This window comes from Cupressus sempervirens, chromosome 2 (genome assembly GCF_028749045.1).
Source record: "Cupressus sempervirens isolate cs-2001-9-10 chromosome 2, ASM2874904v1, whole genome shotgun sequence".
Taxonomy (NCBI): Eukaryota; Viridiplantae; Streptophyta; class Pinopsida; order Cupressales; family Cupressaceae; genus Cupressus; species Cupressus sempervirens.
In genome coordinates, this window is record NC_143119.1 from 698,835,640 (window position 1) to 698,907,728 (window position 72,089).

The window sequence follows — 72,089 nt, forward strand, 5'->3', positions numbered from 1 at the left end:
GCCAATCACATTTTTATCTTCCAGTTTAGGAACTAAAGTCCATGCATTATTCTTCTCAACCTATTCAATTTCTTCTTTCATAGCCTTACTACTATCCACATCTTCTAAGTCATCTTTCATTGTTTTAGGTTCATGCATGCTAAGAAAAAATGTATGACTTCTCAACCTATTTCTTATCATTCATCTTGCATCTTTATCTCCAACAATTTGTATAGCAGGGTGATGTCTTTTGACATACTTTAACAATTTTGTTTCTACTCTATTTTCCTTATTAGGTTTTTCAACTTCTAAATCACCATGTACTTCTCTATTAGGTAATTCAACATCCATTTCATGTACACTAACCTTAGAATCATAATGTGTTTCAACTTCATTCTGTAACTTGACACTTGACTGTAGCTCGATTCCTGAATGCAACTTGACATTTATTATATGTGACTCCATAGCCACTAAAACTTGTTGTTGATTTGCAACTTGATTTACATCTTCTTCATTAATAGGCATACCTTCATAAAGATATAGAAAATATTTGTATTCCTCTTGTTCCATCATAGGTTCAGCCTCATGTACTTTAGTATATTCATCAAATTTCACATTTGAACTTTCCACAACTTTGTTAGTGTTAGTATTTAAGTACTTATAAGCTTTACTTCCTATGGAATACCCAAGGAATATACCTTCTTCACTTTTTGCATCTAATTTACCATTCTTGAAATCTTTGAGAATATAAGACTTACTTCCAAACACCTTATACTATTTTGCATTGGGTGAGTATTCATACCATAGTTCAAAAGGTGTCAAAAATGAGTAACTATCTTGACTTGCACATGGTTCAAGGTATAGATAGCTATACTTAAAACCGCTCTCTAGTATTTCAAAGCAACATTCTTCTCCATCATGAGTGTCCTAGTACAGCCCATTATAGATATATTTAAACTTACCTATTTCCTTCTCAACTCATGCTAAGTACCACTTAAACATTTGGAAAGCATCAAATTTCTATGTCAGAAACATAAATATCATCATCCTAGAATAACCATCAACAAAGAGCATAATGTACTTATCACCTTTGTAGCTTTTCACATCAATTAGTCCACACAAGTTAGCATGAACAATATCCAAAATTCCTTTAGAGGTGTGAGTCTTACTCTTAAAACTAGACTTTGTCATTTTGCCTAACTAACATTGTTTGCAAATTATATTGTTAGGTTTCTTCAACTTATGCAAACCTTTGACTCTTCTCATGTTGTTGATACTAACCAAATTATCAAAATTAAAATGACATAACCTTTTGTGTCATAACCACACATCATCAAATTCTACAACTAGATAAGTAGTATCATCCATATCAAGGTAGAATAGATTACCTCTAGTTTGATCACCTTTTTCCATTAGTTTTCAATCAGTATCATATATCTTAGCTATTTTTTTTCTTAAACTCAACCTTGCAACCTTAACTATTCAGTTGTGAGACTCAAAAAATTATAGTCAAGTCCTTCAACATAATACACATTATCACATAAAATCTTTTTTGTGAGTTTGATAGAACCTTTTCCTTTTATTAGATAGGTTGCATCATTGCCAAACCTTATACTATTCCATCATAATAATTCAAGGTAATGAACTTAATTTTATCTCTAGTGATGTGATGTGAACACCCACTATCAATGATCCATCTATCATTTTTGTTCACACAAGACACCAGTGTAGTTACCTCATCAAAATCAGAATCATTCTTCATTGCAACATACACCACTTCATCATCATGATCGTCAAATCCATCTTTGGTTTCCTCTTCTGCAATGTAGCATGAATTCTTTCATTTTCCTTTTTAATCTTTGTTAGGTCTTCATGTAGTGCCTACCCCTAGTTTACATTTTTATTATCATCGCCAAACTCTTTTAGGCCAACTTTATGCTCGATTATTAATAGTATTGTTTCAAGATTATCAGATATTGTTTCACATTCAGTTGATTATATGATGAGATTACTTGGTATTCTATACTTCATGTATGCATGATGATTATTCAGTGATTTAATTTATTGATGATGATTAGTTAGATGGATTATTATTTGTCTTCTTATGGATACTTACCCCATACTGCATGTGTATGGTGTGCATGTATGTTTTCTTTATGCATGGCATTTTTGATGTGGTTAAGGAAGGGAGTTGTAGTCACCTGCTAGTTAGGATCTACATGATGCACCACTTCTTGCCATTGCCTATTTAGCTTAGTATATATATGTGCTTGTACATGTATGGATTTTATGTAGATTGTAAGTACCAGATATTGACTTCTTTGAATTGCCAGGATGAGTGTACTCTATCGCATTATCTCAATGGTAAGAGAGGGGAGATAAATTCTTAAGTCCAAATCCTAAACCTTTAAGCCATTTGTCCTACAAAATTAGGACAAGTATCTGAGTTGACTACCCTTGAATGCATCGAATGACATTAATTTGCGATTATAACCCTTTAGTTTGATTTTGTATGTATTTTGCTATGATGAGTTTTCATACTTTATTTTATGAGTCTTTGGTGAAATTCTCTATTAATTAAGTCTAGTTAAAAGATTAAATTAATGATTTAATTTAATAAGAAATTATTATGATATTTTAATGTTTAATTTTATTTAATTAATTAGAAAATTAATTAAATAAAAAGAATTGAATTTGAAGATGAAAGTTATAAGAATAAATTTAGAATGTGATAATATTTATTTAATTTAATAATAATATATTTAGAGCTCACTTTTAAATAAATGCTAAATAATATTATTGTTTTATCAATTAAACGTTCGAAAATAATTTTAGAAGTGGGAAAAAAAATAATTTATTAAAAGTTTCATGATTGCATGATGTCTGCATGAAATTAAATTTAATAAATTAATTTGAAAATAAGTCAAGTGAAAATTAAATAAAGTAATTTAATAATTCAATAAACGTACATGGAAAAGAAAAAAGAAAAGAAAGAGGAAAGATAAAGAAAAATTAATTTAGAGTTGAAATCTGGTGAGCAAGGAGTTCTCTCGAGTGAACGCACAATTAGTGCCTTGATTTTAGGAGAGAACTCCATATCAGAATTTGGGGGTTAATTTTCAAGGGACTGTAGATTTTGGAAGAAGAATGAATTTTCAGAAAGGAGAAGGTTTTGAGAGGAGGAATTTCTCTACAATCTTCTTGGGCATAGCAATTAGCATCAGTGTCCAGGTAGACGCTTGTGATTATTCGCTCAATCTAATATGCTCTTTCTTTCCCGTCTTCATCATTTTTGTTGAATGGTTGTCTAAATAATTCTTGTGACGGATGTTTCATTTTGTGAACTTCTAGTATGTTTGTTAAATCTTCTGTACATGGAAAGGTTTAAATAATCAATAAAAACCTCCTTCAATAGATTTAAAATTGGGAAATCAATCAAGGAAGGGTTTGAATTTAAAATATTTTTTTCTTAAAAATAAATAAATAATTTGGTGGGTTCACTATATTTTCTCCATCAGATTAATTCTGAGATTGTGATAAAAAAATTATGTTTTAAATACATTTGTTTTATGTATGTTATTAATTACGAAATTGTATAAAATAAATTAATTAAAAAAATGTTTTGATGAAAAATGCTATTTATATATATTATTTTTAAAAAAAAAATAATAATAATGAATTTGGGAGGGGCGGGAATAACTCGTAAACCCCTCCCCTACCTCTAATGGAAGCAACACTATCACTATCACAGGTATTGCAGTAGTGACAATATTGCATACTGTCGTGGCCGTAGGCCTATGACAAACACAGTGGGGCCACGACCTTTATTAAAAGCCAACGGGCTTTAACTGCTAAAATATGTATTGTTTTTATTATTATTAATTTTTATTAAAATTAATTTTATATAATATTTAATTATTAATTTTAATATTATTTTATTGATAATATTTATTAACAATTTTAACTTTTAATAATTATTTAAATGTTAATTATATAATTATTAGTTTGATTAAATATAATTAAATAAATTTATTTAATAATGAAAATTAGATAATTAGGTGGAGATTATTTAATTCTAACTTTACTAAATTGCAATTATTTTTATTGAAATTCAATGAGGAATATTTTAAATGATCCTTAAAATAAAATATATAGAATATCCTTAGGGTTTATTAGGGGTAATGACATTATATATAATGGGGGTAATCCTTTATTATATTTAGATAATTGAATGGGTTAACTGGTAGGAAAAATTGTGATTTTTATGTGCTTGAAATTTACACTGAAATCAAAATTAAAACCTTACATTTAACTCAACCATGTGTTGTCAAAACAAACCAAAACATGAAACTTACATCTTTGTACCTGTATGTTGTCTGTGTTTTGGGATTGGGTTGATTAGATTATTGACTAGTCCTAGGATGTCTGCCAGAGGCTCCAGAGTTTTGTGAGTGTGGTGTCATGCTAACTCGATCTTGATTATTTTTACTTAACTATGGTAATGTGTTGGTATGCTCTATGTTGAGTGTGTTTATATTATTGGCTACTGTTTTTAGTGTCTTTGTGGGATAGCGAGATTTATGCTATGCCATATTTGACTCAACTATTTTGAGTCATTGATCAATATTATTGGGATACTTTCTGGTTGCTTGCTGAGAATTGATGGGCATTGTGATTTATCTTTGATGCTTTCTAGTCACTTGTATAGGACTAAGGTGTTTTATTATGATTCTTTGATTTGTGAATTCATGAGCTTAGGGTAGGTTATCTATATGTAATGTCAGGAAATGGCTTGCAATGGGGGCCGAGGCCCTAAGTGGCTACCAGGGTAACCCATTGTAAGTTGTTTAATAAGTGAAAAAACTACATTAAATAAGAGTAAAATGAACCTAATAAGAGTCTTTGTATGTTCTCACCCATGCCTTGAGTGCTAGTACAGGCTAGGATAGGAGTAGACAGAACGCTTGGTTGTGACCTTACATCTATAGTATGCCTTGTCAGTATGAGAGGATACTAGTGGCTACATAGGGATCACTAGGGGGATGAGGTCCTGAGGGACTACTAGGGTAACTCAAGCATGATTCATGCGACGACAGTTTCCCGCTTACAGAGTAGGTTTCCTACGCATCTTGTGTGCCTCTGGGTATAGATGTCAACTTATCTTGGAACCCTTGAGTTAGAATACTTTTAAGATTTCCTGGACTTAGAGAGTAGTTTTGATATTTAGTTGATATCTTGTTTGGGACTTGAGACTATCTCCTCAGCGTGGTGGGAGTGGGCCATTTTGGTTCCATGCGGTGGGTGGTAGTGCTTTTTACTCTTACCATTGAGATCCATCTGTAGTTACTGTGATTGGAGCTTCTTTGTTTGCATTTCCTTTCATTCTATCTATGTATCATTATGGTGGATGGTTATATTTTCTAATGGATGTTTATATCTTTTATGATGGATGGATATATCATGTATGATTGATTGTTTCATTTATTTTATTGTACTTGTATCATGGATCTAAGGAGGATGATGTATTTCTAGTTCTACATATGTATATTCTTTTAACCTTTCATACCCTGTGACATGTATAGTGGATGATTGAGCATTCTAAATTTCATTTGCCAATAGGCATTTAGAAAAAATGTATATTATTTAAATGGACATTGGATGGGTGAGTGCAAAAAGTTGGGTCTCACTTTTGGGCAAAAAGTGGAAGTGTTTTTCCTATTTTTGAATTTTTTTTTGTCAATTGATGTCAAAATTTGAGGCATTTAGATATTGAATATAAAAAAACTTCAAAAATAAAAATTTTAGTGTTCAAAATCTAGTTTTTGAATATGTAATTTATTTGTGTACCCATATGATAGATTTTATTTTTGGTATAGATCTTTAAAATCCACTTTTTTAAAATGCCTGTTTTAGGACCATACCAAACTCGTGTAGGGACACCATAATTTCACACAAATAAATGAATTTTTGTAAATCCTTTTAAAGTGTGTTAACTAATACATGTAAGATTGATGAAAATATTTTTCCTTAATTTTTTATTGAATAGTTTTTATTAATTAATTATTAATTGGCTATAAATGTTATAATTTAAAACCTCTTATGTACAGACACCATAATTTGAAAAAAATTTCACTTTTTTCAGAAATTCTTTTTTTTTTTTAACTTCAAAAGAATTATATTTACATTGATGAAATATATATTAATTTAAGAAAAATTATAAAATAAAAAAGTTATTAAAGTTTTAGTGAACTTCACTATTTTACATTTAGGTACCACCTTTCATTAAAAAATAATAGAAAAATAGTAAATAAAATCATAGCACTATAAAATTTATATTTCTGAAATTAGGACAGTGAGAGCTCTAATGTGTTTTTTTTTCATAAAAAAAATTGATTGGGAAGTCCCTCTAAAAATTATGGCAAGGCATGAATTTGTTAGTTCAATGCCTTAGCCAAATCTTGAGAGGTCAAAGCATAGGCTTGGTCTCACCAAGCCTATCCCAAACCAAAATTCGAGGTGGGAGAAAAAAATTCTGCCTAATGTTGTAAGAAATGGGTACCTGTTATTTGAAATTCAAAAAATGGGTACCTGTTTTGAAAATGTCAAATCGGCATACAAAATCCCCACAAAAAAAATAAATTTTAAATTTTTAGAAATAGGTACCTATTTTTTAAAAATTAAAAAATAGGTACCCATTTCTAAAAAATACAAATTTTTAATGTTTTCAAGAAAATAAAAAATGGGTACCCAATTTTAAAAAAAATGGGTGCCCATTTTTTAAATCTAGGATCGGGTGCTCGAGCCTAAAACAGGTACCCATTTTTTAAAAATGGGTACTCGTTTCTAAAGGAGTACAATCTCAATCCACGGACTTCCATAGAATTGAGACCCAACTCTTTGCTTCTACTTGGACTTTTAATTATTCTTTCATTTGAGTGTGGTATTTGATGGACTTAGTATTAATTAAATTTAAATGTGATTCAATGTCTTGTGATCCCTAAGAAATATAACCTATTATGTATGCTTATATTGATTGTATGTTTTTGCTTCCGCTACTTTATGTTTGATGTGTATGTTATTCTTCTTGTTCAAAAAAAAAATGTTGGTAAACTTAGTAAAACTTTAGGTTATTTCTTTTGGATCCCTTGGCGGGCCGTTACAATTTATCTCTTCTACTTATGTATTTGTCTCCACCTCTATTGTTCTTCTTTTGTAGACATCTAACAACAATATGACCAACCTCATTACAATTAAAACACATGATATGTAACTTACCTTTGAATTTGCCTTTACCTCTACGAAATCTCCTTGCTAGTAGTGCTTTGAGCTATTCTACATCCTCCTCATCTATATCATTGTCACTAAAAACATATTTTACCTTTTTCTTCTTCTTCTCATTAGATTCCTTCAATGACATCTTAGCTTTGAAAGTAGATTCAACATTGTTAGATTTGAAGTTGTCAAAATTAGATAGCTCAAAAGTAGTGAGCCTACCTACCAAACCTTCAAGAGTCTAATTAGAACCTAGTATACATCTTAGTTATTGTATTTTAGAAATTCTAATAGCATAGATGGGCAACATTTTTGTCAAAAATTTTATTAACACAATTTCATCATCTATCTTACTAGTAGATTCTCTTATAGCATTCACAACATATTTTTATCCTAGATCAATATTGATCAATATTCTCACCTTCTTGCATTCTCATATCATCAAACTTACATGTAAGACTTTTAGATTTGGCTCTCAAAATATTTGCATCACCTCCATAGATGGTGTGAAGAGAATCCCACATCTTCTTTGCACGATCACAACCCTTGATGTCATCAAACTCAGCATAGCTTAGGGTAGAAGCAATCTCCAGCAATGTCAATTGCGTTCTTTCTTATTTTTTTGATCTTCAACACTTAGGTATCCAACAAGATCAACATGCTCATTGGTGATGGTGGATTGTACATGGTCTCCAAGACCTCCTAGGTGTAGCTTTATCAAACTTTTCCATGTAGGGAAGTTGTCCTTATTAAGCTTGGGTACCTCTTTTTTTGACATCTTGATCTTTTTCTTCTAGTACCTTCAAACTAGTCCTCTGAAGCAGATGGCTCTGATACTAATTTTTTGGATTCTTTAGAGTTACTAAAAAGGGGGTTGAATCAGTTATCCAAGGTCTAGATGTACAAATAAAACTTTTCATAGCTTAGGGAACCCATATTCATAAAACATATTTATGTATGCATCCATTATATCATACAATCACTTAAACTTTGTAGGTTACTATCAAGTCAACCTTGTAGAAATGTAAGCATGAAACATAATAGATTTAATAACACATTTGACACAATGATTTTACATAGAAAATAAATTTGGAAAACACCACTACTAACATGCTTCTAATTCTCACTTTTTTGAATTTATGCCTTGTGAAAGGCCAACCTTGTTAAAGGATACAATACACACTGTTAAATGGGATCTGGTTAAAAGATTTCAATCACCTTTTTAGGAGCGAGCCTTGTTAGAGGACTTTAGATCATTCACTTGGAATGTCACCTAGTTAAAAGATTTACAAATGACTATTATGTCAACCTTAATCCAAAGGATTTACCCTATACTAGTATAATGAGTAGAAAGTAACAATTTGGCTTGATCTGATAACAAATTACAACTCACATGTAGATTATAGATCTATATTTTAGTTCTCCATTCTGTTTGGCTTTCACACACTTCATCTCTGATAGTTTGTTCACCCTTCAAGCACTCATACTCTTAAGCCTTCTTGCTTTGCTTTCCAATAGCAGTCTTTTCTGTTAGGTCTCTGAATGAAGAAATACCTTAGACCTCTTATCTAACTTAGGTTCTTGAACATTGACCAACCTTGCTTTTGACTAGCCATCTCTATAAATATAAAATTAAGATTTTTTTTTGTTCATCCTCTATCATCCATTTTAGGGTTAGGTAGGATTCAATGAATTTACTCATCTTTTCATTTTAGTCCCTTCTAGAAACTTCTCCTTTAATCCTCTTTGAATTCACCTCAAAATAGTTTACCATGAATTATATGCCACCAACTCATCATAACTTTATAGATTCCACATGCTTCACAAAATTTAAGAAAATAAAATAGTCAACTTAGATTCATCAAATATACGATTTAACATGATTACTGGCACTCAACATCAATATGTTGTCACTCAGTTTCCAAATTGTTCTTCCACTCATCTTCAACTAGATCAATCGAAAAACACTATAGTTTACTGGTGCTTGAAATACACTAAACTTGGCTTACATTGTATCACTCAAAATACATTGAACATTAACTTTTATTATCTTCAATTGATTTTTTGCTTGGCTTGCACTAACTTTTCTCAGCTCCAACTAATTTTTTGCTTGACTTGCACTAACTTTTCTCAGCTCCAACTAATTTTTTGCTCGACTTGCACTAACTTTTCTCGGCACCTACTATCCACTCAATCAAGTTTGGAAGACTCAATTCTTCTTACTTGTTCTTCTATACTTAGTTAATATATCCAACTGTTACAATCTTAAGTAGATAATCAATGTATGGTATCATCACTATCTTAATTGATTTGTGTACTCCTTTTTCATACCATGACTCAACATTTTTCTCTAGGTTCTTTTGTTATCTCATTTGATCAAAACCTCTTCATCAACCAAACAAATGATAGTACTCAAATCAACTAAATAACTATCTTACCAAGAAGTAGCAAGTTTGACATTAGTGACAAAACAATGATTGGAACACATTCTCATACTTGTGTCAATCTACTTTCAATAGAAACTAGTCTTTTCCTATAAAAAAAAGTTGCTCCATTTGTACTCTTTATGTCATCAACATTTCCTGCAAAATCAACATATGTATACACTTTCATTTCAATTTTTTCATTTGCCTTATGATACAAGCTACAATCTTCTGTTTCTTTTAGATAGCTCAGTATCCTTTTTACTATCATCATGTGATTCTCCTTAGGACTTGCCAAAAATCTTCCAACAATCCTGATTACCAATGCAATATCAGGTCAAATTGTGAACAACATATTGTAACTTTCCAGCCATTGATCTATACAATGTTAGGTTCATTTTAGTAGAATCATAATTCTTGGGTGGTTTATGGTTGTAGCCATAGGTATGCTAACTAATCTTAAATCTTCCATTCTCAAGGTTTTTAGTATCTCCTTGATATATTTTGATTGAGTAAGGTAGATACCTTGCTTCATTTGATATACTTATAAACCAATAAATAATTTGATCTCACCAAACATATACATTTCAAATTCTTTCTTCATCTTATCTAGAAATTACTTACATAATGCATCTTTTCCTCCAAATATGATATCATCAACAAAGATTTCAAATAATAATATCTAATTGTTATTACTAGTCTTCATGTATAGAGTGTTGTTATCATTAGTTCTAGCTAATCCAATTTTCACCAAATAATTATGCAACCTTTCATACCATGCTCTAGGGGATTGTTTCAAACCATATAGAGCCTTCTGTAGTTTATATATTGTGTTCTTCTTTCTAGGGTCAAAAAATCCTTGTGTTTTTTCAATGTAAACTTCTTCTTCCAATATTCTATCGAAAAATTTATATTTGACATCTATTTGGTATACTTTAAATCCTTTATAAGAAAAATAGGAAAGTAGTATTCTAACTCCCTCTAATCTCGCAATTGGGGAAAATGTTTCCCCATCATCAATCATTTCTTTGTAAGAACATCCTTTGCATACCATTCTAGCATTACTACTTGTGACTTCACCTTTTTTATTTATCTTGTTGCTGAGTACCCACTTTGATCTAATAACATTTTTTTTCCTTAGGTCTAGGTACTAGTGTCTAGGTTTTATTTTTCTCTATCTGTTCAATTTCTTCATTCATTTCTTGAATTCAATCTTCATTCTCGAAAGTATTTTCACTGTCTTGGGCTCAAATTCACTTTGTAGACATGTCTTTCTTCTTAGTCTTTTCCTTGTCATAACTCATGATTTTCTCAGGTGCATGGTGTCTTCTCACATATTTTTCTTCTATAGACTCATTCCTCTATCTTGAAAATTGATTTCAAGGTTATTTTTTATCTCTACTTCTCATTATGACTACTCAACATTGTCTTCCTAATGTTCAACATCATTTGCATGTATCTCAATATCATTCTGATGTTGCTTGACACCTATAGTTTGCTGCTCGATAATCTTTTGTTGCAACTTGATATTTGCATTTTGTTGTTGATTTATAGCTTTTTCCTCTTTCTTAGGTAAGGTGTAGGGGTCACCTTCATTCACATATATGAATGTGCTATAATCTTCTGGTTATGTCTTGCATTCAACTTCTTTCTTTTCTACATATTAATCAACTTTCACATTTGCCTTTTCTACAACTTTGTTAGTGTTAGATCTCAAACACTTATAAGCTTTGTTTCTAGTGGAATATCCTAGGAATATGCCTTCATCACTTCTAGTATCAAGTTTTCTATTTCTATTTTCTTTTAGCATACACCATTTTCTTTCAATTTTTTTGAAATACTTCACATTAGGTGCATCTCCATGCCACAATTCAAAGGGTGTAACATTTGTACCTTTCTTTACTTGCACTCTAGATTCAAGGTATAAATTGTTTTACTTACAACTTCTCTACAAAATTTCCATGACAAATTCTTCTCCATCACCAATTATCTAGATTAGTCCATTATTGATCTATTTCTCCTTTTAACTATTCCATTTTGAGGAGGGGTCCTCGATGCTAAAATCTACTTTTTAATTCCTCTATCATTGTGGAATATATTGAATTCATTAGAGATGAATTCATCACCTCTATCGGATCTCAAATATTTTAGACTCTTACTTGTTTCCTCCTCAACTCTAGCCAAATACCACTTAAACAATTGAAAAACATCATTTTTTTCTTTAAGAAATATCTTAGTCATCATCCTAGAATAGTCATCAACAAATAGGATGAAATATTTGTCTCCACAATAGCTTTGCACACCAATAGGTCCATAAAGGTTAGTATGAACCAATTCTAAAATATCATTAGATGTGTATGCCTTTTTCTTGAAACTAGAATTTTTATTTTTCCCAACTGAAATTGTTTACACGTAGCATTATCGAGTTTCTTCAATTCAAACCTTTTACTCTTTTCACCTTACTAATGCTTACAAAATTGTCAAAGTAGACATGAAATAACCTCTTATGCCATAACCATTAATCTCCATATTGTGCAAACAAACATGTCTCATTAGATAAGTTGAGATAGAATAAGTTACGTTTTGGTTGATCACCACTTCAATCGGTTCATTGACACCATCAAATATATTGGCCTTCTTGTGATAGAATTCAACCATGTATCATGATTTTTTGAACTATGAAACACTCAACAAGTTTTAGTTAAGTCCCTCAACCTAATAAAATTATCACTTTTGATCTTATCAGTCAATTGTATTGATCCTTTTTCTTTCAAAAGACATGGTGTATCATTACCAAACTTAACAAAACTAACTTTGTATGGTTCCAAGGTTTCAACTTTACTTTTATCACTAGTCATACGATGTGAACAAACACTAGCAATTATCCACATATAAACTTTACTCACATATGAGAGTAATGCAATTTTCTCATCTTCATAAGTGTTGGAATTACAATAGGAGATATAAAATTCTTGGCGGGGGGGGGGGGGGGGGGTGGTGTGTGAATCAACAGTTAAAAAATGAACCCACAAAACTTTTACCACACATCCATCTTATTCATTCAATAGATAAACTAAAATAACATATAAAGCACATACATCTAAATCATGTAGACATGTAAGCAATTACACATATAACACCATATATGATTACCTAGAAACCTTCCAAGTGAGACTTAGGTAAACCTGGGGTGGGATGACACCCACAAATCTTCACTATTGTAGCAATAAAGTCTATCCAATTAAGGTTACAATGGTTTCACCATGAATCATGGTCCACCCTATGAAAGACCTACCTTGTTAAAGGCTAACAAAGACTATTAAGTCCGACCTTGTTACAAGATTTCAACACCTTGTTAGAAGTGTGCCTTGTTAGAGGACTTCAACTTACAATCAAGTAAGCACCCTATTAAAAGATTTGATTCAGCCTGTTGAGATTGCTTTGCGTAAGAGATCTAACTGAAATCACCTATTAGAATGTCTCAGAATAAATCCTGTGATTAGCACTTGCTTTCCTGATAACAAATCACCTCTATACAATCTCTGATTGATCATTCACGATCTACTGTATCAATACTATATCCTTCTCTATCCTCTATTCTTCACTAATTGATTCTATAATTCACTCTTGCTGCTAAGTCACCTTGAATGCTCTGCAAACTATCTTGTTCACTTTTCCAATTCAATCATTCACCCCTTGTACTCTACTCTCCCCATCATTTTAGGACTTCATCCTCCTTATTAGGTATGAAACTACAACTAAGATTCATCCATTTTGTCACTTAAACTTTCTCATTTTCAGATTAGTTGGATGTAATTATGCATAGGAAATCTACACATAGATTTGTCCTTATATCTGAAAGATCATAATCTATCCGTAGATCAGCTGAAAAATGGTTTACAAAAATGTTTGTGCCATTACAAAAAAGTATGTCTAAACTATGTCACTCAACATATGAAGTTTATGACACTTGGCATACATTGTGTTTCTACTTCTGACTAGGCACCTAAACTACTCGACATCCATTTTTTACTTGACACTTGAATTCACTTGACATGGTCTATTTGGTCGGCATTTGAGTGGCTCGAAACATGAGTGACTTGACACTCATTGCAACTTGGCATGGTCTAATATTTATATGTTGCTCTTGACATGTATTAGTAGTTTGACATGAACTAAGTAAATGGTTTAAGTATGTTGCGGCTTTTTGTCAAAACCAATATGAGATCAACAATCTTCCCCTTTGACATGAGTGTCAAAAATACTTAAATATACAATAATCAATCTTATCTTCACAAGGATAACATATCCATGACTCGACTTATACACAAAACTTCAAAATTTCAAAATTTTGCAATAACTTGTATACCTCAAAATTGATAACTCTTCGTGAGTTAATGTGTTTGTTTGTATCCAAAATCTATGCTCCTCTCTAACTTCAATGTGCTATTTATGATATTCTTCTTTTTATCTAATATGCTCTGTCATAGCTGATATCTGTATTTGTTTACTGTTTTCCTCAAAAATGTATATCACCCCAATAATATAACTTTATTTTATTGTCTTCTTTTCTTTTATTCGCTACTCCCCCTTTGTTCATACTCCCTTTCTATATTTCTTTGTTTCTAGGTCCCCCTTTCTTATATTTCTTATTCTTGCTTTATCTCTCCCCCATGGTTTATCTCTCCCCTTTTTTTGACACTTATCTCAAATGGGCTATACACGTATAGTGTGTTTCTCAAAAAATGATTTATGGAGTTCCATTACAATTTTAAGAGCTACATCCCAGTTGTCACATGTAATGTCCAATGACTTGATTTGGATAGAAAGCTTAGTAGTAAGGTGTACTAGGCGATCTAGAGTAGGAAGATTGGGGTCTTTCTTCATTAGAGTTTCTGCATAACCTAGTTAATTGTGTAGTATTTCCATGTGTGGGGTGAGGGATGACTATATGCATGTTAGTTTGGCTCTTATGCTAGCCTCTTCTACTATTAATATAGCTAATTGACTTTGTGTCTAAAGAAATGTATGAAAATACTTCTAACTTTGAGTAGGGTTTTGAGGTAACCTTGTACATGATATGTTGAGATTTCTCTCTAGGCTTAGAATATGATGTCTAGTTTCTTGGGTGAAGAGTGTAGGGTCACACAATTTGGTGAATAGTGAGACCATATTCTCAAGTACCTTCTTCACATCCTCAACCTTTGTTACCAATGCAACTTGAGTTAGTGCTATCTCACCAAATATCTTTTCATTTACCTTGTTCTAGAATTTCTTTTCAAACCATTCTAAAAGTTTTACATTAGCATCAATGTCTTCATTATTGATCTTTTTTATTATATCTAATAGTTGTTCTAGTAGTGGCTTGGTCTCTTCAGGAGTTGGAAGATTAAATGCATCCAAAAAGATATCTTTAATGTCTTGGAGTGCATATTTCTATCTATGTTCTCTCCTAAGCATTTCTTGATGTTTTTTCTTCTCTAAAGCTTGTTGCAAAATGCCTATTTGGTCTAATTCCATTGTATCATAACCAAACTTTGGTATAACTATCTCTTCATCAAGAGTGATATCTCCATAGTGAGTTACCTTTTCAACTTTTGAAGAGCTAGATCCTAACACTAATATTTGCAATGGTATAGCTTCTGTGCTCGACTTTTGAAGAACTTTGTAGAAGTGTTGGATGTTGGTAGAGTTACCAATGCCTGGATGGCTTCCTGCTCCTTTACCTTAGGTGTTTGCTCACTTTCTTCAGATTTTCTCTTGACTATTACAATGACTTGACTAGCACTTAGTCCTTGTGCTTTAGGTATAGAAGAATCTATCTATCCTGCTTCTTGTTGTCTGGTAGTAGTGTCTTTTTCTTCTTCTACAATTTGCCTTTGCTCAACTATGTCAATTTTAATAGATGTATCAACCTTAGTAGATGTATCTATTATTGTTTGAGTCAAAGGTTGTACTTGAGTAATTGAAGGGATGATAGAGTGTGGTTCTTGTGGATTCACCTTGTCCCTTGCGACATCAGTTACTACTTTTTGGAGCTCATCTATAATGACCAAAATTAGATTTTTACATAGCTTGGCTTGCAGTATAGATTGGTCTAGTATCTTCTTTAGGTCTTCTGTAGTTAAGGGATTGATGTTCTAAGCTTAAAGATTAAAGATATCATTAACAATAATAGTTTCAGTAGACTTGACTATGTCATGTGGGGGACTGACATTCAACACTTATATGTCCTACACACTATGTTCATCTTGTTGTTGTTCAGCTGTTGCCTTGTCATCAGTTTGTTTTACAATTTCCTTCCCCACTATATTGTTAGAATATGAAAAGATTAACAACCCAGAAAACTAGTGCAAAGAGTAAATATCTAAACTATGAATGCAAATGATACAAAATCAAAATAGAAAAATAGAGTTAGTCTCCAAGAGAGTAATGCAAATGCTAGAAGCAAAATAGCATTACGAAGATGCAAAAACAAGAGATGCAAATACAAGCCAGGTAGCATGCTTATATAGGCTAGGAAGAGGGAGGAGATGGCAACACCAACCAATGAGGAGCAACCATCTATTAGACTAAAGATAAAAAAGTATCTTCCCAAGATAGCTAATGGATGCTCACATGTAGGAAGGTGACACCTCACAACCATTCACCTAATAAGACATGCTTTATTAACCTAAGCGAGATTACTAAAAGTGTAGGAAAAACCTAGCAAAATAGGAAAAATAAAAAACTACACTAACACCCCCCATAAGCGAAGCTTAGGTGGATGTAGAAATGGGTCCCAACAAGTCAAGCCTGATGAGGTACCCATGTACATAAAATTACCCCAAAAGAGAGAGAAAAGAGACTCCCCAAAGAAAATTAGGACTCCAAGTGAGAGGAAGAGGCCCCCCCAAAAGATGTAGCATCCCACACCTCCAACAAAGCTTGCAAATTTTGTCCGATAGATCCACTTACATCGAACAAGTTTTCTTCCCTTAGGAAAAGGGACAAGATCCCAAGTGTGGTTCCTCACCAAGGAACTATACTCTTCCTGCATAGCTGTATCCCACTCAGAAATACCAGAAGCCTCATGAAAGGATTGTGGATTTGACATAGTAGCAATGAAGATATGTAGAGCATCTTGGAATTGTGAATGAGTTTGCTTGGTGTCTGATGGATCCCCAACCCAATCACCTGCAAACTGCAAGGTCTGTCTAGCCCAAAGTGGACCAAAAGATGGAGAATCTAGAAGAGAATCATCAACCTATAAATGATGACTAGGAGAGGAAGGAGGCGAGTCCTCTGAATCACTCTTTGCATCAGACATGGAGGTAGAAGACTGCTCAAGTGAATCTGATCCATTAGAAGATCTATCATGTATTCCAAGTGACTCCAATGTCAAAATAGAAGGCAACCCTATGACCATGCTCTGCTGGTTAAACTGATGCAAGTAGTGGAAGTTAAGATGGCCAAACCGCTCATGCCATAATCTGCTCACATCATTAGAGTGAGTGAGTAAAATAGTCAAAGGAGGATCAGGAACAAAGTGAGAAAACATATAGAGTCGTGACTGATGATCTGCTCTTCCAACTGAAACTATAGAATCATTCTGAAACTCACATATCTCCACTGAATCAGGAGTGAACTCAACCCGCTTGCCTAAACCTATGTGAGTGATCGGGTGTACCGATAGGAGATTGGTTGACAATGAGGGTACACAAGGAACATCATGGAATGTTCCATCCCCCACATCAACAGACCCTCTCCCACACAGCTCAAAAAGAGTGTTATCACCCATCAAAATAGAAGGCATAGTACACGACTCCAAGGATGCAAGTTCTTCCTTAGATGAAGCCATGTGGTGTGAAGCACCCGAATCAAGAACCCAAGTGGATGGTGAGGAAGCAACTGCAAAAAGGGCCTTGCCCTTTCCTTTCCCCTTGCTGTTTTCTTTTTCCTTGTTAGACCCTTCATTAGAACTTTGTTTGATAGACTCAGGAACATTGATATTATTCTTCTCAAGAATGTATGTCAAGTGATCAAGTTTTTTCTGCAAACATTTATGTTCATCATGACTAGGTCTTTCACAATAGGCACATTTGACCTTTTCTTTCTTAGGCTTATTGCCCTTGGAGGATGGTGTATCAATAGTTGCTTTTGAAGAAATCGATATCTGATCCTTCTTCTCCTCGCTATTCTTTTGTTTCTTATCCTTACTATTGTTGTTACTACTTTGTCCTTGTTGTTCTTTTGTGCCTTGGTTGGCAGCCAAGGCATGTGACTTAGAGGACTTAAGAATGCCCATCTAGATTAGCTTGTCCTATTCTCGAGTGAGATTGACAGCAAAATCATCTAAAGATGGCATGGTGAATTGAGTACCAAGTGCACCCTTAGTAGCATAGAAGGTAGAGACAAATACAGAATATTCTGAACTTAGCTTAGAGAGAATACTAAGAATCAGTTGTTCATCTTTCTTTTCAATTCCACATTATTTTAACTGCAGCCTTAGTGATTTCAATTTGGTGAAGAAATCTTGGATTGTGTTGAAATTGCCTGGACTCAAACTAATTAATTCATTTTCCAACATATGACCCCTAATTGAATCTTGTGTGCCAAATAGTGTTTCTAGCGTTGTCCATACTTCATTTGGAGTATCCAAAGATTCAATGTGAAATAGCAAGTCAGGAGAAATAGACAAACACAATGTTCCAAATGCCTCATCACATTTGTTAAACCACTTAGGCTTGTCTTCATCTTTAGCAGGTTCAGTTTCAAGTCCCATAGTTATCCTATTTAATCCAGCTTTCTTTAAGTGAATTTTCATGCGTGATTTCCACTCAAAGTAATTGTATGGAGTTAGGATGGGTATATTTGTTTGATCCATGATGAAGAAATGTAGAGAAGAAATGTTAAAAAGAAGAGAACAGAACCCAACCACGACAATGCCACCCCCCCCTTTTTTACTCAATCAAAGAACCCCCCCCCCAAAGAAATATGATTTGGCACTTTATTTTAGTGCGTTTACAACTACCACTAGAAAGAAATACTTAGTGGTCTTGATTTTAATGCATTACAAACCCTCATAAAGAGCATATGCTAAAAGTGAAACTTGGGCACAATAATCAAGAAAAAAAATAGCACCACTGTGATCTACTCAAAAAATTATGCACTTTCAAAAAAAGAATCGCCTCGATACGAGGTCGTATGAGAAAGTTATGATCCTCCAAAGTTTTCAAAATGAGAACTGTGCACAGTCACGGCTGAGAATCTGCAATTTTTGAAGAATTCATGCATGAAAATCAAAAAACAACTCCACTAGTGGATAGAGCACAAAAAAATAGCCAAGATCATAACAAGAATCATCAAAATCAGAGTCCATATGAGCAAGAATGAGACATTTGAAAACTGTGTTCAAATCTGTGACTGCCAATGGAGAGGGGCATGGTTGTAGCTTTGCATGCTCGATTCTGCAAAATATACAGCTTGCATGCAAAATGTAAAAGATACCCAGATGGTTTTTCGGGGCTATGAACTAAACCCAGAAAGTATTTTTCTTGCTGATGTATAGAAGATGTTGCTATAGTGTAAATCAGATGCCTTTAACAGTAAAAAAATGAATCCAAAAATTAAAAAATGACCCCAGCAACTAGAATATGACATGCAAATGCTGGATCAGCTTCCTAAGTCCATCAATGGCATGCTGAAACCTGCAAAATTAATTGAAAACTCCAAATATGCAAGTTGGTTGTCAGATTTGAGATTGAAACCCCAGAGAAAAATTGTTTTTGTCAAAACTTTTCTGATTCTCAAGATCATCCAAAGATGCAAGAGAAGAGCATACTTCATTTTTTTAAAAACTACAATAAATTTTATTAGCCCCCCCCCCCCCTCGAATCTCTCAAATAAGGAAATTAAAATCTACTCTTGTACATAGAAAAGCTCTGATACCATGTTAGAATCTGAAAAGATTAACAACCCAGAAAACTAGTGCAAAGAGTAAATATCTAAACTATGAATGCAAATGATACAAAATCAAAATAGCAACACAGAGTTAGTCTCCAAGAGAGTAATGCAAATGCTAGAAGCGAAATAACATTATGAAGATGCAAAAACAAGAGATGCAAATACAAGCCAGGTAGCATGCTTATATAGGCTAGGAAGAGGGAGGAGGTGGCAACACCAACCAATGAGGAGCAACCATCTATCGGACTAAAGATAAAAAAGTATCTTCCCAAGATAGCTAATGGATGCTCACATGTAGGAAGGTGACACCTCACAACCATTCACCTAATAAGACATGCTTTATTAACCTAAGCGAGATTACTAAAAGTGTAGGAAAAACCTAGCAAAATAGAAAAAAAAAAAAACTACACTAACATATATCACCCTCCCTATCATCCTTTTCTTTGTCATCATATTTTTCATCTTCATCCTTATCATCATCTTTACCCTCAAAAGGGTCAGCTTCTCCTTGTTTAATAGTGGTTAACCCATAGATAGGTTTCCATATTTGGGTAGACTTCTTGACCACATCTTCAATATTTTTTTAAAGTATGTTGAAGGATCTATATTTGGGCGTAAACTTGATTCCATATTTCTTAGTAGCCTTAGAAATCTAGCCTTTTATCAGTTCTGGCATTACTTTGGCTAAAGTGGTTTCCCTTATTTGTTTTTTTTCAATTTAAAAAATAATGCCATTTTTGCTCAACTAAGTGATATAGTTCCTTAGGTACCGAGTTAGAAAATTCTAATGATGTTGTCTTAAATTTAGATATCATTGCATATAATGCTTCTTCCCCTAGTTTCTTCTCTTCTTTGCCCAAATCATCAAAACTTACATGTCTAAAACCAAATAAATCTACATTATTCTTGACGTTTTGACACAAATTTTCAATATCAGAGAGTGGGTTGTGACTTACCACTTTGAATTGGCTTATATCATCTGATTTAGTCCTTTCTTCATTTGAGTCTGATTATGCAACATACTTTCTTCTTTGTTTCTTTTGCACTTGGCCACCTTGCTCTATTTGCTTGGATTTCTCCTTGGCCTTCTCTATTGTGGTTCATGTGTTGGCTCTAGTGGTAGGTACTATTGGCTTGGCTGGGCTTTGTTTAATAGTTTTCTCTTCCTTAGCCACTGGCTATGTCTTATCCTTTCTCTTCTTTGACTCAGCATGTGTAGGTGATTCCTTGGCTTCTTCTCCATTGGCACCTTTTTTTCTTCCTCTTCCTTATCCTCTCCTATGTCTTGAGCCAATGCAAGAGGTTCTTGAGTTTGTTCTTGTTCCTCCTCTTCATCCTCTTCATCTTCTTCCTCATCTACACCTTCACCAAAATTTACCTTTAGCTTCTTTACTAGCTTATCTTTCTTCTTAAGTGTAGATGCAGTTTTCAACTCCATGGTAATCTTTGATTTTACCATTTCATAGTTGCCAAATATCTTTGCACTTTTGTCAATTTCCTCTACTAGAAGTGTAGTTATTGCTGATGATGCTTCATCAACATTAATCTCATACCCAAGTGACCTTAACCATCTGACCCTTGGTGTGGCAGCCTATACAAAGGTGTAATTAGCATCAACAAAAAAGCATATATCATTATAATGTTGCTCAACCAATGAAACATGTATCCTCATTCTTTCCTTCATTGATTTCTTAAAAACTTCAAAATAACTTGTCATTATTGATTCAAAGTTTTCTCCCATCTATTCAATAAACTCATTGATCTATACTGCTATTGACCTATTTTTTTTTTAACTTATAGTACCAAAGGAAGGAAATTTATTTTGCACATAAAAAGAATACACAGATGAGTATTGAACCAAATTTATATTGAGCACTCTTGGTCTTTCTAATTGCTCCAAGATTTTCCATCAATTGTTGTAGTTAAAGCTCAACCAGATCATAAGTGTGATCTTTCTTCACAATCTTGTAGCCAAAATCCACTGTGATATAGGGTAGACTATTAAATCTACTAGATTGGCAAAATTTGTGAGAGATTACCCTAAAAAAAAGTTCAACAATGGATCATTAATAGTATCTATTGTCATGCCTCTTTTATTCCATTTTGTTCCAGTATTTTTCTCTATTACTTCCTTGGAATCACTCCTTAGAGTCTTGGGCCAATCTAGGGTTGGGTAGCCATTAACCCTATGAATTATTCTCTTAGTAATCTTCATTAGTCCACCCTCCAGCCATAAAGCTCCATCATTTATTTGGCTGAACACAATTCTAATCCATTCAGTTTTGAATACACTACGAAAATCTAGGGCACACATCAAGCCTATTTTCTCAACTATTTTATGCTCTTCCTTCATAACACCATTTTCACATAACCTATCATATGTTTCTTTGATTTCTAAATCCCTAGTGTTACCAATTTTGCAATTATAGCATCTCCTTACATCTCACACCATTATGACATTTGACGAGATCATGGATAAAGTGCTAGAAGGGTCTTGTTTGTAAGCTATATCAAGAATGGCCTTAAATATAGGTTGTTTAACTTCATTACTAACAATCTTAACATTCAAAACCTCTTTCCCTTCTACATTCTTCAAACTAGATGCCATTTTTCAAACTAGGATTTATGCAAAAGTAAACCTACATAGCTTAGCTTGTGATAAATACCTTGTAAAATTTGTAAAACGTGTGTGAGATGCTTGTCAAATTCTCTAAAAAATGCTGTGAAAAAGTTTCTAAAGCACCTTTTTCTCTTTTCACTCTTGCTTTTTTGAAATGATGAATAATGAGTGAAATTAATCATATATTCTTTGAAACCCTTGCATTTAATACTTAGTTCTTATACAAATGTAAACTCAGCATCAACTCATTTTTAGAATCATTCAACATCCATTAATATTACCATCACTTAGTAGCTACCACAAACTCAACATCAACTAGCTAGCCTGGCAGTTCAGAATCAACTACCATTCCACTTGGCACACACAGAAAACATTTCATGTTTGGAAACAACATGAAAAATTTAAAGATTACTTTTGAATTTTCAATAACATCTTGCATCTTTATTCATGCTAATGTAGTCCTTTTAATACAATCTCCTTTGGAACTAATGTATAATATAACACTTTAAATATTATTCCCACATACCTCTTGGTTTCCTAGTTTGATGAGGTATGATCACCTAACCCATTATGTGAAGTGATCTCTTCTCCATTTGATGTGCTACAATCATCTTTCTTTTTTCATGACTTGTTCATCTCATCTCCGATGTGTTCAACATTTGCCTTGCCTTTATCAAATTCACAACTTGGTGCCTTTGACCTAGTTGGAAAATACTTATTGATGTAATTAGTCTTCAAATAGTTACAACATGTGGCTTGAATCAACCACCTTTTGTAGTTACCATTGAAATGTGTTCTAATGCAATTCGTAGGAACATGTCCATATTCTTGACAATAGTGATAGCTATATCTTGTATTGTTATCCTAATTATAAAGGTTTCCATAGCTTCTTACCTTTACTAGCTTGTTTGATGACCACATAGATTTGGATCTACATTCAAAAGGTTTATGTCCATACTTTTGATAGTTGTAGCAATATCCTTAAATTTTTTTGTTTATGCATGGTCCTTATTTTTCATTCATGTGCCTGGTGACTTTGCTTGTTGCACTTATGACAGTGAGTCATATTCTTAGGCTTAACATTCTAATTTGCATTGTTGCTTCTGCACACATTAGCAATGTCCTTTCTTATCACAATTATGACAAGTAGGTTTGGAGTTCTTACCTTTGGTGTTGCTTTCTTTAGCAACATTTGATGATTCTCCTTCTTTAGTGCTTGAGTAGCCCAATCCTAATGTATCATTGTTGGATCTAGGGGATCTCAATAATTGCTCAAAGTATTTGATGGCTTCACTTGGCTTGTTGAAACTTTCAAAAAATTCATTTTCTCTTTTTAGGTCATTCTGCAATTGTTCATTATGCAACTTCAATGTGGTTATCTTAATGTCCTTGACATTCAATTCATAGTTGGCATTCATCATTTGTCTTAGAGTATCCAATTGCATGTTGGAGATCTTGGTTAGCTCTATTGACTTTTCTTCTAATTTGTTTGCCAGGATTCTTTTGTCTTCTTCAATCATGGATTTTTCTTCTATGACTTTCTTCTTCTATTCAACCACTTCACATGCTAGTATGGCTTGTGATTCTTTCTCTAACTTGAGATTTCTAATTTCCTTAGCTTGGATTCTATTCTTTTCCATTAGATCTACAACTACTGCATCGAATTCATTTGAGTCTACATCTATAAATAGCTTGGTAGTGTCTATCTCTTTCTATAGTGTGTCACTCTCTACAATAGAAATCTCTTTCCTTCTCTTCAAGGATTTCTTTAGTTCCTCTCTTGCCTCATTCAGTTGATGTAGTATGAGATGTATTTCAATCTCCTGATTTTTAATAGTCTTTCCTAACTTGTAGACTTTCATTTCAAGATCTTTCCTCAAAGCTACAAAGCTTCTCTTTTAGAGAACTAGGCTCTGATACCAATTGTTGGAATTACAATAGGAAAGGTAAACTTCTGAGGCAGGAGGGGGAGAGGGGGGGGGGGGGGGTGGGGAGGGGGTGGTGAATTAGTAGTTAAAACATGAACCCATAAAACTTTCACCACACATCCATCTTATTCATTCAATAGATAAACTAAAATAACATATAAAGCACATACATCTAAATCATGTTGTAAACATGTAAGAAATAACACATATAACACCAGATATGATTACCCAAAAGCTTTCCAAGTGAGAAGGTAAAATTGGGGTGGGGATGACACCCAAAAATCTTCACTACTATAGTAATAAAGTGTATTGAATTAAGGTTACAATGGTTTGACCATGAATCATGGTTTGCCTTGTGAAAGACCTACCTTGTTAAAGGCTTACAAAGACTATTAAGTCCCACCTTGTTAGAGGATTTCAACACCCTATTAGAAGTGTGCCTTGTTAGAGGACTTCAACTTACAATCAAGTAAGCACCCTGTTAAAGGATTTCATACAACTTGTTAGGACTACTCTACTTAAGTGATTTGACTGAAATCACTAGTTAGAATGTCTTAGCATAGATCCTTCAATTGGCACTTGCTTGCTTGATAACAGATCACCTCTATACAATCTTTGATTGATCCTTCACAATCTTATGTATCAATGTTGTATACTTCTCTATCCTCTATTCTTTGCTAACTGATTTTGCAATTCACTCTTACTACTAAGTTACCTTGAATGCTTTGCAAACTGTCTTGTTCACTCTTCCAATTCAATCATTCACCCCTTCTACTCTACTCTCCAATTATTTTAGGTCTTTTTCCTTCTTAAGAATACTCTAGTGGCTTAGGGTTAGCTATGAATCTATAGCTGAGATTCATCCATTTTGCCACTTAAACTTTCCCATTTTTTGATTGGCTATATGTAATTGCATAGGAAATTTGCACATAGATTCATCCTTATCTCCAAAAGATCGTAATATATCCTTAGGTTAGATGAAAAATGGTTTACATAGTTGTTTGTGCCATTACAAACAAGTATGTCTAAATTGGGTCACTCAACATATGAAGCTTTTGATGCTCAACATACATTATATTTCTGCTTCTCACTTGACACCTGAAATTCTTGACATTCACTATTTACTTGTCACTTGAATTCACTCAGCATGTTCTATCTGCTCAGCATTTGAGTGGCTCGATGCATGAGTTACTTAGCACTAATTGCAACTCTGCATGGTCTAATATTTATATGTTGTGCTCGACATGTATTACTAGTTCAACATGAAGTAAATGGTTTAAGTATGTTGACACTCACTTGTCAAAACCAATCTAAGATCAACAATAAGAATCTTCTTTCATAGAAACATAGAAAACTTCTTCATCATTACTTTTAGATTCATTATTAGTTTCTTCTTTAGTAATGTAACACTATTTCTTACCTTTTTCTTTATAGTACTTATTCCTTTTGTTTTCTCTATCATCTATTCTACCTTTGTACTTGTTCTCCCTTCTTTCATTCTTGTCTTCTTTGTCATGACACCTTGCAACAATATGTCCAACTTTGTTAGATGAAAAATAGATTATAGGAAGTTTACCTTTGTATCTTCCTCCACCTCTTGGAAGTCTTCTAGCCATTAGTGCTTCAAGCTCATCAAGTTCAAAATTAGAAATATCAATGTCACTTTTAATACATTTTCCTTTTCCTCTCTTACTAAGAACTAATTGTGATTTGAAATTAGATTCAATAGTGGTAGGAGTGAAATTATCAAAATTTGACATCTCAAAAATAGTAAGCCCACAATCAAAGCTTCTAGAGTTAGGTTATTTCGAAGGGTATATCTTAATTCTTGTATTGCAGAAACCATAATAGCATAGATAGGGAGTAGAGTTCTCAATAGCTTGCTAATCATAGTCTCATCATCATTATTCCATTTTATCCTCTTATAACATTTACAACCTGTTTGATTCTTTCACAATATTGAACAATATTATCACCTTCCATCATTCTCATTTAATTAAACTTGCCTCTCAAACAATCTAACTTTTCCCTCAAGAAATTTTTATCTCCTCCATAAATGGTTTTTAGTGTGGATTTTTTTGTCTTTTATATCATCAAACTTGGCATAGATTAGGGATGATGCAATCTCCAACATAGCTTGGTTGTGTTCTTTCTTCTCCTTCATTTGCTAGGTTGGTAGAGGAAGGACTATTATCTTCACATATGCTTTATCCACAAAGTGTATTACACCATCTCCAATTCCTACCAAATGTAGCTTGATCAAACTTTTCCATGTAGGGAAGTTCTTTTTGTTCAACCTTGGCAGCTTATTTTTGTATATCTTGATCTTTAGCTTCAAGTACCCTCAAAAATTTCTCTACAAGCACAAATAGCTATAATAAATAGGGGAGGGGAGGAGGGGGGTGTAGGGTGAATCAGTTATCCAAGGTCCATATGTACCAATTCAACAATTAAACACTTTAACTATTTTAGATCTAAGAAGATCCAATAACTTAGTCTCTATAGCAGATCATCAATGATATCAACTATAAGTCCATTGTTTTAATAATTAAAGACTTAAAAAATATAAAAAAATCAATAGTAAATCATCAAAAATAACATGCATGCAAGTTGATCCTAGGATTTAATGTGGTAACCTGATTTGAAAAAAAATCACTAGTAACATGTCACCCATCTTTCACTTTTCTGAACTAAACTCTATTAGGAGCCAATCTAGAATAGGCCTTCATTATCTTTGTTAACCTCTTTAAGATTAGCCCTGATGCCTCTTTAAATAGGAATTTCATATCTTTTACTACTTATTATCATAGATCTTAGGTTTAGAAAGAATCATCAAATCCTTCCATCATTTTTTCTCCTCTTTTCTCCTCTAGAAACTTCTTTAAACTTCTTCTTGAATCCTTGCATAGAAATGTGCAAACATAGTTTCCTTTGATTTAAATGATCCGGCTAATCAATCCTTATCTTCAACACACTTTACATACTCCAAAAAATAAACTATTTCAACTTGAAATCATGATTTCCTAAAAAGTGTCATGCATGTTGTCCCTCGACCAACACTATGTCCTAAAACTTGATCATCACTAAGTTACTCAGTTACTACTAACATTTCAGTTCAACACATATAGTAATGCTAGGTCAATATTGATGCTCAGTCGACACTACATCTACTCAGTACCTACTAGCACTTGATTGACACTAGTATTACTCAGCATATACTTGAAGTTCCTTAATCTTATGCTATTTTCCTTGGTTAATCCTCCACACTTAGTCATTATTTGATCACTTCTTCAAGGATTTAATGCAACTGTCTTATTGACTTGTAGCATGATTAAATAATCAATTTATCTTGTCAAAGCCTATTTAATCAAATATCCATTGTAGTTTTTTCATAACTCAACCTTTCCTCTAGGTGCTTTTATTATGTATTCTCTCAATTCCTCTTCACAAGTCATCTAGATATGACATTTAAATTAGATAGAAACTTTTCTCACGAATAAGGTTTAACATCAATGAAAACATAACAATTGTTTCAATTGTAGCTTCCAACACATCCCATACTTTCCTAGATTGTTGAAAGTTCACTTCAACACACTAGTACATTTTGGTAAATATGTGACTAAAAATTTTAGTCACACCACTAAATTTTTTAGTCATTTGACTAAAATCGATCATATTTCACCATTTCTTCATATTTTATAGGCATAGGTGACTAAATAAGTGACTAATTTAATCACTAGGTACAATTAGATGATCAACCAAATAGAAGTGAATAAATACACTACCAAATAAATTACGAAATAAGTTACTAAGTAATTATTCACTAATAATTATTTATTTAAACACAAGTGATTAAATACATTACCAAATGAATGACTAGATAAGTGACTTGATAACTAGTCACTAATAGTTAGTCATTTGTACTTTCTCTCTTCAATTTTTCTAAGGTTTATTTATTAATGTATTATTTTTATTTCATTTTCTTGAACTCATTCATGACCCTCAGACCTTCTCTTTCTCATACTGATAGTGGTGTCACATTACATCTTCTTAGATACATGATGCTTTGTTAAATGGCTTAGGATATTTTATTCACCATTTTGGATTCTTTGATCAATATTGCAAACTGGTGCAGTTTTCCTCTAAGAGGTACATCAATAAATGATAGATTGATAATTTTTTTCTTAATTTAATTCTCTTCCATTTATATTATGTTTTTGAATTGTTGATTATTTATTTCAATATTCATAATTAAAAGAATTATTAATTTATATTAATAGTTAAAACCATATTTATAAAAATAAATGTTACTTTTTATAAAATGTATTTAAAAACAACATTTGCTAAATATCATACTAATTAACCTTCACTACCTATTTATCATCACATTACATACCTAAGTACAATTGATAGGTTACATTATCTTAAGAACTATGACATTTTACCTCTATAACAAAACTTACTTAGGCTCCAAATTTTTACATATCCTATAAATATGAATAAGAGATTGGACCTATTTTTGTTCCTAATATTTGGAACCTAATTTTGACAAATTATTTCTTTAATACTTACCTCCAAAAGACTTAAAAGTTTTTATTAGCAATGATAAGCACAAACCTTGCCTCAATATTTTGAAATAAAACACCAAATATAACAAATATATTTGCACATATTAAAACTAAAAATCATAGACCTCTTCATCTTCATTTGGCAGATAGAAAAAAATCACACTATTTTCTCATGTCTCCTTCATAATGGTGAAAGAAAAATATGAATACTAGGGGAATGGAGGGATTCCTCATGAATGAGTAAAAAATTAGAAGAAAAACATGTCATTTTTATATGATCCGATGATCACACATGCCCTAGAGTGACCCTCATGACTTATGGTGTAGTGGCTTTTGAACAACTCTTATTGCATTCAAAAAAATGATATTGGGGACTCACACTTTCCACAATGAGACCAACTATTCAATGTTGGTACAAGTTCAACTTCCACTTGAACATGTAAAAAATGATGTCAGGCAATATGATGAGGAACATAGTGAGTTTGGAGGATTTGGCAGTGCTAATGACAAGGTAGGGTTTACTTTCTCTTCTCTATTTTTTTAAAGTTCTGGAGGGCTTGACCATGTTATGGATCGAAAGAGGTTGAATTTTTGTGTTGACAAAAGTTGGGTAGGCCTCAATCCCTCACCACATTCCAACTTGAAAAGGAATTTAACATAGTATGCAAATAGATTAGTTATTGTTGAACTCAACTAATGAGTGCTAGGAAGGGTTTATTTTATGGTTTTTCAATTTTAATTCCTTTTTAGTTTTTGGGCATAGTGATTTTATTTTTCCTCTATTTTGTTTTGAATGAAGGAATTTTAATGACCACCAGTCAGTTAATAACTATATTTTAATCATGTTCTTCTTAGTGTCAGATTTTGATTTTTGTTAATATGCTAAATTGATACTTGTCTCAATGTTATTGTTTCTCTCCATATACTGGCCTTGGTCAATTAATCTTCCCAACATAGCATAATGCTTGTAATCTAAATAAATACCATAACTCTTTAATATTTAATATATTTACATCATCGGTCATGACTAATCTAAGCAATGTGTCATTATCAAACTCTCTCTAGTCTTGCTAATCCTTGACATGAGACTAAATTTTTTTAGGGAAGATGCTAGTATTGTTATTATTCATTAGAAGATATTTGTTATGTCTATATATAATGCATCTTAATCTTTCATATACCTAATGAACTGAAGTAATCTCATATAAATTCTCAATACATGATGGTCAATCTTCTTTGATATGGTGATATTTGATTGGGATGCTTAGATTGTATTCATGGCATCCCCTTGAATCTTCTCCATGAAAGAATGGTTAGGTTTATCTCATGGAAATTATCTCCTTACTTGGTATGATTAGCATGTTACCACCTATATTTTTTTGTGAAGAAGAATATATCCATTATTCATCTTGGACTCTGAATTATCCCCTTATATCTCTAATGAGAATCATCTTATTCATGTGAGCCATCACAATTTTTTGGATACTTTATCTATCTATGAATTTATACTATCTTCTATCTTCTTATAGGTGTTCAAGGATTTAAAATACTTGACCAAAAAAGTATTTTATTATTATTATCACATTATCACATGTTTGGGGACACCACATGAGTGTATGTGGGGTCTGTAATTAGGCAGTTTGGTAAGACTTCAGATCTGATGCACTCCACAACTCCATTATCTATGTATCAAATTGTAGTGACCTATATCTCCATATGAATTTTATTAACATGAAACATTCTAAATGGAGCAACAATACTATTAAAAAATGATATTGATGCAAGTAGGGAGGTGTTAAACATGTTCTTCTTACATACTCTTCCACTTGGCTTCTTCCAAGCCTTACAAAGCATATCAAAATCAGTCCTTCAGGACTTTCACAAGGCTAGAGGCCATGTTGTTGGCCTTTTACTCATTCCATACTCACCTCTTCCTAATATCTCTACCTATATCTTCACAAACACCAAACAACTACCTCTCTTGCCATCCAACACCTCCACTCGCTTACACCCTCCAAGACCTTTCACTAAATCAACACCCTAAATTTTCCAAGGGGCTTAACTAATCACAAAAAATGTGATTTCAAAAATTCATAAGGTTTCATGCACCTTACTGGGCTCCAAACACCAACCTAACAAATTGACCTAATAAGGGGCTCTTCCTTGTGGCCCTTTTTTGGGGATTTTAGGCAAGAAATCAAAATATTTTAAAACAACTATTGAAACTAAAGGAGGATTTAGATGCCAACCACTAAGCTCTACTAAAAAATATTAGGTTTTCAAATATTCATTAATGCATTCAAACTATAGGCCCTAGTTGAGGCTAACAGGCCTAAAAGACACAGTCAAACTTCAAACTCTTAAAACCCTCAAATAAATTGAAAAAATGAACTTCACAATGCATTTAACTTATAAAAATATTTCAAACTTCCAAATTTTGGGCTCCTATCCTTCAAACCCTTGTTGCAATGAGGGTTGCATTATTGTTTATAGTAACTGTCCTCCAATCTCCATTATCTCGTCTACCCAACTCTTCCAATGGGTTCTTCAACACTCCACGAATGAATTCAAAAATTCAAACACACATGCAAACTATAAACAAGACCTTTCCATGTTTTCTTGAGTGTTGGTTCACTATGTTCTTCATGTAGCAATAAATAACTTATAGGTTCTTGGCCAACTCCATTACAAGGATCATGGTTATGATGTAACCCTTTGAGAGGGAAATCTCAAACAAAAAATAAAACATTTACATAATTTTCAAAGTATACACAATTTACTTTCTAAGTAGTGAGTAATGAGACCTTGACAATAAGCCCATGTTTCTAGGCACACATTTAATACCAACATTAGTTCTAGACTTCATTCCACTACATAGGAAGCTTAATAATCATTAAATCCATGAGGTAAGAGAGAAAGTACCATGATTGAAGTCACATACAAGTAGACAATAATATTTCACAAAAAAATTTGATTTTTATTATGCAAAACCACACACCATATCTTTCACTTTTCTTCTCTACATTCATCACTTATCTCATCTACATGATATATCACTTTATTTAATAGAATGACCTTTTAAATCCATAAATATTTCATACAAGATGGTTAACTTTCCATCTTCCAAAAAGCTATCATTTTGCAAAAATATTGTCAACAACAATTTTAACAACTTTACATCTTTTACAACATTTTTGACAATTTGCATCTTTTGCCAACTCATGCCTATTTGGAACCATATATAGGTCCAAAAGGATTAAAAATTAGATTTTTAATTAATTTGTGACCTTGCATGACATTTTAATACCTCTCAGGGCCTTTGACTAGCATTGACCAACTTTGACTAATCCTTGACCTTGGTCTACATGACCTTGATTGAACACCTAATTACATGAATTGAAATAACTATTTCACTTAGTTATCATGAATCAAAACATACTAAATATGATCCAAAATTCAATGGAGATGGTCAGGGTGCTCCTGCACCATACTCCCCTTGTTTGAAAAACTCAACTCCCTTGAGTTTTTTGTAGGGACTTTTTTTTGATGTTGATGTTGCTTCCCTATTTAGCTTCTTGACACTTTTTCCATCCATTGTCCTTTATCTTCTTCATCGTCACATTATTCCATATGATCCCAATCTCTTCTATTTTTCTTGTAGGCTAAACTATGTTTTTTTTTCAACCCTATCTTGGACTGTAGAGATACTTAGAATTATGCCAATGCCTAGTGACTCTTTTGTTTAAGATATATGAGCCAATATTTTTCATATTTACACAAAGTTTACCTTGAATTGTAATATAAATACAATACTTTGACTATTCAACATACCAATTGCTAAAAGTTATGGCTTCATCCAATTGATTAACTTTATCCTTATTGTTTTCACCTCATTTTTCTAAACTTCAATTGTGTTTATTGTCCATGGATTACTCATTGCCTCTACATTAAGAAACTCCAATTCCATACTATCTATGGTCTTGCATTCAACCATCACCATCTTCTTTTCATCTTGAACTTCTTCTTGCATGGAGGTTATCACTACTATTCCTTGCTTTGGATTCAAATATTCTTATTGCTCATTTTTATCAAAAAACAACTTTAGCATCATGAATGTATTTGTCCTTGGTTTCTTAATTAGTTGAGATATTCACTACCTCCTCTACTGGTTCACTCTTTTGATGATATCCTTCATCCCATTTTGCACCAATTGTTTCATCATGTACTACCTCTAAGTCCACTAACTTCTCCATGTTGCTTTCCTTCTATAAGGGATAGACTACAACTTCTTCACTATCTTCTTTCTTACTATTTTCTTTTGTTACTTGGTCTACTACTATGACCATTTCTTTTTGAAACTCTTAAAAAATATACATGAATAGGTTCCACCTCATTTTCATCCATTTTATTGTTAGACCTTTTCCATTTTTCATCTTCTTCCCACTATCTTGTCATTTTTTCTAGTCTCATTCCTCTTTCTTCATTCTTTTCTAATTCCTTCTACAAATTTCTTATTCCCTCAAACATTCTTTCATCTTCTTCTCTATGTCTTCTCTTTTTCTTTTCCTTCTTTCTCCTCTCTTATTCTTTTTCTCTTCTCAAGGTGTCTTTATAGCATACCCATGCATTACATATATATTCCTCTTTTTGTGTCATCCTGGTGTCTCTCAAACAAAAAAACAATTACCAATTCAACTGCAAACTGTCACAACTTCTCTATCCTATTTTAACCCCAACAATAATTACAAATTGTCTTTCTACATGAAATAAAATCTTGCCCACAAAAATTACAATACTTCTACCAAACTTATGCAACTAGCACAATTGTGCTCTCCAATATGATGCAATCCTACTCTAATACCAAATATGATGCAAGTAGGGAGGTGCTAAACATGTTCTTCTTACAAAATATTCCACTTGGATTTTTCCAAGCCTTACCAAGCATATCACAATCAATCCCTTAGGACTCTCACAAGGCTAGAAACTAGGTAGTTGGCCTTTTCCTCATGCCACACTCACATCTTCCTAATGTCTTTACCTATATCTTCACAAACACCAAACAACTACCCCTCTTGCCACACAACACTTCCACTCCCTTACACCCTCTAGGACCTTTCAAAAACTCCACACCCAAAATTCTTCCAAGGGGCTTAACTAATCACAAACAAAATGATTTGAAACATTCATAAGGTTTCATGCACCTTAGTGGGCTCCAAACACTAACCTGATAAGGGGCTCTTCCTTGTAGCCCTATTTTGGGGTTTTTAGGAAAGAAACCAAAATATTTCAAAAAAAAAATGGAAACTAAAGGAGGATTGAGATGCAAACAATTGAGCTCTACTAAAATTCAAAATCTTAGGTGTTCAACTATTCATTAAGGCATTCAAACTGCAGGCCCTAGTTGAGGCTAATAGGCCTAAAAGACACAATCAAACTTCAAACTCATAAAACCCTCAAGTAACTTGAAAAAATGAACTTGGAAATACATTTACCTTATCAAAATATATCAAACTTCCAACTATTGGGCTCCTAGCCACTATGGAGATAATTGATACTTCAAACCCTTGCGTCAATGAGGGTTTTATTGATATTGTTTATAGTAACTATCCTCCAATCTCCATCATCTTGCCTACCCAACTCTTCCAATGTGTTCTTCAACATGCCATGAATGAATGTAAACATTTAAATACACATGTAGACTATAAAAAAGCCTCTGTCACATTTTCTTGAGTGCTGGTTCATGGTTTTCTTCATGTAGCAACAATTACCTTATAGGTTCTTGGCCAACTCTATTATAAGGATCAAGGTTATAGTATAACTATATGAGAGGGAAATATCAAGCGAAAAATTAAACCTATAAACCTTCTGTAGCTCCACATAATGAGAACATGTAGTCACTATGGTACTTCATTCTGAAAGTATACATAATTTATTGTCTAAACAATGAGTAATGAGACCTTTACAATAACCCCATGTTGGTAGGCACACATTTAACATCAACAATAGTTATAGAATTCATTCGACTACATAGGAATATTAAGAATCATTACATCCATGAGATAAGAGAGAAAGTACCAAGACTATAATCACATAAAATTATATAAGAAGATTTCACAAAAATCTTATTATATTTTTCACCACACACCATAACCTTCACTTTTCTTCTCTACATCTCATCCCTTATCTCATCTACATTAGATCTCCCTTTATGTAATATAATGAAATTTTAAATCCATAAAGTGTTCATACTATTGAAAATGATTGATCAATTGTATATTTTCTTCGATGTTACAAAAAATGTCATATCTTTACCAGTTAGTGTATGCCAATCTCACTTGGGAAATGAAGATAGTTTCCTATGTCTGCCAAGCATTTAGTTTTTGCTAAGTTCAGAAGATAGTGCCTATCAAGTTCACTTGGTCATCAAAGAGAAGTTTGCAGAAGTTGAGTGTTAACCAAGCTCACTCAATTAACAAGAAAATTTAGATGGAACTAGTGTTAATCGAGCTCACTTGGTTACCAAAGGAAGATTGTGAAGATGCAGTCTTAACCATGCTCACTTGGTTAGCACAAGAAAATCATTCTAGTGTTAGTGTCTACCATGGAGGGTTGACTAAAAAATTATTTTCTTTTTTTGGCATATTGAATTTAATATATGAAAAGGCAGTCTTAACCATGCTCACTCAATTAACACAAGAAAATCATTCTAGTGTTAGTGTCTACCATGGAGGGTTGACTAAAATAGTATTTTCTTTTTTTGGCATATTGAATTTAATATATTTTTTAGTTGGTTATAGCCGACTGAGGATATGAATATTAATTATTCTAAGTTATATTCAAGGTGACTTGAAAATGTATATGATATAACTTCAAGTTGAGGATTGAATGTGTGGAAGATAAGAAGATGCTTAGAGGAAGTGAATTGGAAGGATAAGCATAATATCCTTGTTGGGTGGCAAAGATTAATTTGATTGGGAAGAATCAAGTATTCGAGGTAGAATTGAGATCTGAAATCAACAATATAGTTGTATCATCAATCATGTCATATCATTGTTACTCTCTAACCATTGTAGTAGTGTATTAAATCTTTTAACAAAGTTGGCTTATTAACTATTTTTCAAATCCTCTATCAAGGTGGCATTTCTAGATTGAAGTATCTAAAGACCTTTAACAAGACCACTCCTAACAGGGTAATTAAATCCTCTAATAGGGTCATGCCTAATAGTTTGTTTTGTAACCTTTAACAAGGTTGGCTCCTAAGAAGTATCACTTTAGAAGAGTGAAAAATAGTAATCAGTTACAATTGGTGGTTTTTCCCAAATTAGGTTTCCATGTCAAATCTTTGTGTCACTTATGTTCATGCTATCTTTTTATATGTATGCAACTTAGTTAATTATGGTTAGTCACAGTTAATATATTAACATCTGCATGCTTAGTATTTGTTGAGTAACAATTGACATTATAATGCTTGCCAAGTTATATCATATTGTTAGTGTTAACTGAGTGCCTGTGTGTTAATCAAATAATAATAGTTTTAGCAAAGTTTATATTTTGTATTGACATCTAAGGGATCTAGGATTTATTTTTGTGGTAACTAATTCACCCCTCCCCTCTCAGTTACTCCACTTATATTTCCAATAATTGGTATCAGAGCTTTTGGTGCTTGCAGAGAAGGTTTCAAGGACTTAAGATAAAGGTTAGGATGTTTTATAGAAGAGAGATTTCCAAGTTGAACAAAGATAACTTTGAGGCTTGGAAAGAACTAATGAACGTACATCTAGAAAAAATCAATGATTCGGGTTTGAAATATTTGATTTCTTAGTATAACGCTCCTAGTAGAACAATAATTGTGGAGGAGATTGATGAAAAGAAGAATCATAACATTATGACGATTGACATTGCATCAACTCTTAACTATGCTAAATTTGATGAGGTCAAAGGGTGTGCTATGACTCATGAGATGTGGACCAAACTAAAAGATATATATGGAGGTGATGGTAATGTGAGAAGAGCCATGGAAAAATTCTTGAGAGGTCAGTTTGATTAGATGAAGATGAGGGAAGATAAAAACATTGCAAAATATATTGACAAAATCAAAGCTAGTTTTGATGAAATAAAAGCCCTTGGAGGGAAAATTGATGATGTGATAGTGGTAAGCTATTGGATACAATTGTCCAATTGTGTGTTGTCTTTGATGTTACACAAATGTCATATCAGTTAGCATACAATATCTATTGAGCTCATTTGATTAGCAAAGAAAATTTCAGAGTCTATCAAGCATTCTTGGAATTACTCTGTGGAAATAGTATCTACCGAGCTCACTCGAGCATCAAAGGATTATGTGGCAAAAGTTAGTGTTAACTGAGCTCACAAGGTTAACAAAGGAAAGTTAGTGTTTACCAAGTTCACTCAGTCTCCAAAGGATTTTGTAGAGTTTACAGTGTTAAGCGAGCCTCTATTAGTTAACACAGGAAATTAGTTCTGGAATAATGTTTACCAAGCAAGGTCAGCCAATGAAGAATTTTATTGTTTCAAGAAATAAAGTTTAATTTTTTTAAGTAATGATTATAGCCAATTGATGTAATGATTATTGATAATTATAAGTTGTAAATGAGCTGACTTGATAATCTGAAAGGTATATATGAAAGGTCAAGTTGAAAATTCTAAAGTGTAATGAGTGAGCATGCAAGTGTATTGATTGTGTGAAGAAGAAAGAGTGAGAAAAATTTGAAGTTGATCAAATACCCTTGAGGAGCAGCAAAGATTTATTCAATTAGAGAGGATCTAGTGGAGTAGAACATAGATCTGTATTAGCAATTCAGTTGCATCTCATTCAGGTCTATTCATTGTTACTTTCTCACCATTGTAGCAATGATTTCTAAATCTCTTAACAAAGTTGGTTTAACAGCCATTTGTAAAATCCTCTAACAAGGTGATAGTTCTTTTGAATTGTTATAAAGACCTCTAGCAAGGCCGCTCCTAATAGGGTGATTAAATCCTTTAACAAGGTCACACCTAACAATGTGTCTTGTAACCTTTAATTGGGTTGGCTCCTAACAAGGCTCACTTCAGAAGAGTGAAGATCAGTAGCTAGTTACTTGGTGGTTTGTTCCATATTAGGTTTCCACATTAAATTTGGTGTCTCATGTGTTCATGTTATTTATTTTATGGTTGCATGTTAATCACTTTGGATGCTTAAAGATCAGTAATAAGTTAACATACACTGCATCTACCGAGTTACAACATTTTTCTATATGTAGAGTGACAACAGTAACTAGTTTTATTAGACATCTAAGGGATCTATGGATTTGTATTTGTGGAAACTGATTCACCCAAAGCTCCCCCCCCCAGTTACTCCATCTATATTTCCAAGAATTGGTATTAGAGGTTTTGGTGCTTGCAAGAAGGATTTCAGGGATCTAAGCTAAATATCAAGATGTCATACAAGAGGGAAATTCTAAGGCTTAATAGGGATAACTTTTCAGCATGGCAAGGTCTCATGAGACTCCATTTGGCTTCCATTGGAGATATAGGGTTGAAATATCTTGATGAAGAATACACAACTCCTTCTGGTACATTATCTGTTAATGACATTGCTAAGAAGAAGACTCATAACACCATGATGATAGACATTGCATCTGCCATAAGCTATGAAGAATTTAATGATATCAAGGACTGCAAAAATACCTTTGAAATGTGGACCAAGATGAAGGATATCTATGGAGGTGATGACAATGTGAGGAGAGCCAAAGTAGAGAGTCTAAGAGGACAATTTGATTAGATGAAAATGAGAGAGCATGAAAACATTGCCAAATATTTTGAAAGAGTCAAAGCAAGTGTCAGTGCAATCAAAGCTTCTGGAGGAGATATCAAAGAGGAAATAGTTGTACGTAAAGTTCTTAGAACATTGCTTGCCATTTATGCAATTAGAGTATCTACAATTCAAGAAAGAAGATGTGAAGCAAATCATAAGATAAATTTTGAGGCCATAATAGGAAGATTGACTGCATTTGAGCTAGATAACTATGACAATTATGTTCCATCTTCCAAGAATATTGAATCTACATTTGAAGCCAAGCTTTCACTCAAGGTAAAAGGGAAGAAAATAAAGGAATCTCAGTCAGAAAGTGAAGAAGAATTAGAAGAAAGTTCTGACAGTGATCTTGAAGTAGTTGAAGCTCTACTTGTAAGAAAATATTCTAGAGACAAAGGAAAATACAAAGGTAAGGTTCCTCTAATTTATTTTTCATGTGAGGAAATTGGTCATATTGCTTCTACGTGCCCAAACAAGAAAAACAAGGATGAGAAGAAAGGTCACTAGTGCAATGGCAAGAAAGACTTCAAATCATACAAAGAAAAGGTAAGAAAACATGTTTCATGGCTAAGGACTCCAAAGATTCTAATAATAGTGTGGATGAAATTGTTTACATTGTTGTAAAAGATGAATCTGACAATGATGAGGAAGATAAGATGGCACTTATCTCTCATGTAAGAAAAAATTATACATGGATCATAGATAGTGGTTGTTCTCATCATATGACCAGTGAAAAAACAAAGTTTGAACATTTTGAAGACTATGATGGTGGTAGTGTAAGGTTTGGAAATAATGAACTTTGTTGCATAAAAGGAAGAGGCATAATCTCATTAACCAAAGAACTTGTATGTGATAATGCCTATTGGGTTGAAGGAATAAAACATAATTTTTTGAGTGTGACACAATTAATCAATATTGGATTCAAGGTGGAATTCATGCATGGAAAAGCAAGACTGCTAGATGACAAAGGAAAGTTGATTGGATCAGGCATACAAACATAAGGTAACTTGTTATATCTTGAACTTGGTGAATGCTCATGTTTATTGCTCAAGTTGAAGAATGTTGGTTATGGCACAAAAGGTTATGTCATGTGAATTTTGATAACATGGTAAAGATAAGAAATTTAGGAAATTAAGAGGCATTCCTAGTTTAAAGAAACCTAACGTCGGTCTATGCAAGAATTGTCAGATTGGTAAGATGGGAAAGACTAGTTTTAAAAGTAAAAGCTATCAGTTTGAAGATATTTTAGAAATTGTGCATATTGATTTGTGTGGACCTATTGGAATTGAAAGCTATACTGGAGAAAATTTCTTCATTCTTTTTGTTGATGATTACTCTAGAATGATGACTGTTATGTATCTAGGAGAGAAGTCAAAAGCATTTGAGAAATTCAAATGGTATTTAGCCAAAGTAAAAAAGGAAATAGGGAAAAGACTAAAATAGTTGAGATTAGATAGAGGTGGTGAATTCATCTCCCATGAATTCAATAACTTTTGCATTGAAAGAGGAATCAAAAGACAAGTATCAACCCCTAGAACTCTCAAGCAGAATGAAATAGCTGAAAGGAGGAATAGATTTATCATGGATTGTGTAAGGACTCTAATGATTGAAAAGAACATTGCTATCAAATACTGGAAGGAAGCTATTAGCACTACAGTTCATACCTTGAACTGAGTACAACTGAAAAAGGACTCATTCAAAACCCCCTATGAGTTATGGTACAGCTATAAACCCAATGTAAGTTACCTAAAAGTATTTGGAAGTAAATGTTACTTTTTGAAAGAATCTAGAAAAGGAAAATTTGATGTGAAGGGTGATGAAGGTATTTTTTTGGATATTCTTGCAAGAGTAAGGCATATAGATGTTTGAATTTGTCTACTCACAAAATCATAGAAAGTGCACATGTGAAAGTTGATGAGTTTGCAGAAAGGACTGAAGAAGGAAGAAAAAAGGAACCAGAAGATTACAAGAGATTTTTTATAACTGAACCTGATACATTGCTAGATACATCTATTACTCAAGTGACTTCTACTCTTGAGTCTTCCTCAACCATCGAGTTGCAAGAAGTTCCAACTGAGTCATAAGGACCTAAGTTATAGTTTGAAGCTATCAAGCTAATTCCTACTGAGTCAAAGTAGCTAGAACCTAAAGTTGAAGTACAAGAGGGTGACAATGCAATTCATTCAAAAGGCTAGGAACCTATATTGGCCAAGTATGTCAGGAGACATCATGCACCAGATCAGATTATTGGAGACAAATATGAAGGTACTGTAACAAGAAGTAAGCTAAAAAGTACTTGTTTACTTGTTGATTTTGAACCTAGAAATGTCAAAGATGCATTGGAAAATGAAAGTTGGATTGAGACTATGAATGAAGAGATAGAGAAAATAGAAAAGAAAAAAAATGGACTCTGGTACCTAAGCCTAAAGATAAAAATGTGATCGGAACAAAGTGGGTATTCAGGAATAAGTTAAATGAAGATTGTAAGGTATCAAGAAAAAAAGCTAGATTGGTATGTAAAGGCTACTCGCAAGAAGAAGGAATTGATTATGGAGAGGCTTTTGCTCCTATTGCAAGATTGGAAGGTGTCAGGACCTTACTTGCATATGCTGCATACAAAAGATTTAAGGTATATTAGATGGATGTCAAATCAACATTTCTCAATAGTATTCTTGATGAAGAAGTCTACATTGAGCAACCTAAAGGGTTTGTTGATCTAGACAAGAAGGACATGGTTTGAAAATTACACAAAGTATTGTATGGTCTGAAACAATCCCTTAGAGCATGGTATGAAAGATTGCATAACTATCTTATTCAGATTGGTTTTCAGAGAACCAATGATAATATAGCTTGTATATCAAGGAATGATGAGACAACAAGATTTTTTTGGAAAAAATATTTGTGAATGATACTTTGTTTATAGGGAATGATGATCTATGGAAATTTTTTTTAGAGAAAATGAACAAAGAATTTAAAATGTCTATGTTTGGTGAGATTAAATTCTTTGTTGGTCTTCAAATTTAGTAGAGCAAGAATGGTATCTACATCACTCAGTCTAAATACATCAAGGAGATACTTAAAAAGTTTAGTATGGAAGTTTCAAAACTAATTGGAACTCCCATGTGTATTGGACTAAAGCTTACCAATGATGATGAATCAAAAGAGGTAGATTAGACCTTATATAGATCAATGATTGGAAAATTATAGTATGTAGTTCATAGAAGGCCTGATATTGCTCTTGCAGTTGGTATAGTGGTAAGATTTTTAGCATAACTTAAAGAAAATCACATGATGGAAATCAAAAGGATCTTGAGGTACTTGAAAGACACTGAAGATTATGGATTGTGGTATAAATTTGGAGGAAATTTGGACTTGAAAGTGTTTACTGATGTTTATTGGGCAAGAAACATTGATGACAGAAAGAGTACAAGTGGTGGAGCATTCTTTCTTGGAAAGAGGTTTGTATCTTGGACAAGTAAATCTCAATCTATAGCTAAAGCATAGTATGTTGTAGCAATAGTAAACTATTCTAATATTGTTAATTGTTATGTTTGGTTTAAATAGTTGTTGGAAGGCATGAAGGTGGAGATCAAAGAACTAGTTGTTATGTTTTTTGATAATACAAGTGCAATTAACATATCAAAGAATCTAGTGATGCATTCCAAAACCAAGAACATTGCAATAAAATATCACTTTGTCAAAGAATTAGTGCAGGATAAGGAGATCAAACTAGAATATATCCATACAAAAGAATAGATTCTTGAAATATTCACCAAGCCATTACCTAATGATGCATTCTTGTATCTAAGAGGTGAGTTAGGGGTCATTACCCTATCTGAAGCTCAGTAAAATAAAGTTTTAGTGATGCATCAATATGAACCAAGTTGAAGATCTATCAGTTGATGCAGCATAGTCATGGAAACATTGCATATGAATCAGTACTTAAGGTACATTGTTACTCATTTGGTATGTGTTGTCTTTGGCATGTGTATTCAAAGAGGGGGAGTTTACCATCATATCTTTTTGAAATTTGAATTTGTTTAAAGGAGAGTTTGCTATTTGGAAAATAAGCTATGTAATTCCTTCATAGAGGGAGATTACTACATTAGAGAAGTTTTGTGGCATAAAATCTAAGAGGGAGAAAAAGTTCTATCAGAAAAAGACTTATTTTCAAATTTCATTGTGCTATGACATGTGTTTCCATCAATGCCAAAGAGGGAGATTTTTGGATACAATTATCCAATTGTGTGTTGTCTTTGATGTTAAAAAAATGTCATATCAGTTAGTAGATAGTATCTACCAAGCTTAGTTGATCAACAAAGAAAATTTTAGAGTCTACTGAGCATTCATGGAATTACTTTGTGAAAATAGTATCTACCGAGCTCACTCAGGCATCGAAGGATTTTGTGGTAGAAGTCAGTATTAACTGAGCTCACAAGGTTAACAAAGGAAAGTTAGTGTTTACCAAGTTCACTTGCTCTCCAAAGGATTTTGTAGAGTTCATAGTGTTAAGCGAGCCTCTATTAGTTAACATAGGAAATCAATTCTAGAACAATGTTTACCAAGCAGGGTCGACCAATGAATGATTTTATTGTTTTGGGAAATAAATTTTAATTATTTTAAGTAATGATTGTAGCCAATTGATGTAATGATTATTGATAATTTTAAGTTGTAAATGAACCAACTTGATAATCTAAAAGGTATATATGAAAGGCCAAGTTGAAAAATTCTAAAGTATAATGAGTGAGCATGCAAGTGTATTGATTGTGTGAAGAAGAAAGAGTGAGCAAAATTTGAAGGAGGATTAGATATCCTTGAGGAGAAACAAAGATTTATTTGATCAGAGAGGATCTAGTGGAGCAGAACAAATATCTATATCAGCAATTCAGTTGCATCTCATTTAGGTCTATTCATTGTTACTTTCTCACCATTCTAGCAGTGATTTCTAAATCTCTTTATAGAGTTGGTTTAATAGCTATTTGTAAAATCCTCTAACAAGGTGATAGTTCTCTTAAATTGTTCTAAAGACCTCTAGCAAGGCCACTCCTAATAGGGTGATTAAATTCTTTAACAAGGTCACACCTAACAGTGTATTTTGTAACCTTTAAGTGGGTTGGCTCCTAATAGGGCTCACTTTAGAAGAGAGAAAATCAGTAGCTAGTTACTTGGTAGTTTTTTCCATATTAGGTTTCCATATTAAATATGGTGTCTCATGTGTTCATGTTATTTCTTTTATGGTTGCATGTTAATCACTGTGAATGCTTAAAGATCAGTAATAAGTTAACATACACTGCATCTATCAAGTTACAACATTTTTTTGTATGTTTATCAATGACAACAATAACTAGTTTTATTAGACATCTAAGGGATCTATGGATTTATTTTTGTGGTAACTAATTCAAACCCCCCCCTCTCTTAGTTATTCCATCTATATTTCTGACAGTAAGTAAGGCACTCAGAACCCTACTTTCTATCTACATGATTTGAGTACCATCTATTCAAGAGATGAGATGTGATCTGAATAACAATATAACCTTGGATGGTCTAGTGGGAAGATTGACAACATTTGAGCTAGATAACTATGATAATTATGTTCCTAGTTCTAGCAATCTTGAGTCTTCATTTGAAGCCAAGTTGTCACTCAAGAAGAAAGATGCAAAGTCTAAAAAAAATAGTTTGAAAGTGATAAGGGAGATAGTTCTGAAAGTGATCTTGAAACCATTGAAGCACTTCTTGCAAGAAGGTATTCCAAAGGCAAAGGAAAGTACAAAGGTAAAATTCCTCTAATCTATTTTTCTTATAAAGAAATTGGTCACATTTTTGTAAGGTATCCAAATGCAGAAGACAAAAATGAAAAGAAGAATAATAGGTATAAATGGAAGAAATATTTCAAAAGCTATAAGGACTACAAGGATAAAGGTAAAAAGTCTTGTTTAATGGCTAAAGATTTAGATAGTAGTAATTATTAGATGGTCTATATTGTTGTAAAAGATGAATCCGATGATGAAGAAGATAAAATGACACTTATTTATCATGTTAGAAAAAATGATACATGGATTATTGACAGTGGTTGTTCTCATTATATGACTAGTGATAAAAATTTTTTTGAACATGTATGGAACACTATGATGGTGGAAGTGTAAGATTTGGAACCAATGAACCATGTTGCATAAAAAGAAAAGGTTGTATTTCTCTAACCAATGAGCTCAGATGTGATAATGCTGATTGGATTGAGGGATTAAAACATAACCTACTGAGTGTGGCACATTTGAATCACATTGGATTCAAGGCAAAATCCATGAATGGGAAGGCCAAGCTTCTAGATGGAAAATGAAATCTAGTCAAGTTTGGTAACAAAAAAAAAGAGTAACTTATTCTACCTAGATCTTAGTGAAACTTCATGTTTCATTTCTTGAGTAGAAGAAATTTGGTTATGGCATAAAAGGTTATGTCATGTGAACTTTAATAACTTGGTCAAGATAAGCCAAAAAAAAGAGTAAGAGGTATTCCTAGTCTGAGGAAATCTTATATGGGCCTGTGTAAAAATTGTCAAATTGGTAAGATGGGCAAAACAAGTTTCAAGAGCAAGAACTATCATTTTGAAGAAGTCTTGGAGCTTGTTCATATAGAACTTTGTGGACCTATTAGCATTGAGAGCTATAGTGAAGATTAGTACTTTAATTTATTAGTTGATGATTATTCTAGGATGATGACAATAATGTATCTGAAAGATAAGTTTGAAGCTTTTCAAAAGTTCAAGTGGTATTTGGACAGAGTTGAAAAGGAAATATCAAAGAAGCTGAAATTTTTGAGATAAGATAGAGGAGGTGAATTTATTTCTAATGAATTCAATGAATTATGCACTAAAAGAGGAATCAAAAGACAAGTATCATCCCCTAGTACACCTCAAAAAAATGGTATAGTAGAAAGAAGGAATAGATCAATCATGGATTGTGCAAGAACCTTGATGATAGAAATAATGTTGCAATCAAATAATTGAAAGAAGCAATTAGTATAGTAGTTCATACCTTATGTAGAGTACATCTAAAGAAAGAATCAAATTAAACTCCTTATGAACTATGAAAAAGTAAATCATACAAATCTTTGAATCTAACTACTCTAAGATCATAGAAAGTGCACATGTGATGATTGATGAGTTTGTAGAAAAGAGTGAAGAAGAGAGCAACAAAGAACTTGAAGATTAAAAAAAGCTCATTTACTTTGAACCCAATATATTTCCTAATCCAATTAGAAGTTAACAAAATTCACCTCCCGAGTCCCCAAAATCTCTAGAAGCACTCGAGTTGCAGCCAGTACAATCAAAATCATAGTTTGAGGTACCCATGTCATAGGTAGAGGCTACCAAATTACAACTGGAGTCTGAATCTAAAAGACTTGAGTCACAGATAGTGGGACCCCAACATGATGGAGAACATTTTGAGGCAAGTGGAACAATTTCTAAATTCGAAGCACTTGTATTAGCAAGACATGTCATAAGGCACCACACACCTAAGTAGATCATTGGAGAAAAAATTAGATGGTACAATGACAAGAAAAAAATTTAAAAGTACATGTTTTCTTACTAAATTTGAACCTGGAATAGTTAAAGACACTATGGATAATGAAATTTGGATTGAATCAACAAATGAAGAGATAGAAAAAATAAAAAGGAATAAGACCTAGAATCTTGTTCCAAGACACAAGGATAAGAATGTAATTGGCACAAAGTGGGTGTTTAGAAATAAGTTGAATGAAGATAAAGAATTTTTAAGAAACAAAGAAAGGTTATTATGCAAGGGTTATTCTCAAGAGGAAGGTATTGACTATGGTGAAAATTTTTCTCCTGTTTCAAGATTAGAAGGTATTAGGACTCTACTTTCTTATGTTGGATATAAAGGATTTAAAGTGTATCAGATGGATGTGAAATTTGAATTCTTGAAGAAGAATTTTACATAGAACAACCTAAAGGTTTTGTAGATCCTAGCAAAAAGGATATGGTTTGTGAACTACAAAAAGCATTATATGGTCTCAATCAAGCTCCCAGAGCTTGGTATGAAAGACTTCATAACTACTTGATCAAGATTGGTTTTCAAAGGACAAATAATAACAATAGCCTTTACATCAAATAAGGATTAGACAAGAAGATTGTGTTGATAGAACATTTGTGGATGATAAATTGTTTACTAGAAATGATCATTTGTGTAAAGCTTTTTTAGAGGAAATGAGTAAGGAATTTGAGATGACAATGTTTAGAGAAATCAAATTCTTTAGTGGGTTGCAGATTCAACAAAGTAAAGATGGTATCTACATTACTCAATCTAAGTATTTCAAGGAGATGCTAAAGAAATTTAGAATGGCAAATTCAAGACCAGTTGGAACACCTATGTCTACTAGACATAGAATTTACAAAAATGATGATTCCAAGGAGATAGATCAGACCACATACAAATCAATGATTGGAAAAATTTAGTACATTGTACATACAAGGCTTGATATTGCTCTTATAGTTGATATGGTGACAATATTTTTAGCTAATCCTAAAGAAAATCATATGATGGCAATAAAGATAAATATGAGGTATTTGAAGGGTGCTAAAGACTATGGATTATGGTATAAGAAAGGAGGCAATTTGGATTTGAAAGCCTTCATTGATGCAGATTGAGTAGGAAGTGTTGATGACAAGAAGAGCACCAAAGGTGGAGCATTTTTTCTTGACAAGATACTAGAGTCTTGGACAAGTAAGAAGAAAAATTGAATTTGTCTGTCTATAGTAGAGGTAGAGTATGTTGTAGCAGTAGTTAATTGGTCCAATGTTGTTTGATTCAAGCAACTATTGGTAGGTATGAAGGTAGAAATCAAGGATCCATTGGTTATCTTCTGTGATAACACAAGCACAATTAATATATCAAAGAATCCTATGATGCATACCAAGACCAAGAACATTGTAATAAAATATAATTTTCTAAGAGAATTGTTGCAAAACAAAGAGGTGAGATTGGAATATGTGAATACTAAAGAACAAATTGTAGACATATTCACCAAGCCATTACCTAAGAATGCATTCTTGTATCTAAGATGTAAGTTAGGAGTTATTCCCCTATCTAAAGCTCACTAAATTTTTTTAGTGATGCATAAACTAGAGCATGTTGAAGATTAGTCAAGTTGATACAGTAATGAAAGGGAAGATTGCATACTAATCTATACATTAGGTACATTAATATTCATCGAATACTATCTTTGGCATAAGATGTCAAAGAGGGAGAAGTTGGTCATCATATTACAAAAATTTTGTTTGAAGATGTCAAAGAGGAAGAACTTGGTCTGATATCAAAGGGGAGAGTATGGTATCAAAAGAAGATGTTGAAGACATAAAATTTTGTTGACAAAGGGAGAAATTGAAGTTAGAGGGAGTTCACACTAATAGAGGAAGTTCTCATGAATGAGAATCAGAACGAAATTGATATTTTCCTTAATTTATTTTTCTGTAAAATTTCATTATATTCTAACATGTTGTGTTTCCATCAATTCCAAAGAGGAAAAAAAATTGGACCTATTTTTCAATGTGCAAATGTTGAAATTGTGACTCACAAACATCAAAAATGACTGCTGCTAAATTGGAGTCACAATTTCAACATACAAGATGACTGTCGATGTATCAATGGTAATATCGATAAAAAAATATTTCCATCACTATCACATGGTGGCATAAGACAAATAGTTTGGAATTTCTAAATATTGACAACCACAAAATATGATTCGATAGGTATTGCAAACCATCAATGACATGATGCATTGAAATATTGACAACCTCTAGAGTTGATTCGACAGATCTTTCATACTCTCAATGATAGGATGCATCAAAATATTGATGAATTGTAGAGATGATCCGATAGGTTACTCATACCATCGATGGTGGGATGTGTCAAAATATCGATGGTAGCTAGAGTTAAAAATAAAATCTTACCCTTTGATTTTCATTAGTGGTCTTTAGTTTGGAAGATGCTTTAATCTTTACTTCTGTCACTTGTAGCCCCCAGTAATCTTTTGGATCCGATCGCCTTAGTTTTCATGAATCTTAGATATGGAAGGTTACATATAGTAATTAGAGAGTTAAATAATCATTTACAACCAAAGAAGCCCTATAGAGTATCCTCTATATCTTAACATTATATGGAAATCAACATCACTTTGGAAACATAACATTGAATAAAATAACATTGTCTACTATGGTCTTCATTAATATTGATCACCTATTACTTTGGGTCAAGAAGACTCCTTAAATTAAAAGGAATTCAAGGTCAAGCTCTTGGCATAGTAAATGTAAGGCAGTGAGAAACAATTTAAAACCATGCCAAATAATTGAAGCATAATAAATGAGAAAAATAAGAACAACTCTACAAAAATACAATCAAACCATAAGAGATAGACAAATACTAGTAAGAAGTCAAGAATATATTAGAGTAAAACTCCATGTCTCATTGTATATTAGGCTTGAGATAAAGATCATTATTATAGATTTAAAATTTTATGGTTCCAAAAGCATGAGGATGAAATTTTGAAGTGAATTCCTAGAGAGAAGTTGTGGCTTGTTTCAATCTTCATATACATTTTCTTCTTCATAACTAGATGTAAATTTCCTTGATGAAAATTAGTCATTAGAGAGATAATAATACTAACATGGTTCCCTCCAAAATGTATACAAAATAATGTGAGTTTAAAGGAATATTTTAGGACCAAACATTTAAGCAACACTTTAATTGGATTGAAATTCTTATTATCTAGCAAAGTTATGATTTCTACACCTAAAATTTGAGTTGATATTCTTAGGTTACCTAGATAAGGCGCTGACAGTTTGTGGATGCTATCCACTTCTAGATTAAAAACTTTTAATTCCCCTAAAGATATTTATTACAACATTCTCTTTTATCTCTTTTACATATTCAAAACCATAAAAGATATGAAAAGTATAGGATTTTGTTGATATATGATAACAACTGGGCCTATCTAAGGGAGATTTAGACTGATATATGGCTTGTATGTAGAAACTATAATAAGGAAAAAAAGAGTATACAAATTTTTTCTTATGTTTGACTCATACAAATCATGATGATGTCAAGGAGGCCATTGGTACAAGGAAATGATTGTAATGGAAAATAGTGTGTTGATATAATCTCCATGAAAGAATTTTAGTGTGACCCACAAGAGTTAGAAAAGGAAGTTGGTGTAGAATGATATGATTTGAGCCATCATGAAACCAATTTATGTGTGTGAAATAAGGAGCGAAAGGTCACCATTTTTATAAGTATGTTCATGAATAAATTGACAAGTTTACATGACTATGAAGTACACCATTTGAAGTGCTTATGTAAGTCAAATCAAAGCATCCAAAAAGAACTTTAATGGAGAATTTGAATTCAAATAGCTCACTAGAAAATGAAGTTTCATAGTGCCCCATCTATTAGGTGTTGATCAAGATGGAGATCCATATCCACCCACCATAGGGGCAAATTTGGGAGCGACATCAATATAAATTCAGTCTCATATATTTCAGCAATGTTACCATGCTTGTGCATTCTAAGGCTCTTTGATCTCCTTGATGTTTTATAGTAATTTCATTCCTTGTAGATGTAGTAGCTTAGTTTCTCCAAGACCTACCAAAATAAGCTAAATTATCAAACAAACTTGGGAGCACTCTATTGTACTAGGCAATATCTAGGTAAAACGAATATGTAGAAATGGTGCAAGAGCTTCTGAAAGTGGATTTTTTTGCTTATAATAAATTCAATGTGAATGGATTGACATTGATTGACATTAAAGGGGAAAAAAGGCATGCTTGTATACTTCAAGAGATATTGAATTGCAAACTAGATTGTATTTATCCAAGTCTTCAAAAGCATAAATTAAATATTATGTGCTTGGAAATAAGGAGTAAACAACCCCAAATGGTCAAATATTTTTTGAGGCTAAAGAGAATAGAGATGCAAATAGGATAACATGTCTATCTAAAAAAAGAGAATGATATATTTTTAAAGAAGGTAGTTTTCTAAAATCAAGTCCAAAAGTATCTTAAAATAAATGTCTTACAAACCCAATTTGATAAGAGAGGATTGTGAGTGTTGATCATTAAGAAGTGATAAAATTTTTCTAATATATTGAATTTAAAAGATAGAAATGATTTTTCTATCTAAAAGGTGATTTTAAAACTCTTTGTCACTCAAAATAAAAATCATATCTCCATTTACAGAGTTCATTAACTTGATAATAGACACCACTTAAAGATCAATTAAATGAAAAATAATTCAATTTTTTTAAATACTAATATTTAACTAATTAATGCCATTTTCATTAATTCATTCTTTACCAGATTATCATTATTTTTAAATTCTCTCTCACTACACAAATATCCTATCATCCAAGTGAGAGGAAGTGATTATTGTAGATTTTACACGATGAAAAAGCATGCAAAAAACTAAATACACATAATATCTAGACATGTTTTATATGATAACACATGAGCTTTAGATAAAATACTACAAAAAAAGGAGAAAATAGAATGTGGCTTACTTCTCAACATGTATAATCCAAAATCCCATATATAATTTCAATGTATGATGGCATAACTCTTATTGTACATAATCAAAAAGTTATAATGTCAATCAAAGAAAAACTACAATTTCAAAAAGATAATGCAAGAACAAGTCTGAATATGCTTGATTATACCCATCTCTTCCCAAGCCTTTTAAACTATAAACCCATGACACAATAGACTCATTCTCAAATGACACAGAGAAGGCAACTGCTCATGATATATGTATATTGACAATCAAGTACTTTCTCCTCCTTGGTGGACAAGTGTGATACAAAATCTCTTGCGAGAGTAGCTCCGTGTCTACATACAACTTATAGAGAAAGCAACATGTTCTCCATTTCTAAAAGAGAAGAAATTGGTAATCAATAATAAATCATAACCTGAATACAACTTATAGTGAAAGCAACATATTATAATTCATAGTACTTATGTTAAGGCCATTTTAAGGCATTCACCTAGAACTTTCTATGTTCACCCACTAAAAATAAGTACCATGTTGGAGACTTCAAAGTTTGAGCATCCCCATCTACAATAATGACATAATACAAAAATAAGTCGTAACTAAAATTCTTTTAATAGGTTTAGTTTTAGCTTCACTTGGTTTTGAGAATCCTTTCATATTCTCTACTTAACACGGAAAACCATGTAAAGGTGGAAGCTCATTTGGCTTCTTCACCCCACTTAATCACTCTAAATTCCCCATTAACAACTATATAAATATTTCATTCATTCATTATAGAAGTATATCATTGGATCACTATAATCACATAACATACATTAACATGACATGCAATTAATCAATAATTTGTGAACACATCAATCATTATATTCACATAATATTCATTAACATGACATATAATTCATTAATACCTATAAACATTCATCAATAATTCATGAACATGTCAATAATTATAATCACATAACAATATTCAATAACATGACATAAAATTCATCAACATTCATAAAAATCCATTAATAATCAACATTCATCATCATAAACATCCATTAATAAGGAACATTCATAAAACTCCATCAACACATTTATCATCAAACAAGGATTTTAACATTCATTTCTTCTTTTCTTTTTATTTCTTTTTATTGAAGATAAAGGCTAATAATCACATTGTGACTATCTTTGGCATTCTGTGGCTCTTATGGTTTTGATCTTATGATATGAGGCTTCCTCTTCTTTTGTTGAGGACAAGGCTGATGTGCCCCTCTAATAGGAAATAAATGGGTTTAATTATAAATATTTTTTTAATGTTATAAGTATTTTCATTAATCTAAAGAACATAATAGGGATTTTTCTTTAACTGATAGTGCCACATTATCTACTGTCACATTTCGTTTAGCAACCTCAACATGCTCAACACTAACATCATGCTCTGCATACTCAAGAATTATCACATGCCAATTATAATTTAAGATGTTAAATTTTATTAATAATTACTTGACTAATTTTCATTAGAAATTGAATATGTACCTTTATCATTGTGATGAACATAGAGGACTTTGTCATGTGTAGGATTTGTGCCTTCATCATCATGAGTAAGATATGTGCTAGGAGTAGTAGGCTACAATGAAATGTCATGTGCACATTATTATCATTGTTTGAAATTAACATCAAATAGATTATTTTTCATGAAGTTATCAATTACTAGTATTATTCATTTGGCCTATTTACTTATGTGTCAACCACTGCACCAGAATCTTCTACACTTGTTTGGCCATTGGAATCTATGTGGTGTTAGGCAACCACTTCTTTATAGCCTTTCTTGAAGCCAATTTGTTTGCCTCTTCTATGGATGCTAGATTAAATTTAATTCTTTGCATTTTTTGCATAATATTATAAATAATTATTGTATTTATTTTTTGTAATTTTATATAAAAAAATTGATATGAAATTTCATTAACTTCTACTTACAAGGCATGAGTGAATTTCCATATATCCACCAGAGCCAAGATGGTGTTGACCAACTTTCTCTTTCCTAGCTTGTGTTGTCTTCGATGTGTCCTATAGCTTGTATACATAAACATTAAAATAAATTAGAAATATTTTATATTATATAAAAATCCACAATCACACTTCTATAAATAGGTTATATTATATAAATCCACAAATGAATTAAACATGTAAATTGTAAAAAAAAAGTTATTCTTAGTATTTTTTTTTGCAAAAATGACAAGTTTTGGAAGATGGAAAGTCATCCATCTTAGACGAGCTCTTAGAGGAGGTGAAAGGTCATGTTTTTGTATAAAATAATGTAATATAATATATAAGAGTGGAGAGGAGATGTGGAGTTAGAAAGATGAAGAGCAGGGTGTAAGAGTTTGTATAATAAATTAGTCATTTTTTGTGAGATATTGTTGATATACTGGTATTTTGATTGCAATCTTATTATCTCCTCCTTTGTCTCAAGGTTATGGTGATTATTAAGTTTCTTATATGTGGCAATGAATATCTAGAGCTACTACTAATATTATAAGTCTGCATAACATCTTTGGGTTATGGAAAAAGGCCTCACTGCTCACTATTAGACATTAAATATTGTGCAAATCTAGAATGAAAAATATGTTGATTGTATGATTTTCACTATAGGGGAATTAGGGAAGGTATTATTTGTTTCTTGGTTTTCTTGATAGTTATCTTATGGGTTTGAATCATAACCATTTCTCCTTGTGAAGAGCTGACCATGAATCAACATGTTAACTATTGTTGCAAGAAAAAATAGTGAATCAACATTCTTGAAAAAAATGTGACAAAGGCCTGGTTATGGTGTGCATGTGTGTTTGAAGGTTGGTATGCATTCACAAGATGTTGAAGATTATCTTGGAAGGATGGAATAGATGAGAGACTGAAGTTTATGAGACAATCATCATATTCAACAATGAAACCCTCATTATAACAAGGGTTTGAAGGTTTGTGTATCTCCTCAATGACTTGGAGCCCAAAAGTAAGTAGTTTTTAAGGTTATGACATGGTAATGGTGTATTGAAGGTTTTTTATCTAGTTCTTGAAGGTTTTTAGAGGTTATAGGTTGAGTGTGATCTTTAGGCCTATTAACCTAGATTAGGGCCTACAAGTTATGTGTCTTAATGAACAAGTTAGAACCTAAGATTTTGCAATTGGAGAGAGTTTAGTAATGAGTGTTTGAATCTACCTTTAGTTTTGGTAGATGTTTGGAAGAGTTTTATTTCTTAACTAAATCCCTTTTGGAAAATGATGTAAAGCTCTTGTTAAGGTAAATTTTAGATATATAACTGTAATCCTTTTAAAAGGCATATATCTAACATATAATATTATACATGTTAGATATATGATTACAGTTATTGCAATCAAGTCAAGCATTTTAGTGAATAAATAGAGATCACTAATTTGTGCATAATTATATTAATACTACCACATACCTATTTTTTTAGGTGGTGGGTCAATTCCTTTATCCCTTAGTCTCTTTTCTTTTGCATCTTCAATGATTTAATTTCACTCTAGTTGTGACACCATAGGAGGACACCCATACTTTGGGTTGAGCTTTAGAGCCCTTCTGTATTGATCTCTCATAGTCTTTAGATGTTTGGAAGATTTTTTTAGAAGTTGGGCTCTATTCAAAATATTTTGACTAAAGAACTCCTCCATAGTTTTTATGAGATGATATTTTAATTCAGGGGCTTGCTCAGTCTAACTTTTAACAAAAATCAAAATTGTTAGATAAATAAATTAGTTCAATCTATGCACGTTGAATATGTTACAATAAATAGATGAATAGAAAAATGTAGCAACCAATTATATCAAGCTATGTACCTTTTATGTAATGTGGACCCAAATATATTCAATGTTAAATCATAAAAAAGTTTGTTCCCTACAAAATCACCATGACATCATTAGTCAAAAATGAGTTATGAATAAGTAAACTACAATGATGCTCTAAATAATTACAATTTTAAAGTACCTAGAAGCTTAGGAGATTTTAAGGGAATCATATATTTCTTGGCTATTAACAATGATGCCTCCAACGATCCAATAGAAATAACATAGGATGCTCCAAGAAAAGCTGGTAAATTATGAACAGTACCAGTATCAATTCTATCACCATGAGAAGGTGTACCTATCCCTACACAAAGTTAATCAAGGTCATACTATACTAAAGTGAACAAGAAAGTACAAATATTATCATGTTTAACACATTAAAAAATGTAGCAAAAAAAGGATTTACCTACTCTAGTTATAGTAGGTGTGGATGTCTACATGCTCCTTGTTGTTGATCTTGCAGTCAACAATCTCGGAGTGCTAGTAGAACTTGTGAAAATAGGCATATGGAAATAATCAACACTTGAAAATGATCATATATATATATATATATATATATATATATATATATATATATATATATATATATATATATATATATATATATATATATATATACATACACACACAATTTACTTTTCATGTCCCATATTTTCCTCTAATAGATTTTAATAATAAATAATAAATAACAATGTCATCACTATCGGGAGAAACTCTCCATCCATGAGTTGTTCCAAATAAATATTATCAAGTTGAGGGTAAGCAAAAATGAACACAGTCAGGATTTAGGAAGGAATTAAATTTTACAAGTTTTTGGATAGATATCTGTTGTCATCATCTTCAACACACAAAAATACATTCACATGTATGGAGATTTAATTATTAGATCAAACTTGGCACTCAGATTGAGGCACAAACTAAAGTTATAGATGCAAGTTTTTAATGATAATGTTATGCAGAAATAGTATCACAAGAACATTGTAGCAGCCATCATAATCATATCAGAGGCAACAATAGAAAATTTTAGACCAATTGTTATGTACAACATAGATATTAGAGTCATATCATCACAAGTTCATGGACATGGAATTGGTCAAGATGATATACATTTAGGACTATATCATCATAAAGGTTCATCAATTATAATTAGAAAAGATATATGAGTTTTCCACATACAACTAAGATAACATATTAGGAATGAGTATCAATTATAGAGTATGTATAATGGATTGTATCAATCTTAAGTATCAAAGAATGAATACAAGTGGTTAAGTAAAGGAGAAGAGTGAACATGACAATAGTAATATAAAACTATCAATAATAATCATGAAGAAAATAATGTCCCTTCCAATGATTGAGAATTGAAATCACATACCTATAGGACATACACTGGTACCCTTGTCAGGTAGAAGAACTTGATGTGGTCTAAAAAATTCATGTAAAAAATTAGGACTATATCATCATAAAGGTTCATCAATTATAATTAGAAAAGATATATGAGTTTTCCACATACAACTAAGATAACATATTAGGAATGAGTATCAATTATAGAGTATGGATAATGGATTGTATCAATCTTAAGTATCAAAGAATGAATACAAGTGGTTAAGTAAAGGAGAAGATTGAACATGAAAATAGTAATATAAAACTATCAATAATAATCATGAAGAACATAATGTCCCTTCCAATGATTGAGAATTGAAATCACATACCTATAGGACATACACTGGTACCCTTGTCAGGTAGAAGAACTCAATGTGGTCTCAAAAATTCATGTAACAAAGCATACATATTGTGGTTCATGATTCATAAATTAGTATAAAATATAAAGCTTTATTGAACTATTGTCCTAGCAAAAGACTCATTGTTTCTTACTTCCAAACAAAATTCTCTACAACATAATTCATTTCTTGTAGCCTATTTCTCTTCTTTTGGATGTGGATCCATCACAAGCCCAAGAGTTTGTAGATTGATGGCCTTGAGGGTCTTTTACATAGGGTTATAGGGTCACTTCTATATGTGATGTCATCATCACATAATACTATGGCTGCCATATTAACAAGTAATTGCTCTTATGCAATATGTTCCTTTCCCTTTCCCTATGAATCAAATTATGACAAAAAATATCAATAACACAATCAAAAAAAGTCCAAAACCTTATGAAGGTAACATAATAATCTAACATTTTGTAAAATTACAATTGCATTCATTTTTATATAGAAGGTTTACCTGAACTAGAGAAGGGGTGGGAGCAACATCTCTACCTCTGTCATGCGATGGATTGGCCATGTCACCCTATGAAAAAGAATATATATAAAAACATCAGCATAATCAAAGGAATAGTCCACTTAGCAAAAAGCTTATTATTAAAATGGTATATTGCATATTAGAGTTTTAATTGGAAGTAATTAGTTTAAATTTTAAATATATAGTACTTACAAGTCCCATGATAGTAACTTTATTTGTATCTATGTGATTCAAATTGTAATCTATTAGAAACTCTTCCCCTAAACTTATTGATTTTATCACACATATAAAAACAATATTTTCCTTACGCACCTCGAAAATGGAATTGGGTCACTTATTAGTTGACCCAGGATGCATACTATTTATAAAACTTGTAATTTTCCTTGTTGCTTTTGGCCTTCCATTAATGTACACAACAAGTCATTTACTTTGATCATTTTCTTTCCATTGTAGATAATTTGCTGATAGTGCATACCTATGCATACATTTTTTATATTGAACTATCTGCATCCAATTTTTGTAATTATAACAAGGTCCTACATACTCCATCAATTCAACAACTTTTTTATAACTAACCTTTATGCCATCTATGGAAAATAGGCCCAAACCATATAATGATGATGGAGCTATGCAATATATGCTCTTGTTAAAAAAAAAAAATAGTGTTAACTGGAGTTAATTCCTTGGGTACCCATTCTTTCTCAAGATGTGTGTACCTCAAGGGAACCTTGATGTCACCCTTTGTCTTATCATCATAAGAACATAACTCCCCTTGAGCAAGGAAAAATTGCATGTGTTTATTGGATTTTCTTCTAATATTTTTCCCTCTAGTTTGTCTCTCTTTCGTAGACCTACTACATGTCTCACTGTTCTCTTCTAATCTCTCATTTCCCCCACTTGAGGAAGACAAATCTAAAAGATACCTATTTGGTGGTACCTAGAGCCCATCAAATGAGAGATATAGTTGAAGGAGTGAAATATTTTTCTTTAAAATGAGGCTAATATTGATCAAGTTGGCCTAAAGTTATTGTTGAAGGTAAAGAGAAAGAAAGCATATAATAAACTTATAGCTCCCAATCCATGTCACTTTGTATGATCCTCATTATAGGGGTACAATTCCTGGATATGTAAATTATTTGTCTTAAGTTAGTTTCAAATTACATGATACTTATGATAAAAATTATGCATAGAACATAACATGAACAATATGCACACATCACAAAAAACATAAAATTATATATTTTTTAATTGGTTACCTCTACAAAAAACATATAATAAGTAATCAACACCTAATACATTTCTATTGATCATGTCATTGATCATCTTGTTTTTCCATCTCATCATCATGAACATCATCATTATCACCATCATCATCCAAATCATTAGAATGACAATTGTCAACATTGCCACCATCATCATCTTTGTTACCACCAACACCATCACCACCACCACCACCACCACCACCACCATCATCATCAATGCCATCACCATCATCATGAACATCTTCACTATCATCATCATCATCATCTCCTTCTTCATCTTCACCATCATCATCATCATCATCTCCTCCTTCATCTTTGCCATCATCATCATCTACTTTTTCTTCCACTTCTTCGATATCTTCTTCTTCAATCACATTATACTTTATTGGTCTTCCTCTTAGATCATGTCTAACAACAAATGATAAACCTAACTTATGTGGAACACCAAATTAAAACACTTGCTCACATTGGCTTGGAAGAACATAGGGCTCATTTCCAACTAGCTCAAATGACCTTGTATTAGTAATTGTACATCCATTATCACATTCAATAATAGTTCTATCAGGATCATTTTGATTTACTCATAGCATGTACCATTTGACACCAAATAGAACCTATTCGAAGGAATTAAAGTCAAACTCAATTATATCATCCAAAATGCCATAATATCTATTTCAGATTGTTGAGGATGCATGTCATTTTTAGATGAAATATTGGTGACCTTGAATGCTACAGTTCTCCTAGAATCACAAGTTCTCTTAGTCTCGTCCACCTTTTTTATGTGAAATTTACATCCATTGTAGTACATAGCTCTATGGTGCTTGACCTATTATTTTTCAAACATGTCAAAATTATGCATCCATCTTTGAGTTGATATTAAACAAATGGATCATGATAGATTAAATTATATGTACCTTTCCACCTCTTAAACCATTTGCTAGATCAATTACCATTGGCATAACATTAAGATCTCCATTACGATGAGCTACTTTAACTAATGAAGCAACACCTTCCCATGTTAATGAGCGACCATTTTGTTGAGATCGTTCAATCCATACCATCATCCAATCAAGATTATTTTCAATATGAAAATGAAGTGCATCTCACTCACAAGAAACTATATAAAATAAATAGATCAGTTAGAAACAACTTATATTGATGATGAATAAGAATTAATTAACTATAGTAACATCTTATAATTACCCCTCACTTTCCTCAATCTACCTTTCCTCATCAAGTACTCCCCTTCGAATCTGTTCATGGAGTTGAGATCAAAAATGTGATCTACATGGATTTTTGATAAAATTTTTGGAAGATATTCAACAATGTAAATCATGGTCTGGTAGACAATATATCCCTCGACCATGGAACCCTTAGGATGTGCTATTTGTTGAACCAAGCCCTCCAAAAATTTCAAGTGCCTCTCAACCATCCACATTTACCTAGTTGGTATAGGTCCACACAATTCAATCTGCTCAACTAGATGTATGAGGTAGTATTCTTGTGCACTAAAAAAGTTTGAAGGTAGACACTTTTGCATCTCACATAAAAGCTGAGGAATTTTTCTCTTCCATTGCTTTCTGTCTTTTTTATCAATTTCTTTAGATGAAAACCACCTAGAAGATATTCATCACACAAAAATATATTAATGAGACTAATAACACTTCTATACAAAAAATCTAACAAATAACACTTCTAACCTCATGTATTTCCCAAAATCATATATAACATGTTTAACATTCATGTTGTCAAAGTTGTGTGGGAGAGAAAGATGTAGAATGTATTGCAGTAATAGTAAAATGATCTTTTCAATATATTATAAAATAAAATAATCAAAAGTACCTGATGTTTTACAAATTTATTATAAATAGAGAAGAACATGACTTACCTTGATAAAGGTATGCCAATCATGTGCTTTCAACCCTAACCTAAAATCACCTTTCTTTGATATGAAACTACTTTTGTTTGTTGAAAATCTTGTTTGAAATTTAATTTTTGTATGGCTTCATATATGGCATCAATTTTTTGCTGCATTAATAACCAAGGAATGACACTCATATTAATCCAATTTCCATTGCTATTTGATTCAACAAAAAACATCAATGCATGATTGGATTCATCAATATCATTAGAAATTTTGACCAATTTTGACCAATTTTTATTTGTCACACCTTCCATCCAATATTTTCCACCATGTCTTTGTTACATTCTTTCCAATATGTATAACATCAAAAAAATGCATGATTAGGAGGTGCTTGTAGTATGACAACCAACTAAATTGTCTAAGATAGTTTTTAAGTCCTTTTGGAAGTTGCTGATTGATGCCTTGATGACCTTCACGAATATCAATTTTATCATTAGTAAACAAAAGATATTATTAAAATTTAAATTTCATACAAAAACCTACATTAGATGGAATGACATTACCTCAATGATTCATTCTATTATATTCCAACTTCCACATGTGAGGCATCATTCTTCATGGCTTTGATGTTGTCTCTTATTTTCTTTTGAAAATATGTTTTTTGGCAATTTGATACTTATGATTTTTGTGAAGAAAGTGTCTATGCTCATCGAACACCTACTTTCCTAAACTTTTTGAATAGCGAGATTTCATCTTTGGACCATAAATTGGACATTAAATTTCACCTTTGTTTGAAGACCTACAAGATCATGTATAATTGGATGACATGTGTACTATAAGATTCATATTTATAATTATCACACACAACTTAAACATACAAAAATAATAATGCATTAACGGTTTTACATACCACAAAAATGTGTTAGTCCAGGGGCATCATGTATTGTCCATACAAGCATTGCATAGGATTGAAATTGCCTTTCACCAATTGGTCTAGAGATTTTGTACATAGTGACCCCATTCCATAACTCCAACAACTCATGAATCAAGGGCTCAATACATACATTCATATTTTTTAATTGGTACTTACCTATTTGAATGAACATAAATAAAACATAATTATTATGGTCATTTTGATATTGTGTATATAAATTAATTTAGATGACTATTAAATGGAAAAACACCTAATACAATCATTTCCAACACTATGTGCTCCCTCTTTATGGACATCCAAGGAGGAATGTTATTATTAGTAACAAAAATAGGCTAAACTAAGTAAATAAATCCCATCACTCCAAATGGATTGAAACTATCTCTTACCAATGAAAGCTTTAGATTACAAGGTTCTTCTTTAAATATTAGCCACCTATCTTCTATGTCCTTAAAGGGTAAAAGCACAAACCTGTGTCACCTTTTATAAAGAAACGTGATATCAGAATGTGACAGTTCAACATTAGTGACGAAAAAAATGGCATTTGTGTTTAAAATATGAAGATGATGTAAACTAATGAAATGTGTAGAATTGGATGAAATTTATGCCTATAATTTTTATAAATTTTTTGAGTAAGAATTTATTCATTTTATTTTATTTTGAAGTCTCTTTTTTAACTGTAAAAAATATAGGGTGTAGTTCCCGTCAAACAAGTATATGCAAATCATCTTTTTTTGTTCTGATTTGAAAATATCTTATAGATGACATGTATAGCTAGTGCACAAAAAAAGAAATAATTATTTTTGATGTATATTTTTTTTGTTATAAGTACTTAAGTTTGACCTTATCAGAATCCAACAGTTTTGTCCTCCCGTCAAAACTTTCCTATCAAATCTATACCTTCTTGAAAAAAAATTACATATTCGTGAAGAGGATTCTCTCCTCTAGAGATAAATATAATTTTTAAATTTTTTTGATATGATTTACTATTTTTTTTTTCCTTTTTTGAGGGAGCATCTTCTGAAATGTTGAAATATCGACTTATAATACTTTGAGATTATAACATATTAAAACTAATCAAAACACTTAAAAATTTATATAATGATGATATTGAATCTGAGATCTATAAAAGGGTATTTTTAGGTTCTGAAAAAAAATTGAGTTTTGATAGAGAAATGAGATTTGACCAAAATAGGTTTTGGTATCACAAACGGTGACACAGATCTGTGCTTTTACCCTAAATGTAGAACCATTCACAGACATTCATATAATGTCATCTTGACTTATATTGTGTGCATGGTAATCCATAAATTGTACCAAACTAGTACACTTGAATAATCTTTGTAGACATGGAATAATGGGAATGTATCAAAGAACCTTGTGAGACACCTTTTTTGTTATTTGATTTGATCAATATCTACTAATGTGACAATCGGGGCATTCTTTTGCAAATTCATATTTTTTATGATATATAATATGATCTTTGGGGTATGCATGTATTGTTTGATACTCCATTCCAATATCTTTCATAATAGTTGATAATTCTTAGTAAGAGTGAGGGAGAATGTTTGAAGGTGGTAACAAACACTCACCTATCAACCTATCAAAAAAGGTTGTTATTAATATAAATAACATTAATGGTATGCTAACATATAAGATCACAAAAATGACACTATAGCTTAGCATAAGTTAGATTGCTGAATTAGATATACCATTCATAACCTTGAATTTTACCAACAACAATATAGTGGAGAGAAGTGTTTTTTGGGAGCCTTGGTACAAGGGATCGTATGCCTTTTCAATTATAGGTATGTCGTGGTTCTCATCATCATCATCATTAGATGCAAAACTATCATCATCTTCATCACCTTCATCAGTTGCACCAATAAAATCTTCTTCAATCTTGTTCTTTGGCACTTTATTAGTTGCACCAATACCAACATATTCAAATGTGTTTTATCCATCAGGATCATCTTCTTCCATGGGAGTATTACCTTTTGTTTTGAGATTCACACCTCCATGTTCCCCTAGTTCAAAATCCACATTCACAAAAGGACAAAAATCCTTCCCCCCTTCAATGTAATCATGTTTCCTACAATGTCTCTAAGCTGATGTGATTAGAATTCTTCGAATCTTCAAAACCTTGCATTTTTTGCAAGGACAATAACATTTTCCATCGCCGTTTCTTTTGAATTGTGACCACAATCTAGTAACTATTTCCTTATTTTGTTTTAGGTTCATATTATTAGGTGTAGACTTTCTTCACAAGAACATATTTGGGTTATAAAATTATATCAAATATAAGTATAAAATCATTATTAGTATCTTGTATATAATCAATACTACTAAAATAATTAAACATTACTATCTCTTTAGTAAAGATAGCATCTAAACAAATCACAGTTCATTGATTCTTTATCTTTAAAGGGGGAAGTAATTAAATAAAAAGAATTTGAAGTTTGATCCTTAACCAAAATATCATCATAAATCATACACATATTAGGAGAAGAGTTAAGATCAATCCCACTATCACCACAATTCATCAAGGGGATGACAAGATGTCGCATGAGTTGTGGGATTTTTACAAAGAGAGCATTTCTTAGGCAATAAATAATACTTTAAGCATGGATGATGGTCATGTGTCCATGCTTTATTGGATAAGTGTTCATGAGAGATTTCAAAAGTTAAAAGATCTACAAGAATGTGAAAATAGTGACCTACAATCTTGAAAACAAAAATAGGTTGATAATGAAGAATACCTAGAAACATCACCTAATTATGTCCCTAGAAACTGCTCAACAATTGATTAAAAAATAAGTCCAAAAAGAAATAGTCTAACCTCAAGAAAATAAAATATATTTGAATTTTTTTATTATAGGGAAATGCTAGAGAGCTTGAGTGTTTGAAGGATGAATTGCCAATGAAACCCCTCTCTATTCCTAAGGTAAAAGTTTTAAACTTTGAAATCCTTGATGATCAAAGCAACACTCAAGAACTCACAAATAGAGATAGCAAAGCTTGCAAGAATATTTGTATTCACCTGATATAAAAATTTGCAACTTTAAAGAGGTGAATAAATCATCTTCACACTTAATAATCTGCAACTAGTCCATCAAAGAATATTGTTTTTTAATAATTAAAATTAATAGTGATGAAAAAGTGAAGCTACAAATTGGTACAAATTGTGCTCTTTCTAAAACTCCAATTAAAGAAATAAAATATGAAGAAATCTTACACCAAGATGATCACATGACTAAAGTACCACATTTATATGAATCATCATCAATTTGGACAGTGCTCTTCTCTTCCAAGAGAGAATTATACACTAGTTTTTGTCTTCTATCAAGCAAGAGAAACCCTCTATGTATAAACTAGGTACTAATTTAATCCAAGCTAAAAATAGGGTTCTAGTTGGAGATTCTCTATTTTAGTCCTTTGCGATATATATATATATATATATATATATATATATATATATATATATATATAACACATACTAAAACATATTTCTGTACTCTTATAGTCATAGACCTAATGTCACAAATCTATACATAGTATTTAAATGATAGTGCTTCCACCAATATATTCATGTTATTGGAGGTTAATGTTTAGTCAGCTATTGTCATCACCCAATCTAGATTTCACTATTATGTATTAGAAATTTTATTTACTACACTAAATATAATCCCACGTGATTTCATTTCCCCTATTCTTCGATTTAACACATGTAGTTGGTTTAGTTATTGTCTACAATAGCATTGGTTTAATTATGGGTTTCATGCATTTTTTCTTCATACCGCTTTACTAGTTACTTTACTTTCTTATAAGCTCATACTTTCCTATTGTTTGTCTTGTAGGAAAAAAGGGTAAGCAATAGAAAATACAAGCACCAATCTTCAGAACAAAATTTTTCTTCATGGTTATTTCTAGCCACATAAAAGAAATCAAAAAGCATAAAGTGGTTAAAAGAAGAGCATGCATTTCTTTTTGGATAGAAGTCCATTATTTTATCTAATGTGTTTTTATCATGTGTAGCTATAGGAAAGAAAACATGGATCATTAGTGGGATGTATCTTTAAGATGTGAGACATTTTAATTCATCACTTACTAGTAGTTGCAAATCACATGAAGACATAAATTATTAGAGACATGAAACCTTCTAAATTAACATTCAATGTAGCTATAGATTTAGTATTCAAAATAAATTATTGAAGTGACATATAGTAAAATATATGAAACCTTTTAGTTTAGTATTTTAGAGGAAAATATATGGTACAAAAATAGAGCAATAAAGATAAGTAAGCATTATAATCTTAATGACAAAATAGAAGATATATACTATAATTATGCTATTATTATAATACAAAAGAAACTAAGTCAAGATAATAAGGTATGGAGATGGAACTCTTGTAGGGATCATATGTTACATAAATATTAAATATCCCTAATAGGAACTATTATAAAGTAAGGATCTTGTAAACTAAAGACAATATAGTATTCATATGACTGATCAATCATAATGCAAAGAAAGATTACAAAGTTTAGAAGATATTAGATACCTATTAAAACAACTATGCCTTGAAAATGGATATTGTGAGTTTATATTAAAGAAAGATATAAAGGATATTTATTTATTTGTAAGGGAAAATGATAACAAAACATATTTAATGTGATCAAATGAAAACATAACAGTTAAGCATATTGAGCCCAAAATGGAAATCAATAGAAGATTAAAACATGACACAGGTGAAGGGAACACTTCAAACTCGAGGATTAGGATGGTTAAAGATAGAATAGAACATTAACAAGTTCCCCCCTTTGTAAATGCAGCAACAACCTGAAATGGTGGGCATTCAGATACACATACCTTCCCTCACATGCTATGTAGGAAATACAAAATTGAATCACATGCTTCCAATGTTTGGGTAGTGAATCTAATTTGTAGGTTGCTTGGCTTTTGTTGATAATGATAGCCTCATTTTGGTCATTAAAATTCTTGCAAAGAGGTTGGAGAGCCACTAGAAAGAAGCAACTGAGAGACTTTGGCTATGGTGTCCACGGTGATAGGAGTTGCTAATCCCCAGACAATGGTTTGATGCTTGGATAGAGACATAATTTTTATGATATATTAGGTAATCCACACATTGAAACCCCTCAAAATATGTTTAAATTATGTGTCTTTATGATGTTGTTTCATTCCTTTATAAGCCTCTTCATACTTAGGGTTCCTTATTTCTTCCATTATTGTGGGATCAAAAGAAACACATCATTCACTCAAATATGTTAGTGGAGATTTGTAGGACATTGTGTGTTAGGGTATTTTCTAATTCTTTCCCTTCAATTTTTTGACAAAATGACACCTTCAAATAACTAATAACACAAAACTCTTAGATTCACAATAAATGCAGAGCCCTAATTAAGGAGAATGCACAACACATTGGTTATCTCAGGTTGTTCCATCAACGATGTTGTAAAAATCTTCTTGAAGCCTCCTCCAATGTACCTATAGTTTTCTGCATGAAGAAATGAAGTTTCACTTTTTTGTTTTGTTTTGTTTATATCTCCAACAATGTCAAAATTTCAATGCCAAACTTAATTGTCATCAAAATTTTGATGTTATTAGGATCATTTCTTTTAAAGAAAATGAATTTGACAAGCCAAATTGTCTTGCTGTCAAAAATTAAGGTTGAAAATGATCCCCAAATGCACTAATGAGGGACATTGGTGAAAAAAATTGATCAATTGGATATTGTCTTTAATGTTACACAAAATTTCATAGCTTTACCAGTCAGGGTATGCCGAGCTCACTTAGGAAATGAAGACAATTTCCTATGTCTATTAAGCATTCCAGTGTTTTCCAAGTTCAAAGGACACATTACTACATTTGGATCCAAATTGAAATGATAGGCCATTGCAATTGAAACATCCTACCATCGCCCAAGCAACAGAACCAAAAAATACTTCCTATCAGATTGGTGTTGCAATTTTTGTGTCATAGATTGTGATGGAAAGCTCATTCTTTGCAAGTATGATGCCAAAATCCATCACAATTTGGTAGAAGCCAAGGTCAATAGGTCATCATCACATTGTCAGTTGCGATAGGAGATCACACAATGATGACAATATGCGACATCAATTCTATGGGTTCAATGAATTTATGTCATGTTTATCCATCGCACTTGCGATGGATATGGGAAGGTAAAGCTCTTATACTAATGAAATTTTGTCAAATGTGTCATCACAATTGTGATAGACTACTAATATATAGAAAAATATGTTTGTTCTTCTTTGTTAGAAATACATTTTACTATGTTGATCACACATGTACACTGTTTAGTGCAAGTCATATAGTTTCCTCTTTGGCCCCTCTCACAGAGATTGTATTTGACATTCTTCTAAGTTTTTTTATTGATACTTTTTCTACTCAAGCATTTCACAGATAGTGTTGCATTTCTATTTCCTTTTTATATTACTATAGATAAGAAGCTGAACGTCATGATTATTTCTCCATGCACACTAAAAAAATCATGATGTTCAAATTCTTATCTATAGTAATATAAAAAGGAAATGGAAATTCAACAATATCTATGAAACACTTGAGTAGAAGTAGTATTAATTAGACAACTTAGAAGAATGTCAAACATAATCTCTGTGAGTGAGACCAAAGAGGAAACTACATGACTTGCACTAAACAATGTATGCTTGTGATCAACATAGTAAAATATATTTCTAAGAAAGAAGAAATTTTTTTTTTTAAAACATGTTCTAAATAATGTATACTAACATATTGTGAGTATGATCTTAAAATTAATCATGCTTAATAACTCACAACATTATGTAGAAGATCACGTGATTCAAGAACCCATTGTGATGGTTCCAGTTGCTTCTATCGCAGTTTAAGGTCCTCTTATTATTATTGATGGTGTCACCAGAGCTCCTTTCCTTGGTCCTTGTGATGTTGTGTCCACTCTATTTGTTGGTGTTTCAATGGGGTGTGTGTGTCTTTCTTTCTTATCTCTTGCTTGGTGGTTCCTCTTTCTCATATGGCTTTGGTCACAACTTCTATTGGTGTGGCTCTCCCTATGGTCGCTAAGATTTGAACTCTAGAAGCATGTATATTCCATCTCTGAATTAGTTTTTTGTGACAAGGCTCATTGAACAAAACATAGATCAAACTGATATTCAATAGAGGTTAATTGAAATTAGATCACAAAAATTAATTAGAATGCAGTACTCTTATTTTAGTACTTAACCAATGGAGAAAGTAGTATCAATCATTTCCATTGCAACTTTGTTTGAAATCCTCCCCTTCTCATCCCCCATGCAAGAACATGATGTTTTATAGCCAGCAATGGAATATATCTCAAAGTGTTTGTGAGGAAGGCCACTCAACCTAATGCATAAGAAGACATGTCTTCCGACACTGATAAGAATTTTAGACCCTTTTTTTCTAATTATTTAGTGCTATAGAAAAATGGAAAGCTTTTGGTCTCAAAAACAATAGATAATTGATGACAGAAATAGGAATTTTGGGAGTTATCAGGTGTATAAGTCCAGATTCTAATGGGCGACTTAGATGCTAATGATTTATGATAGCTCCCAACATATATGATTTGCATGTCTTTTGAAGCAAACTGTAGCTACTATAAGTTCATCCCTAATGTTTCCAATTTGTCATGAGTATAGTCATGTTTTATTGAATTGATGATGAAGATGAGGGTAGCTTATGGTTGGAGCGACGATGAATGGAAGGGGCATTGATGAGAATCAAGAAGAAAGTATTCCTCATCAATATTTCTAATCATCTTGATAGATCTAATCTAGCTAAGATCGCCAAAATGGTCTGGAAGTTTTCTTAAACTATCACACTTTAAAAGATCTAGATATTTCAGTGCTACAAGACAATGGAAATCACTACATAATTCCTCCAGTTTACTAATAATTTTAAGGTTTCTAATAAGCCAAGTTCCCCAAAACCTAGAGGCAGCCTTAACAACCTCTTGCAATTACTTAGTAAAAGTCATTACACAGTTCTTCTAAGCCCTCACACCCTACTAAGTCTAAATGAAGAGGCCCAGTTTTAGCGATCCCATGGATTCTATATATGATGAATTTGAGAATATTTAAATTTGAAAGGTTCTGCAATGACAATTATGAAGATTATTTCACAACTCATCACTAATAAAGAGAAAAGTGGAAATCTATTAGCAAAGATAAAGTGCAGATTTATGAAGGTTTCTATGGATAGATTTAGGACTATATAGAGGACTATGCTTTCTCTATGGATAGATTTATGAGTATATAGAGGACTATGGAAGGACTATAAATTCTGAAACTATAAATGTTACCTACTTTCTCCATTAAACATTGCATGCCATATAGACTTTACAATCATCTACTTCCTCCCTATAATATTATTCAACATAAATAAAAGCATTTCCTGAAACCAAGAGATTCACACAATTAGTTGTCATGCAATCATAGGTTAATGTTGAGCTTTACTTGGTTTTGAGAATAGTTTAATATTATCTATTAATTTGGGCCAACCATGTGAAGGTGGAAGCTCATTTGGCCTCACCCCCCCACCCATATCTACATTCCCTGTTAACATCTAAAATTCATTCATTATATTAATAAAATGTAACATCATGAACTATCACATGATAACATTCATTAACACATTAGTTTCATTAGAACATTCACATTAACATTGAAACATAAGATTCATTAGAACATTCAATAAAACATCTATACATAAACATTAGTCATTATCAAATAAGTTACATAAGTTCACATGAATCATTTCTTTATTCTTTTTTTGTCATTCCCTATATTGTTGCAGAGGTATATCCATGTTGTCATCGATATTTTTTCTCACACATGGATGTGCACTCACTCTTCTTTCCAAAGGTTGGTCCTCTACAATAACAAATAAAAGGGTTATATTTAAAAAAAAATTGAGACTTAAAAGATTTTAAAGAACATTTTAGTTCTCTTTACCTTGTCCAACCACATCATCTTGCCTCCCCACTGGCTTGGACCTCAATGTACTCATCAAGAACAATCTCTACATCCCTACAACTAAAATACAAGATTATTTCTTAATCCTAACATATTATAGTTAAATTTGTATTACTATACCAAATTCAATTAAAAAATGTTTCTTGTATTAATAATTCAAAAATTAAAAATCAAATAGAAAATAGAAAATGTTTACTTGTATATACATTGATATTATTCTTCATCCATCTCATCATCAGGATCATTGTCATCATTGACATTGTCACCACCACTATCCTAGTCATTATCATAATTGTCATTGTCATCATCATCATCATCATCATCATCATCATCATCATCATCATTATCATCCTCATCATCATGAAAAGTAGAAGCATCACCATTGTGATTAGTAGCAACATCATATTCTTTAGGAGCATCATTAATTAACTATCAATCATGATCCATTTCTTCCTCTTCCTCAGTATCTTCTTCTTCCATCACATTATACTTTATTGGTCTTCTGCTTGGATAATGTTTAACAACAAATGATCAACTTGGTTTATGTGAAACTTTGGCGTAAAATACCTTCTCACATTTTCTTGGAAGAACACAGGGCTCATCCCCAACTAGCCAAAACAACCTTGTATTAATAATTGGAAATCCATTCTCATGCCCAATAATAGTTCTATTAGGATCATCTTGATTGAGTTGTAGTCTATACCATTTGACAATGAAGAGAAAAAATTTGAAGGAATTGAAGTCATAGTGAAGTATATCAACCAAAATGCCATAGTATGAATTTTTAAAGTGTCGAGGATGTAAGTCATTTCTAGATGAAATATTGGTTATATAGAAGACTACACTTATCAAAAAATCACAAGTTTTCTTCATGCCATCTAAATCTTTGATGCAAAATTTATAACTATTATAGAACATAGTCTTTTGGCATTTCACCTATAATAATGTCAAATATGTATAAATTATTCCATCATGAGTTCAAAAAAATATGGTTGATTAACAAACTTATAAGTACCTAGAGATCTCTTAAACCATATGCTAAATCTATTTCCTTTTGTGTAACATTGAGATCTCTATTAAAATGATCTTGTTTAACCAATGAAGATATAGATTCCCTTTTTAATCCATGATCAGAATGTTGATATCATTCAATCCATACCGATATCCAATCTTTGATTGTTTGCAATAAACAAATGGATTACATCCCACTCTTTAGTAGGTGTACAAAAGTAAATAGATGACTTAGAACAAATTTATTTTGAAGATTAAGAATTATTTAACTATAATAACATCTCATAATTTATTACCTTTCAATTTCCTAAATCTACCTTTCCCCACCAACTACTCCCGTTTGAATTTTTTAATGGAGTCAAGATCCCAAATGCAATCTATATGGGTCTTTGCTACAAGATTAGGAAGATATTGACTAATGCACACCATCATCTAGTATTCCATATATTCCTCAATCATAGAACCCTCGAGACATAATCTAGTATTTCAAGTGTCTCTCAACCATTCACATTGACCTAGGTTGTACAGGTCCACACAATTCAATTTTCTCAACTTGGCGTATGAGGTAGTGTTCTTGTACATTGAAAAAAGTTGAAATTAGGGTGGGGATGATACCCACAAGCTTTAGTACTATAGTATAAAGTTGGCCTATTTAGGCTTACAATTGATCACTTATGATGATTTTCCCTATTAGGAGCAATAACGACTATGAGGTCCACCTTGTTAAAGGATTTACAAAATATACAATGAAGTATGCACTTGGTAAAGAGATTTATCAAATACTATTAATTCTACCCTATTAAAGAATTT